Genomic DNA, 64322 nt, shown 5'->3' on the forward strand with positions numbered 1-64322 from the left:
GGGTTGTTATTGTTCTGGGGTAACATAGTTCCCAGGGGTTATTATTGTTCTGGGGTAACATAGTTCCCAGAAAGTTATTGGAAATGTTCTGGGGTAACATAGTTCCCAGCATGATTATATTGTTAATAAATGATTATTAAAATGATTTGTCAGTGTTTATTTAAATTAGTGAAACTCACCAACTATTCGTAGTTGACCCGTTTTCTTTACATGTTTTCTAGGTATGCCCAAGTTGGAATGATTGATATGTGCTTAACTATCTGTGCTACCTGTTGGAAGCTTGCTGCTCTTTGTTTTGTAATGAATTTATTAATGTCTTATCGGTAAAATTTGTGTGTAACACCTAGACAGTAATGAAACTCGCAACAATGTAATATGTTATAAATTAATGTAGTGGTATTTTCTTTATAAGCAATGCTGTTGATATCAGATGTGTCTGTTGCATCCCGTGTACGTTTCCGCTGCGGTTACGGGGTGTTACAGAACTTGGTATCAGAGCCATTGGTTATAAAGAATTAGGATGTCTGAAAAAGATACCTAAAATATAACCAGTAGCTCAAGTATTATAGGATCTGAATATCAACTAATAATATATTGTGACGAGATCGGGATGAACTTGGATGGACAAGTGGGTTATTATGGTCCGGAACATAATAACAGACTTGTCTGCACGAGGGAATTCAGGGGAAGTCACGGGGGACTTAAATAGGTAAAATTGGCAACATATGTGTAAATGTATAATAATACTATTATGTGGCAAAATTGTATAAGTAAGTGCATGATTAATTTAATTATGAATTACACTACGAAAAGGATTATATGTTTGTTAACTTGTGTGCAGGTATAATGGCAAGAACACCTAGTGTGTCGACGGAAGAGGACCCGGAAGAGGCTAGTTCCGGGGCCTCTGGAAGCCCAAGTGTAGCACCCAGCTCCGAGCCTTCGGAGGCTAGTCATAGTATTTCTAGACAGACCACCCCAGCTAGGAGTGCTAGTGTACCCTCCCCTGCTAGGGTTACCAGGTCTCCTACCCCGCCCGCACCACAGACCGCCCCGATTCCCCTCAGGCGCGGTCCTCGCCTCACGGCGCGGATCAGTGCCCCGTATGTTCCGCCCACTGTTACCCCACCCAGATCCACATACCACCGGGGCGAGTCTTCCCGCCCCCAACCCGAGCCTGCAACCCTACCTGTGTGGGGTCTGCCAAGGCAGGAGCGGGACTTGGCGGCTTGGCTACGTGTTCTCACCGAGCAGGTGAACGAGCACTCTGCCGCCCTGGTCGTGGGGGTACAGAGGCGGGCGTACCTCGGGGACAGCATACTGGACCACCAGTATGCTATTAACCAGTTAAAAAGGGAGTGCTCATACTCCCACTGGTTGATCGACCAGATGGAAACCCGAATGCGGGTTATGATGGCGGTGCTGGTGGTGCTGGTGGCGGTGTTGGTGGGGTTGGTTTACCACCATGTGTAGACGTGTTGGATGGTAGAATTTTGAACCGCTTTTTGATACTCCGTGTAAGTAGTTAGTGGTGATACTAACACGGAGTGAATCTTGTTTAGCTATAGTACAACCACTAGGGGGTCTCTTGTAGGGCATATCATTATCGATACTTTTGGGTATCATTCAAGCACTGACCCATTGCGGGTTATGTCGAGGATGATACCAACATAGGCCCTTTGTATTAAAACGTAGTTATGTAATGTTGACTGGAAGTATGTAAATTGATGTTTGTGTAATATGAACCAATGTTTACTAATGAATGAAGTATGTATTGTGTTTTATATTTTGAGATGGTATTGATTATATATATTTCTTTGATGATTGTGTAGAATGGCACCGAAACGATCAACGAAAGTATCGGAAGTAGATGTGAGCCGTTTGATTGCTCAACAGTTGGAGGCGGCGATACCGGATATAGTATCGCGCATCGCCGCCAGCATTAATAATTCGTCTAATCCAACCCCTCCGAGCAATCAAACGCCCATAAATAATGGCGGGGAACATAATGCTAATCCTCCACCTACCGATAACACTATGCCGAGTACTGACGCACCGCCTACGGTGGTCGCTACCGACAGTAATGGCCCTATCCCTACTGTAGAGACCAACCGCACTGGACCATCCAGGGGTTGTTCAATCAAGGATTTCATGTTATGCAAGCCTTTAGAATTTAACGGGTCGGAAGGACCGAATGGGTTAGTGAAATGGTTAGAGAAAATAGAATCAGTGGTAAATATCAGCAACTGTCCCGAGGATTGTGTCGTTAAGTACGCCACCTGTACGTTCACAGACCATGCCTTGACATGGTGGAACACCATAGTACAGACTCGAGGTCAGGCGGCGACAAACCGCATGACCTGGGCAGAGCTTAAGGATCTTGTTTTGAAACATTTCTGCCCAAAGAATGAATTGCAGAAACTGGAACATGAGTTGTGGAACCTAGAGATGCATGGGGCGGACCACTTGGGATATACCAACCGGTTTAATGAACTGTCACGATTAGTGCCGTGGTTGGTCACCCCAGAGTCAAAAAGGGTGGAACGTTATATTTGGGGACTTACTCCAGTAGTGAGGAGCATAGTTAACGCGGGAGGGCACCAGACGTATGAGGGTGCAGTGACACAGGCTGGTATTGTCACGTATGATTTCTTGAGGAGCGGATCGATAAAGGCGACGGGAGAGTCGGCTGGGGGAAAGCGAGGTACGTATGACAATAGGATCCGAGAGAAGCAGCAAAACAAACGAGCTAGGCCCGCTGCCCAGAGCTATGCCATGACTAGTTCGGGCGGAAGGCAAGAACCACAGAGGGGAACGTTTCCTAAATGCGGGAAATGTGGTTACCACCATAGTGGTGTGTGCAAGGAGGTGGTGTGCCACCGGTGTGGCAGGGTTGGACACTACGCACCAAATTGTAAGACAAATCTGAACAACCTGAACCGTCAACCGCAACCTATTCGTGCGCAACCATTTAGAACTCAACCAGCCCGACAGCAGAACCCGCAAGGAAACCAGATGGTGACCACTAGCCGTGCTTGCTACGAATGCGGCAGCACGGATCACTTCAAAAGGAACTGCCCGAAACTGAATCAGGGAGGAAACGGGAGACAACTCGCGGGTCAGCCATCGGCTTCCAATCCGGCGCGAGGCCGAGCATTTGTGATGGGAGCGAACGAGGCGCGCCAGGACCCCAGCGTAGTGACAGGTACCTTCCTCGTCTCTGATCATTACGCTTCTGTATTATTTGATACAGGCGCCGATAGAAGTTTTGTCTCCGTTAGGTTCCTTTCGATAGCAAACCTTCCTATTGGTGAAACCATAGAACCCTACACCGTAGAGGTCGCTAACGGTAAAACCATGATAGTCAATCGGATTGTTCGGAATTGCCCTTTTATTCTGAGCGAACAATCCTTCCTGATTGACTTGTTACCGGTAGAATTGGGTAGTTTTGACGTGATAGTGGGAATGGATTGGTTGGCTCGTAATAGGGTAGAAATAAACTGTGAAAAGAAAACCGTCAAGATCCGGGTGTCGGATGACGAGGAGGTATTAGTGCAGGGAGAAAAATCCGGCACCATGATACCATTTATATCCCACCTCAAGGTGTTGAAATATATACGTCAGGGATGTGTGGCGTATCTAGCGAGCCTGACGGCCGCTGATTCTGAGGAAAAACGGGTGGACGATATTCCCGTGGTACGCGAATTTCCACAAGTTTTTCCAGAGGAACTTCCTGGATTACCGCCAACCCGACAAGTCGAATTCAGAATCGACTTATTACCTCAAGCTGGCCCTGTTGCTAAGGCCCCTTACAGACTTGCACCGTCCGAGATGCAAGAACTATCCAACCAGTTGCAGGAATTGTTGGATAAGGGATTTATACGTCCCAGTTATTCCCCGTGGGGTGCACCTGTACTATTTGTGAAAAAGAAGGACGGAAGCCTTCGAATGTGCATTGACTACAGGGAATTGAACAAATTAACCATCAAAAATAGATATCCTCTTCCCCGAATCGATGATTTGTTCGACCAACTGCAAGGTGCGAGCTATTTCTCAAAAATTGATCTTAGATCGGGATACCACCAAGTTAGAATTCAAGAGGAGGATATCCCAAAAACCGCGTTTCGGACTCGCTACGGCCACTACGAATTTTTAGTTATGCCTTTCGGGCTAACAAATGCGCCAGCAGTGTTCATGGATCTCATGAACCGAGTCTGTAAACCCTATCTTGACAAGTTCGTCATTGTATTTATTGACGATATTTTGATATACTCGAAGAGTAAAGAGGAGCACGAGCAACACTTAAAGTTAGTTTTAGAGCTCCTGGATCAGGAGAAGTTATATGCAAAATTCTCCAAGTGTAACTTCTGGTTACAAGAGGTGCAATTCCTCGGTCATGTTATAAACCACAAAGGAATACACGTTGATCCGAGTAAGGTTGAAGCTATTAAGAATTGGCAAGCGCCTAAATCTCCGAAAGAAATCCGCCAATTCTTAGGCTTAGCTGGATACTATCGTCGATTTATAGAGAACTTTTCCAGCATCGCCCAACCTTTAACCCTCCTGACTCAAAAGGATCGGAAATATGAATGGGGTGAAGAGCAGGAAACGGCGTTTCAAACGCTAAAACAAAGATTGTGCCAAGCGCCAATCTTAAGTCTCCCCGACGGAGACGATGGATTTGTTGTATATTGTGACGCATCCCGTAAAGGGTTAGGGTGCGTGTTAATGCAAAATAAAAAGGTCATAGCCTATGCGTCTCGACAGTTAAAAGTTCATGAGAAAAACTACACTACTCATGACTTGGAACTGGGAGCAGTCATCTTTGCACTTAAAATCTGGAGACACTATCTCTACGGTACAAAGTGCACCATATTCACTGATCATAAAAGTTTGCAACACATATTCGATCAGAAAGAACTGAATATGAGGCAACGAAGATGGGTCGAGTTGCTGAGTGACTATGACTGTGACATACGATATCACCCCGGCAAGGCTAACGTTGTAGCCGATGCCTTGAGTAGAAAGGATCGAGTCAAGCCACTACGTGTGCGAGCGTTGGGGATGATAGTCCAGTCGAACCTTTCAGATTTAATTCGAGTCGCTCAACGCGAGGCGTTGAAAGAGGGCCAATTGGTTAAAGAAGGACTTTACGGGAATGAGAAGAATTTCGAACAGCGTGTGGACGAAATTCTTTATTTCAAAAATCGGATTTGGATCCCGACCCTCCATGACCTTCGTGATTTAATCATGGACGAAGCTCATAAATCGAAATATTCCATACATCCGGGATCAGATAAAATGTACAAGGATGTGAAAGAATTTTACTGGTGGCCAGGGATGAAAAAGGATATAGCCACATACGTCGGCAAGTGTACGACGTGTGCGAGAGTTAAGGCGGAGCACCAGAAACCTTCGGGAATGTTGCAACAGCCGGAAATTCCCGAATGGAAGTGGGAGCAAATCACAATGGATTTTGTGACACATCTCCCCAAGACACCCCGAGGTCATGATGCGATTTGGGTAATCGTGGATCGATTAACCAAATCGGCACATTTTATTCCAATTAGGAATACTTTTAACACTGAGAGACTTGCGCAAATTTATATAAATGAAATAGTGTCTCGTCATGGCATCCCCATCTCGATCATCTCCGATAGGGATAGCCATTTCACCTCCAAACTTTGGCAAGCTGTCCAAGAAGCATTGGGAACACGTATTGACCTAAGCACAGCTTACCACCCTCAGACCGATGGTCAGTCTGAGAGGACCATTCAAACTTTGGAGGATTTGCTTCGTGCCTGCGTACTGGACTTTAAGGGAAATTGGGATCAACATCTCCCACTCGTTGAATTTTCCTATAATAACAGTTATCATAGCAGTATAAAGGCAGCACCTTATGAAGCATTGTATGGGCGAAAGTGCCGATCACCACTTTGCTGGTCTGAAGTGGGAGACCCGCAGATCATTAGATCGGATCTGGTCCAGGAGACGACCAGCAAGATTCTTGAAATTAAGAATAACCTAAAAGCCGCGCGGGACCGGCAAAAGAGTTATGCCGATACCCGTCGAAAACCGTTGTCATTTGAGAAGGGTGAAAAAGTATATTTGAAAGTATCACCCTGGAAAGGAGTGGTCAGGTTTGGAAAGGCGGGGAAGTTGGCCCCTAGATACATTGGACCATTCAACATTACTGCAAAGATCGGTCCGGTAGCTTACCGACTAGAACTGCCTGAGGAACTAAGTGCAGTTCATAACGTGTTTCATGTGTCGAATTTGAAAAGATGTCTGGCGGATGAGACATCGGTGTTACCCTTAGAGGGTGTTCAAATAAGTGATAGGCTCAACTTCGTAGAGGAGCCCATCGAAATAGTAGACGGTAAGATCAAGCAACTTAGACACAATAAAATCTCGTTGGTCAAAGTTAGATGGAATTCGCAACGAGGCCCAGAATTTACTTGGGAACGAAAGGATGAATTTCGGAAGAAATACCCCCACCTATTTCCTCAAAAGGAAGTAGTTGACGTGTAAAATTTCGAGGACGAAATTTTTATAACGGGGGGAGAATGTAACGATTCCGGCAAATTCAGGTATACCCTAGCCGGAATATACTATTTACGTGTTATTTAATATTGATTATATGAGATATAGCACATTGATACGAATATATATGGTTCACGGTATGAATATACTCAATTATATAGTGAATCGTATTGGAATTACAATTAACCAATGAACGATTATTGAAACCCGAATGAATCGGGAATTACATTATAGACGAAGTGTATAATGTTTAGTGATGTTTACGAAGTATGAATGCTTCGGGATAGGTGAATTATAGCACAGAAAAAGGATTTCGATTTAATGGTACGCCGGTACGCTAAACGAAACCTTTAACACCAAATCAAGCAAGAGACGATCCATCAAGCCGAAAAAGATGCGTAATTATTAATAATATGATGTTTTAATGTCATGGTTTAAGTTTTTTAAAGTTTTTAAATCAGTTTTATATAAATTTTACTTTAAACCGAAAAACGACCATTTTAATTTCGTTTCAAGCCGAATTACGAGTTTAAACGAGAAACGAACTGAACCAGATTATCCAAAACATTATCCAGATTACAAAAATCGGAATGTGTGGCCTAGAATGAATGTGTGGGCCCCACCCCACACATAATGTAGACCGATCGGTCTTGTTATGCATACACACATTTCATTTTTTCTTTTTTTTTCATCAAAACTCTCCCAAAAATCCTTTCATATCTTTCAAGTATACAACCAAGATCATCACTTTAACCAAGATTTGAAGGTAAAATACATGATTTAAGGCTTTAATCTTATTCCTAATTCTACAATATTGAGAAAAGGAGGTTTCATGTGAAAAATGGGTGAAAACCCGAGATGAAACCGATTCTCGTGTGATCAAGGGATGTATACAAGTTATACAAAGGATCTTGATCCAAGTGAGTAGTTAAAAGTGTTTAGAATGAATTTTTACGGTTGAAATCTTGTCAAATGAGTTTTCCATGTGAAAGACGGGTGAAAACCCGAGATGAAATCGACTCTTGCATGAACAAGAGATGTATACATGTTATACAAAGGATCTTGGTCCAAGAAATGAGTAAAAAGAGTCGAGAACGGATTTTTACGGTCAAAATCGTTGTTTTGAAGTTTTAGCCGACACTAGGAAAGAAATGGCTTGATTGTGGGTATAACTTGCTTGGTGTGGTGTTGATGTGCTTGTAAGTGTTGTATCTAGCGGCTAGCAAAGGCTAGAAACCGAGATCCTTGCGATCTAAAGCTAGAAAACACAAAATAGTCGGTTTTCGTGTGTTTATGAAAAATGGACAGATTTACGTGTGCTTAGAGTCGGGTCACGAAATTTCACAGAGATGATCTACACATGAAAATATGAGATCTGTGAATTTTTGGTAATTTTTGGATAAAAGATGAATATTTGGTGAATTTAATGCTCGGTTTTGGCCAAAAATAGTGAAAAATAGCAAAACATGATGAAAAATTCCGGAAAATTTAAGATAAGCTTTTTATAACATATAAAAGTCACCCACAAAATTTGAGCTCAGTTGGAAAAGTCTAAGTAGGCTTTTCGGTGAAACGAGTTCTAGGGCTTTCTAGCTCGGTTTTGGGTGAAAATGGCTTGAAAAATAAGTTTTAAATTCTGGAAAAATTCCAGGAAGTTATGAGGATGATAAAGATCATCCCAGAAAAATTTGGGATTTTTCTAAAGTGTTTTGGTATTTTTGATATATTTAGTGTTTTAACAAGATTTAAAAATATATAAATAAATGTAAATGTAGGAAAATAAATCTGGGAAAATTCCAGAAAGTTATGAGGATGATAAAGATCATCCCAGAAAAATTTGGGATTTTTCTAAAGTGTTTTGGTATTTTTGATATATTTAGTGTTTTAACAAGATTAAAAATAGATAAATAAATGTAAATGTAGGAAAATAAATCTGGGAAAATTCCAGAAAGTTATGAGGATGATAAAGATCATCCCAGAAAAATTTGGGATTTTTCTAAAGTGTTTTGGTATTTTTGATATATTTAGTGTTTTAACAAGATTTAAAAATAGATAAATAAATGTAAATGTAGGAAAATAAATCTGGGAAAATTCCAGAAAGTTATGAGGATGATAAAGATCATCCCAGAAAAACTTGGGATTTTTCTAAAGTGTTTTGGTATTTTTGATATATTTAGTATTTTAATAAGATTTAAAAATAGATAAATAAATATAAATATAAGAAAATAATTCTGGAAAATTTTTACAAAATTCCTTTCTGTCAAATTAAGTTTTGTGCAAAATTTCATGACCCAAGACTAATCGGGTAATTATTTGTGCTAAAAAGAACATAAAAACAAGTTTTTAAAGCTTAAAACGTGTAAACCGGCAAAGTTCGCATAAGCGAGCTGACTGGTACATGAAAACTCTAAAAATAGACTATTTCATAAATCTAAGTAAATTAAGTAAAAATAAATCATCCGAAAATAATTCGGATGATTTGGGTAATTTTACCCGATTTTACCGTTTCCGGCACCGAAATACCGGAAACGGGCCCCACGGCCAAACGGGGTGTCAAACCGAGCTATAATTTCATCACCTTAACTAATTTGACTGTCAAACTCTAAGCAATGTCAATCTGAGTCCTTAGAAGTGTCACGGGGTTAACATTGTCCCCGAATCGAGTACAGTACTGGGTTAACAATGTTCCCAGATGTACCGATTGATACGTCTTTAAGTTATGGGAATTATATAGTAACGACTAGATATTATATTACAGATCCAGGCACGTAGCTGTTCCTTATATTACTCACCATCTCACAAAAAGGTGAGTTTTCACGAGCCCCTTTTAATGAATTGTTTTAATTATATTTTCCCGGGGCGGAAAACATGTCTTATTTAAAGTATTTAAGTACATACCGATCGTATGGAAATACTTGTACATTTATATATATATGGACTGATGCATAGAATATATAAAATGTTTATAATGTGTTATTGTTCTGGGGTAACATAGTTCCCAGGGGTTACATTGTTCTGGGGTAACATAGTTCCCAGGGGTTATTATTGTTCTGGGGTAACATAGTTCCCAGGGGTTATTATTGTTCTGGGGTAACATAGTTCCCAGGGGTTATTATTATTCTGGGGTAACATAGTTCCCAGGGGTTATTATTATTCTGGGGTAACATAGTTCCCAGGGGTTATTGTTGTTCTGGGGTAACATAGTTCCCAGGGGTTGTTATTGTTCTGGGGTAACATAGTTCCCAGGGGTTATTATTGTTCTGGGGTAACATAGTTCCCAGAAAGTTATTGGAAATGTTCTGGGGTAACATAGTTCCCAGCATGATTATATTGTTAATAAATGATTATTAAAATGATTTGTCAGTGTTTATTTAAATTAGTGAAACTCACCAACTATTCGTAGTTGACCCGTTTTCTTTACATGTTTTCTAGGTATGCCCAAGTTGGAATGATTGATATGTGCTTAACTATCTGTGCTACCTGTTGGAAGCTTGCTGCTCTTTGTTTTGTAATGAATTTATTAATGTCTTATCGGTAAAATTTGTGTGTAACACCTAGACAGTAATGAAACTCGCAACAATGTAATATGTTATAAATTAATGTAGTGGTATTTTCTTTATAAGCAATGCTGTTGATATCAGATGTGTCTGTTGCATCCCGTGTACGTTTCCGCTGCGGTTACGGGGTGTTACACTAAATATGTACATGCTAATTATGATCATGGATATGCCTATTTATAGGCCGTATGCTCTAGTTCGTTAAGTTACGTCTAGTTCGTTATACCTTCATAACGAATTAGACTCCATTCGTTATGCTTCCATAACGAATGGTAATATCTTAACGAACTAGCCCTCATTCGTTATGCTTCCATAACGAATGGGCTTATACCTTAACGAACTAGTCTAGATAACTAACGAATGGGCCTAATTTGCTATACAATCCATAGCGAATGGGTCATTTACATTAAATATACATTCTAGACTATCTATAACTTATTCGATCGCTACGGACACCAAAACCGTGCACTAACACCACTAAAAGAGTCAAATATGGTCATTAAATAATAGTTACAACATTAACCTTTTCACTTTGCTTTACTTTTTAAAAATTTAAAAATAGTTAGCAACTTTGTTCCTTGATCTTTCACTCATATGTGATTTATATTTTCATTTTTAACTCAACTTTCCTCATGATTTTTAAACATTAATAACTTTTTTATGCATCAATATTTTATTAATGAATTTACACAATAGAAAGGAGCATGCTTTTCTCTTTAATTTGAATATCATATTGTTATAGTTTTTTCCATTTAAAAAAGTAGCATTTTACGTAGAGGCGTTTACGGTCTTGTTTTGATGGTTTGTAAATTAAACCGTGGGTCAAACCGTTAGTAAGGTTTTTGTTGTCGATAATCGAAACGAACCTTTGAAAATTGAAAACGACCGGCCAAAAGTTAATGAAAAAAATCAACGGTAACATCAAACCAATGACCGGTTTGAACGTTTTTCAGTTTCAAATCGAACAACGAACACCCATAAACTTGTTATATGATTACAAAGGTATGTGTTTCCCACTGCATCGCGCGGACACCCATCTAGTTTAAATAATATTGTGTTAACATATTATTATTATTTTTTTCATACTGTTTAATCCACTTTATTTCTTATTTATATTTTAATATATATTCTTAGTTTCTATATACATTTAGAAGCGAAACTAAAAATATATTTAAAACGGTTGCAATAGATACAACTTAGTTTATAACTATGTTTTTTAATATTAATAAATCCTAAATATTTGTTTGAATTCATAATCATAATAACAAAACATTATTTTTAGATATAAAAAAATAAAATGAGACATGACAAAAGTAGAGTAACTTTTCTTTTCACCTTTTGATACATCAGTTCATACGGGTGCTTGTTAAGGGTAAAAATGTAAATAGAATCTCTTATCTTCCCCAATGTCATCTTCTCTATTGTCTTACTTAACCAAGAAAAACAGAGCAACTGAAAATTTCTTCCCGTTTGTTTTCTGAAACATATATTAACCCTTTTAAATTTGGAGGCCTTTTATAAATGGAGGCCTAAAGCCCCTGCTTCACCTACTTCTATGGTAGAGTCGGTCCTGTTCTCAAGATTTGGAGACACTACTTATATTGTACCAATTGTACTATCTACACCGATCATAAGAGTTTGAAGTATTTCTTTGAACAAAATGAACTAAATATGAGAGAGAGAAGATGGTTGGAGTTGATAAAGGACTATGACTGTGATATCAAGTTCTACCCTGGTAAAGCTAATTTGGTCGCCGACGTGCTAAGCCGTAAGAATGAAGAAGTCATTGCAACCGTGAAGTCATAAGTTGATTATTAACTCAGATCTCTTCGAAGAAATCATCAAGGCGCACTCTGAGGTGCTCACCGATGAAGGGTTAATGAATAAGGAAAGAATTTTCGGACAGCAAGGCAAGCTGATGGAAAACACTCATGGTGTTAAGACTAGGTTTGATCGTATTTGGATTCAACGCCATGGAAATCTTAGGGGTTGAATCTTAGATTAAGTTCATAAGTCAAGATATTCAATCCATCCGAGATCCACTAAGATGTATCTGGACTTGAAGAGAGACTATTGGTGGCCGGGAAAGAAGAATGATGTAGTAGATTATGTTAGTAATTATTTAACTTGCTTGCAAGTCAATGTAGAACACCAGAAACCTTATGGGAAGATGAAGCCTTTAGATATACCAGAATGGAAATGGGAACACATCACCATGGATTTTATAACTAAGCTACCACGCACAGCTAAGCTTCATGATACCATTTGAGTGATAGTGGACCATTTAACAAAAAAATGCTCACTTTCTGCCTATACGAGAGGCCATCTCGTCAGAAGCGCTAGCGAATGTGTTCATAAAAGAGGTGTGGCTAAGCATGGAGTGCTGATGGTCGGGTAAAAGTCATGTATATTATTATATTATTTGTTTACTTTTAGTTTAAATATTATGTGAACTTTGGTACTTCAAGCGTGTTTATGTGTTTCAGGATACTTGACGTTAAGAACGCTTATCGGGATGAATTACGGGCTTGGAATGAAGATGTAGAAGACTTATGATGATTGGCATGCTTTCCTATGCAAAATAAAAGAAGAAAAAAAAGAGGATGTGTCAGACACCCTTAGCGCGTCGCTAAGGGACCTTAGAGCTACTCTAAAGTCTCAAATCAGGAAAGTAGACCTTAGCGCGACGCTAAGGTCTCACCCCTGGACGTTAGCGCCGCGCTAAAGTCCTTCTAGACGGGAAAATTAAACCAAACTTTAATATATTTAGTTTACAGCCCCCATCTGAGATAACCTTCATTCTAGCAACCAAGTACAAGCCCTAGGACGATTTTGCATTATCCCGAAGCCTCCGGTTCGTCCATTCATCGCATGCTTTCGTCCTCTCATCAGATAAGTGAATCCTTCGTGATGCCGATGTCAGGCTAAACCATTGTATTCACTTTAGGCTAGGGTTTTGTGTAAACTAACTTTGATCAGATTCCATGTTTTGAATTATTATAAACTTGATTGAATGTCTTTGATCTTGTTTTACATTATGAATTGATTGTTTAAATAATTTATGATTTTGATTATCAAACTTTGCATCACTTTTCTGGTTGTGTTCATCACATGTAGGGTTAGCTCTTATGTTATTGAACCAATAATCGTTAGTCATTGCTTATAACTGATTTTCATATATTAAACTGGTAATTGGGTAAACCGGGGTACAGTTGTCCATCTTAGTTGTTCATCACATTTCCTCATTATTGTTTACAGTACACTTAAAGTAATCGTGTTTTACTAAATCATCTTTTATAAACCGCTTGATATCGTCTGTCCATCTTAGTTAATTAATAATTAATTATGAACTTTGCTTGCACTTTCCACTGATTCCCTGTGGAGACGACCTTACTTACTCGTACTAGTTATAGGTATTTAAGTTTTATAAATACTTGTTTTTGATTAGAGAACGACATCTACATCAGTAAACAAACTTGGTTTTATAAATACTTGTTTGACAGACTTAGTCGGTTATATGCACGATTATATATCTTAATTAGGAAGAAAAGGACTAAAGAAGTACAATATACATACGTGTACTTCTATACAATTTTTAAAATTAAATTATCATTACTCCTTTCACCTTTAATGCTATGCATGCACACACACACTTTGAAATTCATAATTCATATGATATTATTATTATATTAATATAATTAATTTAGCTCAAATCTTATTTTTGTCTCATAACTTATAAAATGTAACGTTTTATGAAATTACGGTTATGCCATTCGAACGGGCTCATTTCTCTCTATGTTTCGACCTAAGTTTCATTAAAAAACGGAACAAAGTCAAACATAATATATTTTTAATGATTATACGGTGTCTCATAATACTAATCGTTTGTTTCAATATCTAATACCTTATATACTCATTTTACTTATGACTTACTCATTTATTAATTTTAGATACATGTCCAACCATCTTATATTATAAAGCTTTGTTATACCTATCAAGCACATTGTTTAACTATCTTTGAGTATGATCTAAGATATTTTATTTATATTCAAAAGTGGGATGTTACATATAAGTTATCTAAATTTTTAAAATTATATAAATAAATGTAAACAATAAAGTTATATTAAAACTATATACCTCTACAAAAGTGGTTAAGCGAATCGCGTCCGGTCTTTTAAGCCATTTGTAGTTACTCGTTCAACATGTCCGAGCCAACACCATACACTAGTTGCCGAATAGCGGCGGTAATTTTTTGAGTAGCCATGAACTCAGGATTACCTCTAAAGTCATCCATTTGTTGAAAATACTCAAAGTGCTCCGACAATTCATTTGGTAGACGCATGAATAATCGTATAGTCATTTGAAAACGAGTTTTAAAACTTTCCTCACGATATGCGGGATCGGGGCTAAAATAGTGACGTATCAAAGTTTCATTAGCAGTCTTTCGATCACGAAGACGTGGTTGCCGGAATAATGGGGCTCGGGGGCGTTTTCGATCGATCAAAGAATTTATCGTCGTTTGAACCACTTGACAAATGAGTTCGTCTTCTTCGGAAGAATTGGAAGACGAAGACGATGCCAATTATAAAAATAGAGAGAAATATAGTTTTGGTAGAGGGAAAGTGTGGTTTTTAAGAGAATAAGAGAAAATGATGTGAGTTTTAATTAAAATGGAGTGTGTGGATTGGTATTTATAGGTTAAAAAAACTTTTTTAAAACCCAACCATCCAACGACTCTTTTGAGCACTTCCGCATCCTTAACGGCACTTTTGAGTCCCGTGTACCGGCTCGCCCCGGCCATCCGCTCCCCCGTTCACGCAAAGGTGGTAGTGGTGTGCGCGGCTGCCAGATCGTCCGCGCCCCGTGGTCTGTGCCCCACTACCCTCAGCCTAAATATAATGTAAAATACCAACAAACTATCTATTACATAAAACATAATGATGAATACATATTACACAATAACCTGAAACGTAAAACACAATAATGAATACATATAACACAATGGCTCGAAACGTAAGATACAATGGTAAATAAATAAAACACAATGACCTGAAATGTAAAACACAATGGAATCTACATATTACACAATGACTCAAACTTAATACACAATGAACATAATACTTCAACTTAAGTGAATATTGAACACAATGACTAAAACACAATGATAAGTAGAAAGACAAATGTTGAACATAAAGACACAGTGATGAACAAAAAGACACAATGATGTAATCTTTGTTTTAATTTCTATCTTTAATACGAGTATCAATTGAAAAACACAATGACCAAAATCTATAACACAATGCACATAAAAACTCAATTAAAAAACATATTGGACATCCAAAAAACATAATATAAAAAAATCCACTAAATTTTTTTTATTAATATATAACAATATGATATGCATATTAAAGATTAAAAAACGTTTATTATTATGGTAAAAAAGTTTTTAAAAAAATGTTCGTATGAAAAAGTTACAGATATTTTAAAATGATGGAGGAATTAAAATGTGACTTGTATGTGAAGCGAGAAAGTAATCATAAGTGGGTTATTACATTCATGCCATTTTCATCAATTTATATTCTTAAATTAATCTCCATCATCCAAATCTAATATTAATGGATTAGATTTTTTTCACCATTCTTGTTTTGGTTGTACTTTATATTTTAACTTTACTATGTTTTCATGTATTATAAGTGTAGTAAGCATAGCAATAAGGTGTACAGCATGGATAGGAAAATTGCTCGGGCCGAATGTGGCATTTGGGCTCTGTATAAGTCCAATAAAAGTTGTAGCGCTCAGGTGTTTTCATTTAGGCTGTTTGTAGAGTAGATGGGCGTTAGGAAAGCTTGGGTTCAAGCATGTGTCAATATTGTAAAACCCAAGTTAGATTTTCATTTGGTTATTTTGCATTGGGGGACATAACTCAGAAAAATCTCAAACTCTAATTTAAGTCAGACATGGTTATAGTGAGACATATTAGATCATAGTCAACAATAATAGATGTCCTAACGGCCCATATTAGGTCTTAAGAGTCATCATAGCTTTTAATGGAGCATGACGGACCCTAATATGTGTTATTAGATCTTAAGGGCAAATTGGGTTTGTAGCGGCTAGCGAGTCATATACTCATATTAGTTTCTAACTAGCTACGATGACTCACATGTCTTTAGGGACAACAAAAAAGCTAGACGGGTATTTGAGTATGAGACCGAGTATGAGATTATAAAAAATATATATATTTATTTGCAAGCATGGGACATTGGGACCGTGGGGCGGGTATGGAATTAGAGGATACCTGACCCAATTACCCAACACCATATACCCGAATTATATGCCTGATTTTTATTAATATTTTTTTTGATTTCCTTCTAGTTTGGTCTATTAATACTTCTTTATACCAGCTTCATCACATAGAAAACAACGTTTATTTGGGTATATGTATTTTCATTACATTATCTGTATGCGCAACAAAGTAGGAAATTATCTTTTAATATTTAAATTTTTTTTTATCAATATAAAATTTAAATATTTCAATATATTTCAAGTGGTTTATGGTAATAATGATGTGTATGCAATTAATTATATTTTAATTCATATTTTGTTGGTTAAACACATAAATTTATATAAATAAATATTAAAATGAAGTAAAAAAATATGTTTTAAAATCCCGAAGATTATTTACTTTAACCAACTAATGGGTACTATTTTTGATACCCGACGATTATTAACCAACAAATTCCAAAGGTATAATATATTGACTCTTGTCAAGCATAATTTACCAATATAGGCCATACATGTCTTGAGTTACAGTGGTTATGTTTGACTATCATTGACCTTATTTGACTCTTATTAGTAACCAGTTAATAATATTAACCCTTACGGACAAACATTGACCCGTTGGTCATCATTGACCAATGACTAATATTGGTCGGTTCAAAATTCAAATACACTCAATCAAATTCGTTCTCATCAGGCCCAAATCCGGCCTTGTTGACCAATATTGGTCTGTTCAAATACACTCAATCAGACTCGTTCTCATCGTCTTATGTAGTTCAAATATATCGGTTTAGAGTCTAAATGAAAGAATATTTCAGGACAGAAGCTAGATTGACCAGACCTCATAGGCTAATTTTCATGACTTCTATCTTTCCAAGGATTGGATTTGTCATTCGAAACCAACATATTAACAATTAAAAAACGAAAACTATTGACAAAAGATTCTGCGATACACGATCAAACAACTTACAACACCAATGTTTTGATTGATAACTAAGCCACGAGCCACATGAAAAACATTGACCAAACGGTAAGTGAAAGCGATGCCAATCCATAGGCCCACAACAGAATCACGGAACACTCTGTCTCACCAGCTCCAAATAGTTGTGTAATTGTACCTGTCATATGAACAATCTCACAAACTAGTCAAAAATTCAAGACAAATAGATAGTCAAATCCATTTGAGAGAATATACAAGTTAGAGTTTATTGTAACTATCTTAGAGATAACTATGATTAACAAGTAGTATATTCTATCTAACAAAATCAGCCGCCCCAACACATACCAATGTTTATGGCTGGTGGAAGCGCATATTGTAGTAGAAGAACGAAAAGATAGAGAGGTTCTACATGGACTAAGCTAAAGTAAATTGCTCCTTTGACGATTAAAATTCCAAAACATGGCAAGAAGATAAACCGCACTGCTACTATTCCAACGATAAGTGACGATGAGATGCCAGATCCTTTGAGACCTGCACATTACATCTATATCTCAAGCAACTGAATACGCTGACTGTCGATTTATGTTTTGTGTTTACCTCTTAAGAGGTTACCGCCCATAATCATTGTCATGGTTGGGATTGCTGCGTCCCTAATACAAAATGATCATCAATAGGATCCATTAGTTCTTTTGTTATGTGGGTCCCATTCTCATCATAGGGATATTTTTTGGATCCGTAGATGGTTTTGGGATTAATCTAAGTACTTTTAGTCGTTTTTTTGAATGTTCTTGTACTTCTAGGCAGTTTGCTACCCATGCAAACAAACTCATTCAAGTTCTAACAATTTTTTTAGGAGTTTGCTTGTGCAGTTGTCCACTTAGGTGACAATCGGAATGCATACACTTGCCACCCAACAAGTTTGTTTGCTGGGGTAGCGAACTGCTTAGAAGTACACAAACATCTAAAAAACACGCCTAGAAATAATAAACCGTGTAGATCTTGTGACCCACAAAATGAATTTTGAAATATTATGAGACCCACAAAAATGAAAATCTGAGACTGTACCCTACTAAAGATGCAGAATCTTGGATCACTCTGAGGGGAGCCGCGGTGCCTATTAGTAGCCTGCGCATTGGCGGGATTGTCCCAATCATAAAGCCCACAATCTTTAAGATTAAGCACAAATTGTTATGCTTGACCGATAAATAACTATAGACAGAGGTTTATAAACATTAAGCGCCGTACCGCTCCAGTGGTTGCTGGTGTAAACACAGCTTTCAAGTTAACCTGTCTGGAAAAGTTCCACAAGTGTTGTTTAATCTTTTCTGTTGTCACCTGATCATGCACATTATGTTTTCATATTTGAGGTGAGTAATCAGTCTTAGAATCAAAAGCGAAAAAAGATAAATAGACCTTCCATTTTCCATTCTTGTTAACAGTAGATGAAGATGATGGAAGCAAACTTTCAGTCAGGACAGAAGCCACAACATTGTTACCCGAATCTTGGGAGTTAACCGAGAATACACGCACTAGGTTGTAAACGTAAGTCCACAAAAAGAGAGCTCCAATCTGATGAATTTATCATTAAGATTGATGGATATGTATATAGCCGTTGAAACACAAATGAATTTAAAAACTTTAGGAGTAAAAGTACATACTGCCATAGATAGTGAAGCATAAGCCATGCCGAACTCATGACAAACATTAGGATCACCAAAGGGACTGCCTTTCTCTTTGCATACAGCCGGTATTATGATCATTGGCAAGCTTCCCAGGTTTCCTGTCAAGCATGATCATAATCATAATCATAAACATAATCACAATCCAAAATTCCTTTTATCGATCTAGAGGGGTTTAATGGGAAAATCATGACCATGTCGACCGGAGAAGTTGACAAAATGATATTGACTTTATAACTACTAATTAGCCTGTGTTTGGCAAGTGTCCTCTAGCGCTGCAGCTGATTTCTAACCTCGCGCACCAAATATAAATGATGGCTATAGCTTCCTAACGAAATGTAACTTATGCTAACCTGATTTAATCTAAGGTGAAAGTATAATAGTATGGTGATTTATTTCTCAAACTTCTTTCAGGCTTACAATATATGTTAATAAATATAACCCAACAATAACTTCCAGGTGCCACGTACTAAAGTGTCCACTAATACTAATACAGACTGAAATGATAGTGTTTAAACTCTTTTTTTAACGTAAATGTTACCTCTAACTCTACTCACTCCTAAATTACGCCTATTTAACTCCTTGTCTGGGATAGAACACAACATCTCTCACCTAAAAGACTAACAATTATCATGTAGGCTAGTCCCACAGCCATATATAGTGTTTAACCTGACCTACTCTTCTAAGCATTTCCCTTTGATGCTTTAGGGATTGTACGGTACAAGTAATTTACCTGCTGCACAAGTACCAAGAATGAGGCCCTTTAGATGTTGAGGGGGTCTAGTGATGATCAAAAGCACCCACCCAAGTGCTGATCCAATTATGAATGTCAGAAGAATGCTGACAGGCATAAACCACCTGCAATTTTTGACAGTTAATCTTCAAACCATGACTTAATAAGTTTAAACCAACAAAAGGAAGTTAACTTACATAGAAATCACACTTTCAAGAGTGATTGTTCTAGCAAGATTGCTTCCCACAAGTGATGGAGTGAACACAAAGAACACAAGCTGATCACACAGAAAGAATATTATTCAGAAAATTTGAATCTTTAAACCAGTATGCAATATTCTTGAATCATAAAACATCATAAAATGTTCCTTTGGATCCCAAGTATGTAATTTGTATTTACCATATTTGCACTTTATTGATTATATAATGGAACATCAAGAACTTACCTTATTGACTTGCTTTATTATACTTTGTCCAAAGATATCAACAGAATCCAAAGCTAGAAAAGAGCCAAGTGCAGTGACGATGAGTACTTTGAGAATAGGCATAGAAGCAGCAGAAAACAGATCTACAAACCCCATCCTTAAAACGAACTGTTGCAAATTCCAGAGTAAGAAAACTAACAAATCTTCATATAGATTATGAAGTTAAGGTTGGCATGTAAATATGTAATATCTAAATCCAACAATAACTGGAATATTATTCAAGTGGGGACAATATTGGGATTCTATCAAGTCACTTAAAAAAGATGCATGTATATGTTTACGGGATTTCTAACCCAAACTAATGACTATGGTTTAGAGAAATAGTAAACAAAACTGTATGTTGTTGGCCGGACTTGCCAAATTGATAAACGGTTCATTTTATCCTTAAACTTTAGGGACACTATGAATATTCTCATCCTATCTCCTAAAAGTATGTGAGGTAAGTTTGTAAATTATAGGGTAGAGTTTTGAATGGTTGTGAGTGTAAATTATAGAGTATAGTGAGAAGGTAGAGTGAGAAAATGTAGTGATTTTTTGTATGAGAAAACAAAGTTTGCCCATATTTATTTTTTAATATGTTTTAAATTGGTTGTGAGTAGAGAAGAGAGAAACTATAATGATAAATTTATAAAAAAATATTATTAATTGAGCAGTGGAGAGAAATGTAATGTATTTTAGTGTAATTATAAAGATGAGGATGGGTGATAGGTTGAGAATGCTCTAACTAGTTATCACGTTACATTAATGGGTTGATTTATTAATTTACTATTAGTGCATGTAATCGTTTTACTAGAAGAGGAAAAACGTATGTCAAGTCAAGTTAGGTGTTGTTTATTTTTCAGAGGTAAAATGTCTGTGGTCTGCGGACCACATGTGCAGATATTTGTAGAAGAAGATGTGGACCAAACATATGCAGTCTGCAAGAAGAAGACTGTTTCTCTTTTAACGTCTGTAGATTCCTAAAATAAACTTATGATGGTGTACGAACTGTGGTAGTGGGTGGTGGTACTGGATGGTGATAGTGGTAGTGGGGTGTGGTGGTGGCGGACGGTGGGTGGTGGTGGTTGGTGGCGGTGGTGGTAGAAGGCGGTGTGGTTGTTGGAGGTGGTGGTTGGCGGTGGTGGTGGTGTTGGACGATGGTAGTAGACGATGGTGGTGGTGGCGGCGGTGGACGGTGGTGGTGGTGGACAGTGGGGTGGGTGGGTGGTGGTGGCGGTGGTGGTAGAAGGCGGTGTGGTTGGTGGAGGTGGTGGTTGTAGGTGGTGGTGGTGGTGTTGGACGATGGTAGTAGACGATGGTGGTGGCGGTGGACGGTGGTGGTGGCGGACAGTGGGGTGGGTGGGTGGGTGGTGGTGGACGGTGGTAGTGGCGGACAGTGGGTGGGTAGTGGTGGCGGACGGTGGGTGGTGGTGGTGGTGGATAGTGAGTATTGGTAGGGTGTGGTGTTTAACACTGTGCAAACTTTAGAAGATCTCAGAAGTAGTTGGGCAAAGTCTACACCAAGAAGAGCTTGCACATAAGTTTTTTAGTGAAACGTCTTCAAAAAAACAATCTGTAGATTTCAATGTATGCGCGTGATTTGCAAATGCACTTATAGATTGATTGAAAACACTTAGCAATTAATACGGGTCAAGTTATTATTATTCAAATGGGAACAAAATTAAAAAGGATTTGTAGCCACAAAAAAAATTCTCAACAAAAATAAAAAATAAAAAGTAAAAATTAATAAAAAAAACATAAAAAGTAAAAACACAAAAATGTTTTCAACGTCTTTCTCGTTTAAAAAAAACAATGGTAAGTGAAAAAAGTCGTTGTGTCTTTTTGTTTATCATTGTGTTTTGTGTTTATTTTCGTCATTGATTGTGTCTTTTTTCCTTAACGTAGTGTTCTTTTTTTCTTTATATTGTGATATATTACTCAACATTGTGCTATATATTGTTCGGCGTTGTGTTATATTTTGCGATATATTATGTCTTTTTTAGTTATAATTGTGTCTTTTGTTCATTTTCGTCATCGTGTCTTTGATCTCGACATTATGTCTTTTCGTCATTTTTTTTTATTATTTTTTGAACAGGAATGATGGCGGAAACATTTTAGTTTGTTATTTATATTTTGAGTTATGATTTTTTATTATTTTTTTAATTGTTTTTAAAAGGTTTTTTATGTAATAACAAATTCTTCTCATACTTCTTATTTTTATCTAACTTGGTGTTTTTTACTTTAACCTTAAGATGTGATGTTCTTAGTTTATCGGCAGATAAAAGATGAGAATCAATAATAGTTTTTCACATCAAAAGAAGAATGAAAAAGACGGAGAATCTATCATTGCTTGGTGTCAACTTTCTGATATTCTTTGAATAATTATTCTCTCCTTTAATATTTTCTCCTTGGATTCAACAGCTTTTTTCTAATGTGCACCACATAAAAAGAGACCTTAAAGCCCTATCGTTTTATTTTATATGGATGGGCCGACTCGGACCTGCTTGTTCGATCTAGCCCTCCTCTCATTACAATTCTGATTTCAACATTAGATATAGTCATATGGATACTAGAAGCGAATAAAAAAAAAATGTTCCCGAATTGCAACGTGGTCCGAAACCAAACTACTCTAAAAGCTGGTTTGAGTGACGCTGTTTTGAGACCAAACAGAACCATCTGTTTGTAATCGGCTTGAACCAAACCACACCGTCGATTTGTAATCGGTGTGAGATCTCTATTGTAAACCCGTCTTGGAACTGAACCTTGGGTACTGGACCAAACTGGTCTTGAATCGAAACCCGTTAAAATGGAACCAAACCTCTTCAACTTAAAAATAGGGATGAGCATTTGAGACCCAAGTACCGATACTAGTACTCATGCAGTATCAAAACCTCATTATTGGTAGATTAGGTATGGAATTCGGTACCCGCTTTTCTTGAAATCCGGTAGCTACCAATACCATATAGAGAGAAACATTATTTATAAATGCCAATACTGGTACTGTTATTGGAAAAATGGACCGATCTAATTAATTAACACGACAGACCAAGTTGTGACCCGTAAAAGTTACACCATAGGCAACAAACTAAAATCCACTTAATTGGTTTAAATGATAATTACGAACGATATGCGAAACGAAACATAGTTATATTTTGATCATTAATGGGTTCATATTATTAATACTCATTATTAATAATAGAGTAAAGTGCTATTTTCGTCCTTATGGTTTGTCAAATAATGCGAATTTAGTCCAAAAAGTTTATTTTTTGCATATGGACCCTCCACGTTTCCCAGTTACTGCCAATTACATCCAAATCACTAACTCCGTTAAATTTTATCGTTAAGTCATGGGCAAACGTATCTTTTCACTCTTCTTTATTATAATACTTATTTAAGTGAACTGCCGTTTTCATCCATCTGGTTTTTCCAAATCTGCAGTTTTAGTCCAGTAGTTTTAAATTTGCAATTTTCTTTCATATGGTTTCATTTCACTTGCAATTAAACCCGAATTCCCTAATCTCGTTCAGTATGGTCGTTAAACTCATCAGCGTGCCCTTCACCTGAGGGGCAGTTTTGTTCATTCTTTTTTCCTTTTTCCCCAAATACACCCCACCCCTCACGCGAGGGGGTCGAGAATTAGGACTAAGGTTTATTTGGGAGAAAAATGACAAAAATGATCGTCACATGATGGGCACGCAAATGGATTAATAACCGGACTTAACGAGATTAGAGAATTCAGGTTTAATTGCAAGTGAAATAAAGCCATATGGAAGAAAATTGCAAATTTGAAACCACAACAATAAAACTGCAGATTTGGACAAACCAGAGGGACGAAAACCGCAGTTCACTTAAATAAGTATTATAATAAAGAAATTGTGAAAAGACATGTCTGCCCTTAACTTAACGATAGAATTTAACGGGTTAGTGATTTGGATGTAATTGGCAAGAACTGGGAAACATGGTGGGTCCATATGCAAAGAATAAACCTTTTAGACTAAATTCGCATTATTTGTCAAACCACAAGGACGAAAATGGCACTTTACTCTTAATAATATAATTGTTTATTAAGCTTATTGCAGGTATTAAATGAGAGAAGGATAAATGGACCTAATAAATGTACCGGTGTAATGATGCATATGCAACTTACCAAGCCACTTGTCGCGGATGCGCGTTTGCCTCGCCACTTATTGTGTATGCATGTTTGCCTTGCCATTTGTCCAACCTATGCATGCATGTCTGCTACTTGGTAAACATGCATGCATCTCCATATTCTATATAAATGGATGCACGGAGTTGGAGATTAGAGCTTGGATGATTGCACAAAACTCCCTAGAACACCCACAACCACCACCGACAATACTGTCGACCATATTGTCGCTGCTACCGCCGGCCCACATCGTCACCGCCATTGGACAATTTTGCCTCATCGATGCTCCAGTTAAGCATCGGCGCTGTAGTCAAAGGCCACCACTATTCGTGTTTCGTCAATTCATTTCAGTAGCGTGTGTTTGTTGAACCTTGGTATCTCAACCGAATTAGTTATTAACCGAGGTGCATCTTTCTCACAGTATCTAGATTTTTAATTGTTGTGCATGTATCGTATATAATCGTGATCCTGTCAGGTTTTATTTTTTGTGTTGATTATTTGCTTATTTTTCCACTGCGTCTATACTAATTAACCCGTTTAATTAATTAACTATTATCGAATCCGGTTTTTGATAATAAAAGTTTGACTGATCATCATTGAAACCCAACAACCGTGTAAATATATTTGGCATAACAGGTACTTACTGATCATATAACATAACTTAGAAATAAAGAATTAAGTCTTGGAAGACAAATGCCACAAGCACTAGCTTCTAAGCATAGAAGTTCAGAAGCTAGAAACCTCATCATGACGACTTTAAGGTCCACAAGCTTAGTAGTATCTCACTACAATAGTGCTGCAATAAACTAAGTCTGAAAAGTCAAATAAGATGGGATTTAAAGTAAAAGCCTTCTAAAGAAAGCTTGGGGACTCAACGCCTCTTTGTGATAGATTCGTAGAGTGAGTTAGACTTCCATAACTAGAAAGAAGAAGAGAAACATAAGTTGAAACAATTTTCTTATTATTTTTCTTGATCTTTTTCTCAAACAAAGATTACAATATATAGGAAAACCAAAGACATAATAATAAGAAAAATAAACAATAAGGAAACCTAATAATAATACAATAAGGAAACTAAATAAAAGATAAACTTAATTAATATATTAAACATAAATAATATTTATGATCGTATCCCCGTCTCTTCAAAATGTTCTTGTCACCAAGAACGGAAAGTGTTTTCCATGGTGGTCGCCATTCAAGTCGGACTACCTCAAACGGGGTGGTCTCGACCGATCGCCACGGTGGCCGCCACTCTCATCTTCCGTTTTCGTCTACTAATGGGTTCATTAGTTTTATATAAATATTGAGTTCATGACTTAATTCAATCAGGATGGAACCACGTATGGTGCTGTTTTTGGCACCGGTTCAGGTGCATTTATTGTTGTCCGTTTTGTACCCGGTTTTAGGATAGTTGTAGAAGGTGATTATGTGGGCTTTTGGTAAGCTTATGAATTAGGTGATGCTGTGAATGGAGTTGCTAAGGTTACTTTTGTTGGTGAGTTTGAAACAACAAATGACTTGAGGTCGGATGGTGGTGAGTAGATATGAGATGTGGCTATAAGGCACTGATAGAGCTTTGGGGATGATGCGGCATTAGAAGCGGTTACAGGCGGCAGTGGCGATACCATGATTAAGGGTGTAAGGGTTGGTTTTGGGTCAGTTATCACCGAGGAGGTGTTGGAAATTTCGGCGATTGTGGCGGTAAGGTTAGCGGGTGATTTGGTTCATGGTGGTAATGAGGGAGTCAAACTTGAACTTGGCTTGGGCAGCGCTTGATTCTTGTTGGATCAATAGCCGATCAATTTTGTCGACCATGGCCATGATCAGGTCTTCACACGACGAAGGAGGCACGAGGACGATGAATTAAAGCACCAAGTTAATAGAGACCACTTTGAGATATGTTAATCTCCAGATAGAACCATAGAGTGAGTTAGACTCCAAGATCTATAAAGAAGAGAAACCAAAGTTGAAACAATTTTCTTATTATTTTTCTCAAACAAAGATTAAAATATATAGGAAAACCAAAGACATAATAATAGGAAAAAATAAACAATAAAGAAACATAATACAATAAGAAAAACTAAATAAAAGATAAACTTAATTAATATATTAAAAATAAATAATATTAATGATCGTATCATCCTGCCTTCACTAGACTAAGAGGTGGAGGGGTGGTTCCGACAACCCTCCTCCGGTTTTAGTTTGCTGAGCGGCAAATCCGCTGTCGCCGTTTCTGGTATCAATTCCGACAATCATTTAAGATTTTAAAACATATTAACTTCAGCTAGTTTTTGTTGATTTGGATGATGGGTTTGTTCATTTTTTTGGTTGTTTAACGCCACTAAAAATGATCGTTTAAAGTCTAGGATAGTTTATGGGTAAAAATAAGATGACAGTGCATGATTGGTAGAGTAGTTACAAAGAATGGAAAAGAAGATTTATTTGGTAAGCAAGCGCGCAATAGGTACTTTGTAGGGTATACGGTCGTGTTGTATAGGACTAGAGTTGTAGAGTAGTCCATGGTGTTTGAAAGAAGAACCTCTTCCTCCCTAGTACCTTTGATGGGTTACAGGCCTGGCCCAAGGGGAGGGCAGAGAGGGCTCAAGCCCCAGGCTCACTCCCCTTTGAAGGCCCATGGACTTTTAAACTATATATATATTCTGGGCTAGGCCCATTGAAGTTAAAAAAATCCCAGAGGATTTTGTTCCAACATAGCAGCGAGTCAGTGATATCAGCATTGACCATCGCTATTAGACTTCTGATTTCCGAGTTCGAACGTCCGACGACATTCTGGCCAGCTTGATTTGGCTATTTCTGGTTATTAACTTTAATACTTTATAATTTATTAGTCTTATTTTAATTTCGTTTCGTATATTAATTTTCAAATAGGCTATTTGTTAATTGTTAAATGTTATATGTTCACGTTAACTGTTAGTTAGTTAGCACACTTAAGAGTTAATCTCTAATTTTTGTTTTAATATGTTAATGTTAAATAATTTTATATTTGTTATTTTGTTAATGTTAGCTTTATTATATGTTAATTAGCTATGTTAACATTTGTTTGTTTAGATAGTATGCCTTCAAAGTCTTAACACTTATCCGATAGTCAAAAACATAAAAGAGAAAAACAAAAGACAAGTTAAGAAAGACACTAATCGTGAATAATGCGAAGATACATACGTTTTAGTTGAATCATTTAAAAAAAAAGAAAAACAAAAGATTGTTTTGTTTTGTTTTATTATTATTATTATTATTATTATTATCACATTGGTCTAAATTTTATAAGTGTTTTTAAGTTTGTATTTTAGGGTCTTTTATTTTTCATGTCCCAGGCCTTGGGTTTTTTTTTGTATTCTTAGAGACGGCCCTGATGGGTTAAGTCACCTTCACAAGTAAAACCAAAGAGATGATCTCTTATAGAAGTTCTGACTCATGGAAAACTCCTGAGGCGCCTATAAAAAGGAAACCCATGCACTTAACATTCCGTTCTCATTCTCTCACTGTACTTTATTATTTCTTTACTTATCACATCTCAAGAACTAGTATCTTATTTTCATGCAAAGGTTGATTGCATGAGACCCCTCCTACAGGAGGCTAATAATACTGGTGTTGTTCTTAGCAGATATGTAGGAAGTTCTGAGTTTAGGAGATCCTCAAACCCTTAGCCATGTCCTTGTTGTAGCAACACTAACTTTTTTTTTGAAATTCGGTACTGCTATTTTCGATACAGTCCGTTCACATCCCTACTTTTCTTGAGACTTTTGATAAAGATGATGAATATCGTTATGATGCCTTGGATTGAGAGAACTTTTTATAGGGAAATTTCTTGATCATCGATTAGGGTTGTATGTTATGATTGTATCCCCTGCGTCTCTCTATATACATGTTAGGCATCTAAAAGCAAGTTAGTGTAATACCCTTTCATAAATAGATGGTTACTCCCATCAAGTAACCTAATATATATTAAAGGGTTAATTAGGTCATTTTGTTAATCTTAATTAAATAGACTAGATGTCATTAGAGGCATTTCTAACAAGGTTTTTAGGAAAAAGTGAGTTTCGAATGCACCTACAATTCTTTCTGTAGTGGAATCAGGACCACAGGTTCAACCATTTTTTATTGACACGCGCATATGAGCATCATGAATACAACAATTATAAGTCTCTTACGGTACGGTTTTACAGGATATACAACATTGTCATTGCCAACAAATAATAGTAAGTAAGGTTTACTAGGCTAGGTTCTTTCTTTTGTGACTTCCTGTCATCAAGAAACAAGCCACATGAAAAAGGTGGACCACAGCGTGAGAGCTATTGCAGCCACGCCATAAGTCCAAAGCATAATCACAGAACACTCGCTTTCACCAACCTCAAACAATTGTGTTATTGTACCTGCCAATTTAATCAAAACATTAATACTACGGTTTTAGAAATCATATATGACACATGAGTTATTTATAGAAGATAAAAAATTTGAATAGGAACAACCAAACCCAACCGGTTTTGAAACTTGTCTGACTCGTACGTTCACTTTACCATCTACCGTTATTTTTATGTTTTTTTTATTTTTTTTTAATTTTGTAACTTTATAGAGTAATAATCAAGTTTCTTTAAGTGTTTCATTAAAGTCATTTAATTTTTTTTGTTTTTGTTTTTTTTTACTCTAAACTTTAACAAAGTGTTTCAATATTAGTATGATTTTTTTTATAAATGTCAAAAGTATGAAAAACTAAGTAACTTTAATGGAGCATATTTGAAACCTCTTTACTATTTATAGTCCTGTTGATTAATTCGAAATATAGGTATTGGGTAATACTCTAGAATAAAAAAACTAAATTAATATTTACATAAAACTAAAAGAAAAATTTAACAATTACTAAATAGTAATTAAAATTAATATATTCCATTTAGCTCATTTAGCTTTTTTATAACTTAAAGTTTTATAAAAAAAGAACTCACAAAATTGGAACAATTAACAGAAGTTAAGTGACTTTTGAACAAAAAAAAAAAAAAAAAAAAGATAAAGAAAAGAAAAAGGTTTGAGGGACTTTAGTTATGCAAACTTATCATCAGGTAAAATTTTCAGACTGTTTTTGATCTTGTCACAAAAATATGTAAAATATAATCATACCAATAGCCATCGCGGGAGGAACAGAGTATTGGATCAAAAGAATAAAACGGTATAGCGAATCCGATCCCACGAATCCAAGATGATGTGCAGCTTTCACCACACCAACACCCACGATTGGCAAAGTGACATAACGAACTGCTAGTATTCCTATCATCAGCCACACCCCTACGCTCGATTTCTTCATACCTAATTGAAATTGAAAATGAAAATGACTAACAAAGATGTTCGTTTCCAAATAGTTAAGTAAGAAAAAGAGCTTCATGAGAAAAAAAAATACCCTTATAGAGATTAGCCCCCACTATCAATGTCATAGCTGGAACTGTTGCCGCACTGTTAATTTGATCAAAGACCACAAAAAGATAATAAATAATCAAAAGAAAGCATAAGTTGATCTTAACATTAGACTTAAAAAAGATGTAGAGGAACGTTCTTTTTAGAACCAGTATCATGTCGAGAAATGCAAAAAACCGCACTTGTACGCTGTAATAAATATAATAAATTCGCCACCCACTTTTTCCCACCCCGTGTTGTTAAGGGTTTTAGTCTTATCATGATCATTAATGAAAATTAGGTTTAGATTATGTATGAGTTAGTCATTCTAAAGTAACTCACTTTCTCTTAATTACATGTTAAAGTACAAGTGTATTATGTGGTTTTTCCATTCTTGACGTAATATTCATTCTGAAAAAGATAATTATGTGCATACCCGAGAATACTTGCAGAACCATCAATGACGCGAAGAGGAGCATTATCGCCGATCATTAGCTTTCTAATCGGAGAGATCACTCCTATCAGAAGCCCAACGATCTGATGGCAAGAAATGGGTATATGAAAACAATATGAAAACATATTTTTTACATCCAAATAAAAGGTTGCAAGATCATACCGTAGCAATGGTGACCGGTGTTAACCACATTTTGAGGTTGATTTTATCAGAAATGGCATTAAAAATCCTCTTAATCTTTGTAAACACAGTCACCTGCTTATTCATTGTTTCATCACAACAAATATCATGTAAAAACATGAATTCTTGACATTTTCAATAAATAAAAAAAAGTTATTACCTCTTTGTCTTCGTCATCTTCAGGTACCATATTTTGTTCCTGCACTTCGGCATACTCATCATCAGGAGCTTCACAATCTTCAAAACTCGAGCGCCGAGATTGTAGCAAGGCCTGGGTGTAGTTTTCCGTGAACATATCCAAAGTTTTACCCGAACAATCAATGCTAATAGTCGATGCTTTCATGATGTCTTTGCCACTCAAGTTCCCGTACTTCTGTATAATGTTGTAAACATATGACCAGATATAAACCGCACCAATCTGAATTCAGAGCCCCATGAAAATAAATCATTTCCAAGCAATGTCAAGCCAAAACTCGAAATTAAAGTAAGCATGTGATTGATTTCTTGACATTTACCGCCATAGACAGTGAAACCAAACCTTGCCCGTTAGTTGAGCAAGCTAATTTGTCCCCAAACGGGCTGTTACTCTCTTCACAAAGTGAAGGAATGATGATTAGAAGCAAGTTTCCGTGGTTTCCTGCAAGCAATAATAGATTAACAGGATTACAATTCGTATTTATTAGTCTCACTGAATAATACGCTACAATAATTAATGCTCTTCCTGATCGACTATTTAAACCTATATATATATATACAAAATTATTTGTATTTTTAAACTCCAATATTATCTCAACTCTTTAATTGTTAGATTATCAATTCCTTGTTTTCCAAATTGGTATATCTCAACGTACACTATCCTTTAGTTCTGATTCGGACCCGCAAGAATTGTGACACCCAATAGGAAATAACTCTCGCTTGTCAATGAACTTGATTATTGGGAGCACTCTAGTAACACTAGTTAAGATGTCAACTAACTACTCTTCCACTTACATTGTTGTGCCATTAATTATTTGCTTCCTTTTCCAAAAATTAATCTTGAACCAAATGATGCCGAGTGTCAATGTGTTTCCTTCTTCCATGAAACACGATGATCATTATCTACCCTTAGTTCTACTTTGCCTGTTTCTCAACCGATTAATTCCTCAAGTAGAGTTTGTAGACAACTTGATGACACGCTGTTATAGTTGCAATTGTAAATTTTGCTTCACATGCTAATAAGGCCAAAGTTAGATGTTTTTTTATTACCTCATCAAGCAGCCCGTCATGAAAGTAGAATACCATCCCCGTGGTGCTCCTCTCGTCTCTGAACAGTAGCATGACTACTAACAATATACTTGATTATTTCTTGCCTCCATTTAGTTGTATTGAATCCCATGTCTAACAGTTCCTTAAATTAATGTAAACTTGGTCGTACATAAACGACATGATGGATAACCCCTCCCTAAGTGATTTGAGGAATTTCTATATATTGTCTTCAATTAAATTTAGGTTCTTCCAAGAACAGATCAATTTTGCCCCTCTTCCACACCGTTTAATATGGGGTGTATGGTGTAATTAAGTTTCAGATGATTCCTTCCTTTTCATAATAACCGGTGAAACTTTAAAAGGTGAACTCACCATTTCAATCAGTTCAAAAGGTTTGTATTTTAAACGAGCTCATGTTTTACACCAATTCCTTCAACTTCTTGGATACCGAAAAGGCTTCATCCTTGGACTTGCTTATATAAGCCCGCATATATCTATCGTAGTCATCCAGGAATTGAAGAAAGTTCTAGATTTCAATTCCATATACTAACCCACATATATCCACATAAAAAACTTGAAGCGTTGATTTTCTCTATTCTTAATTTTTGTAGGAATGCAAAGCTATGTTACTTTCTCACAAACCATGTAATAACCAAAATTTTTGTCTTTTATTTTTATAGTAGTAATACAATAAAAAAAAGAAAGAAAGAAAGCGAAATTACTTAAATTTGAAGTATATAATTCATAAATATGTCAAAAAGGAAATCATATTATATATGTATAAAAAGTCAGTGCGTAATACAATAAATATAGAAACAAATGGATAAGACGGCAAGTTAACTTTAGGATAGATAAAATTTCAAATTAGTTTTTGTCCAGGAGAGGTAATTGTGGTTCGCAGTTTACAAACATGGCAATTTTTCAAGCTTATCATTTGTTCATATCTATACCTTCATTATAAAGAAAACTAACTATAAATACTATAGATAATTATGGAGAAACCTTTAAACATTTCCATAAACATACCTCTCACACTAAACCCCGGCTTTGATTAACATTCTGGTAAACCGGAGTGAACCAAAACAGTGGCTTTGTTCACCATCTCCGCCCCATAGCCATACCCACCACCTCGCGACATCACGACGAAACCAACCTTAACCGAAAATATTTTTTTTCACTACCGTTAAATATAAGGTAACACCACTTCGTTACTATCTTTAACTATCTTCATTTTATTGATACTATCCGGTCATTTCATCACGTTCAGGAAACCCGTAAAGCTCAAAACATATTTCCGGCCAACCTAAAGTTTTTCCGGCAAAGTATTGAAGAAGAAGAAGTAAAGCGAGGTCTAGTTTATCATCTCATTATTTCATATTTTCATCAATTAATCCAAGTTTAGTTAAACTGGGTTAGTACAAAACCTACTAAACACAAGGGTAGGGGTTTGAAACCCATTCCTTGGATCCTCTGTTATACTTTTTAAACTCATGAATTATTTATGAATGAACCATATGTCTTCTTCACTTATGGTTTAAATATTTGTAGTTATTTAGCATATTAAAGAATAATACCAACTGTTCTTATAAACTGACATCATTTCCATATGTTAGGGACAATATTATTGTGAAATTATAATAAAAAATAAATAAAGTAAAGTAAAACAATAAAACGTAGTCCGATACTCTACCCCCTTGTAATTCTTAAATATAAATAATGAATATGATTTCAATATAAAATTTATGAACTCCTTTTATAATTTTATACAAAAGATAGAACTTTTATTTGTTCTTCTAAAAATAATAATAATAGGAATGTTTCTAAGTAAGTTACTAAATACGAATCAGTTTATGTTTTGAAAAACTTATGAATATACGTCTATATTTGTTAATAAAGATAAATTAGTTTATTTTGTTAGGACTTATATTAAATTAAAATATTATATTTAAACAATTTAAATATTACTCTAATAAATACATATAACTATTTATATGTAGATAACTAGAACGCTCGTGAACAAGTTCTTATTGTCTTGGATTATTAAAGGTACGGATCTTGAACCCCATTTTTTTTATTGTCTCATACTCTATTGCTATAAACCCATTAATTTCATATACTTTGAAAACTCATCACGTCTCTAAATCATCAATTCAGTTGACTTACCGTTGAATTCCTATTTTGACTATGACATTGAATTTAACTTGACGTCATGCGATAGATTATGTTACTTGTAATCATTATCGCATGTTCCGATATATGTTACGAAAATACGTTTGCTATGAGTTATATAAATAAGATCATTTGTATTCCGATACCCTGAGTGTCGCTTCTCGTGGAGTGTCCCACGAGCATTGCGGCATCGACAACATGTGCACCACCCGTGACGGTGAGATCAGTTCACGGCGTCTCTTAAGTACAAGTGGTACATAAGACTTTTAGGAGGCGTATGGATCGGTTCTAGGATTAATATTAAGGAGATGGATAGCGGGTATGCCAACTCGCCATCTCATGTGATAAATATGCGGGAGTAGCTACCTGTATGTTGTCACGTTTTATGTTCGCTCATGGGTACATCCGTATGATACGATTTATTTTATTTAAGTTACTTTGCATTGTATCATTATCATAAGTTAAATCTAAATTACGTTTCATTGAATCATTTTGAGCCTATTATTCCGTACTGAGTATTCTGCTCATTCCGTCGTTATTTGTATTTTTTACAGGTACACAGGTTACTATGGGCGGGGTTAAGAGAGAGGAATAAAGCATCAGGATCATAATAAAATATCTTTTAACCGTACTAGTTTGTAAAATAGCCTTAAGTTTACCTTATCTAATGTATTATGAGTTTGACAAGTAAATAAATAGAATCATGTCTTTTGTTCAGAAACCATGTTTATTGTGACACGTCAGCCCAATCCGGGCCGGGGTGTTACAACTATGGTATCAGAGCAAAGGCTCTTTCCTATAGAAAATAATTAAGACCTGTGAGGAATGGGTAAAATTTAGGATATGATTAAGTTAGAAATCGTTATGATATTCTAATCCTCGCGTCAATTATTTTAGATGCCTCGTCGTCGTCAGCCTCGTAGAAATGTTCGCACTGACCGCCCTCACAACAAAACTGCTTCTAACGAGACCCCAGTTGATCCACAAGTTATTGTTGCTGTTAACCAAGCTATTACCGGTTTGCTTCCAAACCTTGTTACCCAAACTGTGGAAGCCGTTATTCAACAAACTCGTCCCCTAGAACACACCAATGGTAATCACAATTCTGGACCTGCCACGGGTGAGAACACCATAAACAACAATGCTAATGGTATACACATGTGGATCGAGAAATTCCAAAAGCAAAAGCCGAAGTCTTTCAGCCATGCAACTAATCCTATCGAAGCAACAAACTGGATAGCCCATATTGAGAAGATCTTTGATGTTCTTGGAGTTGCGGATCAGTACAAGGTTAGGTTAGCAACCTACAAACTGGAAGATGACGCACAAACTTGGTGGTAAGGATATAATCAAGTTAAAGGAGGAGATGTTTATGCTGCTAATCTTTCATGGGCCGATTTTCGCACCATCTTCTATGATAAGTACTTTTCTACTGCTGATAAGGAAGCTTATATCAGAGAATACGCTGTTATCCGTCAAGGAAATGATGAACCTGCTTCTGAGTTCATTACTCGATTCTCAAGGTTGGCTAATATAGTTGGAGACGCCGCAGGGTCAACAGAAGCCCAAGCAAAAAAAAGTAAATGGGCTGTTAGTGATCGAATTCGGAAGTCGATTATGTATATGAAGTTCAAGGATATTACTGAAGTAGCTGATGCAATCAAAGCTTTCGAGTTCGAAAGAAAAGAATTCTTATCTCGAACTGGCGAAAACAAAAAGAGAGACAAGGAAGGACAACTTAAGCAATCTACCGGCCAACCATCCACTACGACACAACCCCAAGATCACAAGGTACAAGCGAATAGAAACTCTGGAAATCAAACTCGCCCTTGGCAGTCTAGACCACAAAACCAGAAACCCGTTCAAAACCAAATTCAGCTATACGCAGAACCCATTAGAGCTCAACCACTGAATCTATATATAAACCCTAATCAGACTTTACATCCTATATGCAAAACTTGTGGTAAGAGACATCAAGGCATATGTCGCCAAGGTACATGAGTATGCTTAGATGTGGCGAAACTGGGCACATGATCAAGAATTGTCCTAAGCAAGACACCAAGAAGAAAATAGGAGGAAATGTTGCACCACCCAACACTGGAGGAAGAGTTTTTACACTTTCTGCTAAAAATGCCCCAGGTACGGTATCTGGCACTCTTTAGCATGGTGAATGTAGTATCTAGGTGCTCTTCGATACAGGAGCAACCCATTCTGTAGTATCTAATTCATTTACTAAGTACCTTACGATTAGGCCCACTCAATTAGATCATATTTTGACAATCTCTACTCCAATGAATGATTCATTCATAATCACCAGCGTATATAAAGATTGTCCCATTCGTATTGAATATGTTGTGTATAACGCGAACCTTTATCCAATGCATATGTCCGACTTCGATGTTATTCTCGGGATTGATTGGTTATCTCGACACCATGTTACTATAGATTTTTATTCTCGATGTGTTATTTTTGGTGATCTTCAGCGTCCAGATTTTATATATCACAGAACTCGACCCGTAAATCTCTTAAGATTATTTCAGAACTTAAAGCCCATAAATTTCAATCACACCGTTATGAAGGATTTCTCGCATCCGTCAAATCTGATTCATATGAAGAACCAACCATAGATAGCCATCCGGTTGTCTGTGAATATGCAGATGTATTTCCAAAAGAACTACCAGGCCTTCCACCAGATCGTGAAGTAGAATTCACTATTGATCTTATTCCTGGCACCGAACCTATTTCTAAAGCACCATATCGTATGGCACCCTTAGAACTGAAAGAACTCAAGGAGTAACTGCAGGAGTTGTTGAATCTAGGATTCATTCGACCAAGTGTCTCACCTTGGGGAGCACCAGTCTTGTTTGTAAAGAAGAAAGACGGGACTATGTGATTATGCATAGATTATCGAGAACTAAACAAGATCACAATCCGAAATCGTTATCCCTTGCCTCGCATAGACGATCTCTTCGATCAATTACAAGGTGCTCAATTCTTTTAAAAATCGATCTAAGATCTGGTTATCATCAGCTAAAAGTCAAAAAGGATGATGTTCCCAAGACCGCCTTTCGCACTCGTTATGGTCATTATGAATTCTTAGTTATGCCCTTTGGACTAACCAACGCGCCTGCAGTTATCATGGATTTAATGTATCGCGTATTTCACAAGTTTCTTGACAAATTCGTCATTTTCTTTATTGATGACATTCTAGTGTACTCTAAGAGCCGTGAAGAACATGAAGTACATTTACATGCAGTACTTGGAATTTTGCGAGATAAGAAGTTGTATGCAAAATTTTCAAAATGTGACTTTTGGCTTAGCCAAGTGGCATTCTTAGGTCATGTTATATCCGCAGATGGGATAATGGTGGACCCAACAAAAATCGAATCTATTACGAAATGGCCTAGACCTACTTCTGTCACCGAAGTACGAAGTTTCTTGGGTCTTTCTGGCTACTACCGGAGATTTGTTGAAGTATTTTCGGTGATTTCTTTACCTCTCACAAAACTCTTGAGGAAAGGAGTAAAGTACTCATGGAAGGAAGAGCAAGAGAAAAGCTTTGAAGAATTAAAGAAACGACTTGTATCGGCTCCAGTACTCACTCTTCCTTCTGGATCAGGAGGCTACCAAGTTTACAGTGATGCTTCAAAGAAAGGCCTAGGATGTGTGTTAATGCAGCATGGGAAGGTTATCTCTTACGCCTCACGTCAATTGAAACCGTATGAAGTTAACTACCTAACACACGACTTAGAATTAGCCGTGGTCATCTTTGCCTTGAAGTATGGCGACACTATCTATATGGCGAAACCTGTGACATCATTACGGACCACAAGAGTCTCAAGTATATATTCACTCAGAAAGAGCTAAATATGAGGCAAAGAAGGTGGTTAGAACTTTTAAAGGACTATGACGCAAATATTCAATACCATCCGGGAAAAGCCAATGTTGTAGCTGACGCTTTAAGCCGAAAGAATTTCGGTGGTATATCTTGCCTTCAAATTCAGCCTCGCATTATTCATGATCATAATAAAATGGACATTGGGCTTCAGATTGGTGAATCTGATGGATATCTTGCTAGAATGCATATTGCACCTGATCTCATATCACGGATTAAAGATGCACAAAAGGAAGATGGAGGCTTATGGGCGATTGTGCAAAACCTTGAAGTGGGTAAGCAATCTGAATTCCGTATAGATGAACATGGAGTGATTTGGTGCGGAAAAAGACTTTGTGTACCCAATGACTCCACCCTTCGTGAGTCTTTGTTAGCCGAAGCGCATAGTTCACCATTTTCTATTCACCCGGGATCTAGGAAGATGTATCGGGACTTACGACAAAACTTTTGGTGGGATGGAATGAAGGAAGACATTGCTCGATACATAAGTAAATGTCTCACCTGCCAGCAAGTGAAAATTGAACATCAACGAGCAAACGGATTATTACAGCCTTTGGATATCCCAATCTGGAAATGGGATGAGATTACAATGGATTTTGTTACTGGCTTGCCCAAGACATTCAAGAAAAATGATGTCATATGGGTTGTAGTCGATAGATTGTTTAAATCGGCTCATTTCATAATGATCCAGCAAAAATTTTCAGTTAGTCAATTATCCGAAATTTTTCTTCAAGAGATTATTCGAATCCATGGTACGCCATCTTCAATCGTTTCAGATAGAGACCCACGTTTCACATCACGATTTTGGAATGGTTTTCAAAATGCTTGGGGTACGCGCCTGAAACTCAGTACGGCATTACATCCACAAACAGATGGACAATCAGAACGCACGATTCAAACCTTGGAAGACATGCTTCGAGCATGTGCACTCGAATGGTCTGGAAATTGGGACGAATATTTATGCCTCGTTGAGTTCGCTTATAACAATAGTTGGCAAGCAAGTATCGATATGGCTCCATTCGAATTATTATACGGTCGTAAATGTCGAGCACCTATATGTTGGGAGGAAGTCGGAGAAAAGATTATATAAGGACCCGAGCTAGTCCAGGTTACTAATGAAAAAGTCACTGTTGCACGAGAAAAGCTTAAAGAAGCTCAGAGTAGACAAAAAAGTTATGCGGACCGACACAGACAAACACTCGAATTCAATGTTGGCGACCATGTCTTTTTAAAAGTATCACCTTGGCGTGGCATCCACAGATTTGGAACTAAAGGAAAGCTTAGTCCTCGCTTCATTGGTCCCTTTGAAATTCTCGAAAGAATCGGAGAAGTTTCATACCGACTAGCTTTACCGCCACAACTCTCTCACGTTCATAATGTTTTTCACGTGTCCTTGTTAATAGGATACAATTATCATCCTCTCCACGTCATTAGTTTTCCATCACGTACAATCCATGAAGATTTGTCATACGAAGAGGAACCAGAAACCATCCTAGACCGACAAGAAAGAATCACGCATAAGAAAGTAATTCCGTTCTTAAAAGTCCTATGGAAGAATCATTCGGAACGTGAAGCTACTTGGGAAACTGAAGAGTCGCTTCGTTCGATATACCCTAGTCTATTTGAGCAATAATACATTTAATCCAGGTAAATATGAACCTTATTTTTAAAATCTATTTTATAAAACTTATGTTTCCATTACTTATATGATCATGTATGTTCTAACTAGTAAATTTTGAGGATGAAATTTCTTTTAAGGGGGTAATAATTGTAATAACCAAAATTTTTGTCTTTTATTTTTATAGTAGTAATACAATAAAAAAAAGAAAGAAAGCGAAATTACTTAAATTTGAAGTATATAATTCATAAATATGTCAAAAAGGAAATCATATTATATATGTATAAAAAGTCAGTGCGTAATACAATAAATATAGAAACAAATGGATAAGATGGCAAGTTAACTTTAGGATAGATAAAATTTCAAATTAGTTTTTGTCCAGAAGAGGTAATTGTGGTTCGAAGTTTACAAACGTGGCATTTTTTTAAGATTATCATTTGTTCATATCTATACCTTCATTATAAAGAAAACTAACTATAAATACTATAGATAATTATGGAGAAACCTTTAAACATTTCCATAAACATACCTCTCACACTAAACTCCGGCTTTAATTAACATTTCGGTAAACCGGAGTGAACCAAAACTGTGGCTTTGTTCACCATCTCCGCCCCATAGCCATACCCACCACCTCGCGACATCACGACGAAACCAACCTTAACTGAAAATATTTTTTGTCACTACCAATAAATATAAGGTAACACCACTTCGTTACTATCTTTAACTATCTTCATTTTATTGATACTATCCGGTCATTTCATCACGTTCAGGAAACCCGTAAAGCTCAAAACATATTTCCGGCCAACCTAAAGTTTTTCCGGCAAAGTATTGAAGAAGAAGAAGTAAAGCGAGGTCTAGTTTATCATCTCATTATTTCATATTTTTATCAATTAATCCAAGTTTAGTTAAACTGGGTTAGTACAAAACCTACTAAGCACAAGGGTAGGGGTTTGAAACCCATTCCTTGGATCCTCTGTTATACTTTTTAGACTCATGAATTATTTATGAATGAACCATATGTCTTCTTCACTTATGGTTTAAATATTTGTAGTTATTTAGCATATTAAAGAATAATACCAACTGTTCTTATAAACTGACATCATTTCCATATGTTAGAGACAATATTATTGTGAAATTATAATAAAAAATAAATAAAGTAAAGTAAAACAATAAAACGTAGTCCGATACTCTACCCCCTTGTAATTCTTAAATATAAATAATGAATATGATTTCAATATAAAATTTATGAACTCCTTTTATAATTTTATACAAAAGATAGAACTTTTATTTGTTCTTCTAAAAATAATAATAATAGGAATGTGTCTAAGTAAGTTACTAAATATGAATCAGTTTATGTTTTGAAAACTTATTAATATACGTCTATATTTGTTAATAAAGATAAACTAGTTTATTTTGTTAGGACTTATATTAAATTAAAATATAATATTTAAACAATTTAAATATTACACTAATAAATACATATAACTATTTATATGTAGATAACTAGACCGCTCGTGAACAAGTTCTTATTGTCTTGGATTATTAAAGGTACGGATCTTTAACCCCATTTTTTTATTGTCTCCTACTCTATTGCTATAAACCCATTAATTTCATATACTTTGAAAACTCATCACGTCTCTAAATCATCGATTCAGTTGACTTACCGTTGAATTCCTATTTTGACTATGACATTGAATTTAACTTGACGTCATGCGATAGATTATGTTACTTGTACTCATTATCGCATGTTCCGATATATGTTACGAAAATACGTTTGCTATGAGTTATATAAATAAGATCATTTTTATTCCGATACCCTGAATGTCGCTTCTCATGGAGTGTCCCACGAGCATGTTGTTGCGGCATCGACAACATGTGCACCACCCGTGACGGTGAGATCAGTTCACGGCGTCTCTTAAGTACAAGTGGTACATATGACTTTTAGGAGGCGTATGGATCGGTCCTAGGATTAATATTAAGGAGATGGATAACGGGTATGCCAACTCGCCATCTCATGTGATAAATATGCGGGAGTAGCTACCTGTATGTTGTCACGTTTTATGTTCGCTCATGGGTACATCCGTATGATACGATTTATTTTATTTAAGTTACTTTGCATCGTATCATTATCATAAGTTAAATCTAAATTACGTTTCATTAAATAATTTTGAGCCTATTATTCCGTACTGAGCATTCGGCTCATTCCGTCGTTATTTGTATATTTTACAGGTACACAGGTTACTATGGGCGGGGTTAAGAGAAAGGAATAAAGCATCAGGATCATAATAAAATATCTTTTAACCGTACTAGTTTGTAAAATAGCCTTAAGTTTACCTTATCTAATGTATTATGAGTTTGTCAAGTAAATAAATAGAATCATGTCTTTTGTTCAGAAACCATGTTTATTGTGACACATCAGCCCAATCCGGGCCGGGGTGTTACAAGCCAGGCTATGAAAACATGGGTTAAGCGTTGAATAATTGGCATTCCACATACTAGCTCCTTGCTCGTCAGATGGCGCGGTACTTGGAAGTTTAAGCGGCTTAGACGAGTGTGCCACAACTAGGGGGAATTTCTCCATGTTGGGATTCCAAGCACAAGGGTGAGGCTAAAGAAAGACATTATTCTTGCCATATTTTCTGCCATTTACATTTATCACCTTACCGTTTTTTTGTTACCTAAGATAATGGCTTAATTAGTTCTCTCAGTTTGTATTTAGAGAACTGATGTATCACCATTCCAGAAATTAATTCAATAATAAACTTTCTTATGGCATCAGAGCCATCGTAGACCAAAATAGAAAAAAGAAAAACAATCAAACAAAAAAAACCCTTTAAAGCCCATCATGGCTGTAGGATCAGAATCACCACCGTTGCAGCAGCCTTTCAAGCCACTATTCCAGGCAAACCCAAACAAGAAGAAAGGAAACCAAGGGCCATTTACATTGAAGCAAAGACGAGTCCGATACCGGGTATGATCGGTGCACAATATCAACAATTTGTGCATTTTTTTGGAAACAAGGACGGTGCGACCAGAGAAGAAAATCTACTAGTAGCCAACACGGCAGGTTATGCCGGTAAAGAAGGTACATGGATAATTGACTCGGGTGCCACCGAGCATATTATTTATAATGGTGACATGCTTAAAAACAAAATAAAAAGGCTTCAGGAACCACCCGTTACCATACCCAATGGCGAGTCTGTGGCCGTTGAAGGTAGAGGCGATTACACCCTACCATATGGAACGGTTGTCAACAATGTTCTTTATGTACCCGAATTCAAGTGCAACTTGTTATGTGTCAGTAGATTGTCACAAGAACAACAATGCGCTATAACATTCTTTCCTGAGTTTTGTGTTATGCACGGCTTGAATTCAAGAACATTGATTGGAGTGGGCAAATGTAAAAGTGTGTTGATGCATAATGTCAGTAGTTCAGTATCTTGTGTTTTGTATGTGTCTGTAATCTTTTTAGATTGTTTGTTTGGTTTTGAATATTGTTTTGTATAAGTTCGCCTGTGATGTAGGCGAACTTGGAGGATAAGTGAAGTTATGACAACTTCGCCTAGTATGTTAGGCGAAGTTGTCGAGGTCTATTTAAACCTCCATTTCGGCTTATAGAAATAAGTTTTTTTTTCCAGAACGTGTGCTAGTGATTATTGATATCACGTGTTGAAGCGTTGCAATATAATCGAGTTTATTAGTATTGTTCCGTGTATTTGTTTTATCGATTCAACGTATTATCTATCTTACGCTCGTATCGTATTACGTGAGGATTCCGCACCCTCGTGTTACGAGATATTCCTGTGTGATCCGGCTGGGAACCTACAATTGGTATCAGAGCGTTTGCTCGTGATTGTGTGGTTTGGGATTATCACACGGGTGTTAAGATCGTTCCGTTCGACTATTCGCGGAACGAGTTTACGTTGAAATACCTAGTTTTTGTGTCTTGCCCATCTTCCACCATCAAATATACCCCAAAACACCTTCGCATACCTCGCAATACATCCAATTAAAACCTGCAAAATCTCGTGTTCATCAAGCGAAGTTGCCGTCAACTTACGTAGGGTTTAAGCGAACTTATAAGGTTTAAGCGAAGTTACCGTGTAGGCGAAGTTAATAAGAGGCGAAGTTAGGAAGCAGCGAGGTTGAGTGTTCAGCGAAGTTAAGCTTCAAGCGAAGTTAAGTTAAGCTTCAAGCGAAGTTAAGCTTCAAGCGAAGTTGTAACAACTTCGCCATCTGCTCACTGTTCACAGAAAGTATTTTCTTTTTTTTTATTTCGAGTCTTGTTTCTTTCAACTATGACTTCAATAAACATCACAGAACTGGTAAAGATGGAGGTTGAAGCCGGTTCAGCAACTAAAGCTCCAAAAATGCTTAAGGGTACCGATTTCGTTGCATGGAAAGATTGGTTTGAACAGTATGTGAAGTATCAAGATGCTAAGATGTGGGTTTGCATTCAAGACGGATACATTTCACCAACATCCTTGTTTGAAGGTCGTGAACAGATTAAGAAGTACAGTAAGATGGAAGAGGAGGAAAAGAAAATGTATGAGGCCTCTAAAGCTCATGCAGCTATAACAATGGCTTTTCCACAAGAGATTCTTCATACCTTCAAGAAATACAAAACTGCTAGAGAGCTATGGGAAGCACTAGAAAATAGATATGAAGGTAATGTGGGGATACGTGCTTCCAAGACAAAGCTGCTAAAAACCCAATTCTCTGTATTCAAGTATTTGAAAAATGAATCACTTGACGATATCATCACAAGATATTATCACTTGATGACCGAACTAAGTAATTACTCCATTGAATACAAGGAAGAAGAGGTAGTAGAGAAACTTCTTGATGCTCTTCCACCGAAATGGGAAATATACACTGTTCTGATGAGAGAAGGTAAAGACTTTGCCAAGATTGATTTGGAAACAGTGGTCAATAAGTTACGAAATTTTGAACTTAACATGGTTCGGAAGGAGACACCAACTGATCAGGTTCAGGATCCAGGAATGTATGGTGCGAAAGTCACTCCAAGCTCAAGTTCAAAATCAGAATCCTCTGCATACTACTCAAAGGGAGAATCAAACTCAAACTCAACTCGTGATGGTCATGTGATTCTCAATATGGATGGTGACGTATGTTTCATAGCTGGAGGTAGTAATCCTTCAAAACCTCAGGCCACAACTGGAAATTTCTCGTCAAATGTTCCAAGCTACAACTACTCACAGATGCCCATGAGTGTTAAATCAGTTGAACAGCAGTTTGCTCTCTATGCATCCTTCATTGCATCTTATGAGAACTACATCAAAGGTAAAATAGTCGACCCTGCAACTTTGAATGAAGACTATGATCAGATCGATGCTGATGATTTGGAAGAGATGGACCTGCAGTGACAGATGGCTATGATAGTAAGAATGGTAAAGAGATTCATGAAGAAAACGGGTAGAAAGTTCGTTGGAGAAAGACCAGGGTTTGATAAATCAAAGTTCGATGATACAACTGTCAACAAAATGGTCACTTTGCTAAGGAATGTACAAATGAGAGAGTCGAACGAAGTCAGAACAGGCCTGCACAACAGAATGGGGGTGGTAGTGAAAATAGGGCTATGGTATCTAGACAGAATGGTGGATACAACTGGAATATACAAGTTGAGGAAGTGTTCGAACAGGCTAATTTGGTAAACATCGAAACTGGAGGAAGTGAGAGGGAGACGGGAGAAAATCAAGCATATATGGCAGAAGTGAACGATCAGCTCTATGAGGTAAGTTCTGAACTTCATTGTGAACAATGTGAAAATCTGTCTGAACAATTGAAAACATTAACTGATCAGTTTGTTAGTTTGGACACACAATTTAAAACCTTAAAAAAAGATCATCATTATACTAAAACTAGAGAAAACAGTTACTCGGTAAAAATAAAAGCTAGTGAAAAGGATATCAGAAGTCTTAAAGCCAGTCTAGCTGAAAAAATATAAGTAATTGATCTTAGTTATGAAGTGTTAGAAGAAAAGACCAAACTAATTGCTGAAAAAGATAAACAGATAGCTGATTACCAGGTAAAAGTGGTGGAACTAAATAGAAAAATTGAACAATTTAGAAATTCTTCAGCAATGCTAGATCACATCATAAGTGTTCAACGTTCTTCGGCTAACAAAGAAGGAATTGGATTTTCTGAAGTTCCACCACCGTATAACAATAACTATACTTATGATCCTAGTAATCAGCAATCTGCGAATGTTGAGATTAGTCAGACAGTTCCAATCAAAATTTCGGCTAAAGAAACTGAAGTTAATAAGAGCGAAACGAGTAAGTCAAGTTCTAATGTTGCGATTTCTGTCCCTAGCTCTGTCTCATAAAAGAAGATGTAGTATTACTAAAACGTGGGGAGGAATATAAGCCCGATGAAAAGAATTCTTCCCTAAATCCGTTCGTCCCACCATATGTTAGACAAACGGGTAGTAACGCAACCTCGACATCTGCAACAACTGTTGAGACGAAAGTTCAAAACAGAAGTTGTTTCAGATGCAATGAAGTAGGACACCTTGTTGCTGATTGTCCTCTAAAACAGAGAAAATTTAGAGGTATGAGGCCTCCGAAAACTGAGAATAAAACGAATACTAATTATGATACTGGTAAGAATGTGAACACACCAAATTTCAGTCATTGGACTAATCCAAGATTTCAAAGAAATCAGTCTCATTTTTTCCCAGTATACTACCAAACCAACAATTATAATTCAGTTAATTCACTAAGGTTTGGATGGCCTCATAGCCAGTCCTCTAGAAGGTTTCCTTTCAGAACTTACAGAAACCATCCTCAAACTGACTTTGGGCAACCAAAGTACTGGATGCCGGACAACAGATTTAATCGACCCAAGACCAGTAGGTCTTGGGTCCCCAGATTTTAATCTATTTCTTTAATTGTGCAGGAACAGTCAAACAGGGCTGTAAACAATATGTGGGTTGTTGACAGTGGCTGTTCCCGGCACATGACTGGTAACAAGAAATTGTTACGTGACTGGAAATCTGTTCAAGGAGGAAGGGTTAGTTTCACTGGAGAGAGTGGAGGTAGAATCAGTGGTATTAGAACTGTGACGAATGGAAGAATGAAGTTAGAGAAGGTGAATTTTGTGGAAGAGTTGAAGCATAACTTGTTGAGTGTATCTTAGATTTCTGACAAAGAATACACGGTGCATTTTACTAAAAATGAGGCAATCGTTCTTTATCCTGGTTTCAAGATACCAGAGGCCTGGGTAGTGATGAAAGCTCCAAGAGAAAAGAACTTGTATGTAATGGATATGAGGTCAACTGAGATGACAACAGAAGAGTCATGTCTTCTGTCAAAGGCAACTGAGTCTGAGTCAGAGTTATGGCATCGAAGAATGGGACATATACATCTTCGCAAAATGAATTACATTGTCAAGAATGGGCTGGTACTTGGAGTTCCCTTGAAGAATTTTAACTTTGAAGATCAATGCTTGTCGTGCAAGAAAGGAAGGCAACACAAAAAGCCTCATCACTCCAAGAAGGTTAACTCAATTGTCAGCACCCTAGACCTACTACACATGGATCTCTTTGGTCCTGTGAATGTAAAGAGTCTAGGTGGAACGTCATACTGCTTGGTTGTAACCGATGATTACTCTCAATACTCTTGGGTATACTTTCTGAAGGCAAAAGATGAGACAGTTCAGTTGGTAATTAACTTGATTACCAAGGTTGAAAATATTGTTGGGAGAAAGGTTAAGTACATCAGGAGTGATAATGGTACAGAGTTCAAGAACTATCAGATGGAGATGTTCTGTATACAGAAAGGGATAGAACATTAGTACAGCGCCTCGTATACTCCGCAACAAAATGGAGTAGTTGAGAGGAAGAATAGAACGCTAATCGAAGGAGCCAGAACCATGCTGGCAGATGCTAAACTTCCCGTGGTGTTCTGGGCTGAGGCTGTTGCCACAGCCTGTTATATCCTTAATCGTGTTTTAACTGTTAAAAGATTAAATAAAACTTGTTATGAACTTATGCATGGTAGAAAGCCAAACTTGAATGGTCTCGAACCTTTTGGGTCCCCATGTTCGATATTAAATACAAACTTTAAATTTGGTGAGAAAGCCGACGAAGGTATCTTAGTCGGATATGTTGTTGGGACTCCCAACAGAAGAGTCTTTAATTTATCGAACAACAAGGTTGAGGTGGTCTGTAACACTGACATTACGAGTTACAAATCACCAAGGCCTAGCATGGGACCTACTGAAGCCTTCGACTATGATAAACTATTCAAATCTTTTAATGTGCCTTACTTGGATTTTGCAGAAGTTGATGAGAAAACTGCTTCACAGATTCTATATGACAAGGAGGAAAATATTGTGCAACGTCCGCAATACGATGAAAGTCATCCAACCTCGTCAAGTGCCGTTGATACTCCTGCTGCCTCTACTGAAGAAGAATTCTACAATCCATTTCACACTCAACATCAATCACACACTGATGAACTCTCTTCAAATTTAGAAAACAATCAGGAAGTCGGTCCGGTTCAGACTACTGGAATTCACAAAAATCACCTTTTGGAGAACGTGAAGGTAATCTGTCTGACGGTGTTCGAACAAGAAGAAGTTTGGATGAACACACATGTGTTTACGCAAGCATTAAAGACACGGGTATCATAAATGAATGCTTGTACACCTGTTCATCAGCCAGATTGAACCAAAGAATTATCAAATGGCTCTAAAGGATAGCTCGTGGGTTGAAGCCATGCAAGAAGAATTAGCACAGTTTGAGAAGATGGAAGTATGGAAATTAGTTGAAAAACCACACAACGTAAACGCTATCGGTACAAAGTGGGTTTTTAAATGTAAGAGAGATGAGAAAGGGATAATCATACGGAACAAGGCAAGATTGGTAGTAAAAGGGTTTAATCAGCAAGAAGGAATCGATTACAACGAAGTGTTTGCTCTTGTGGCAAGATTGGAGGCAATTCGACTATTTTTGGCATTTGCTGCACACAAAGAGATGAAAGTGTTCCAGTTAGATGTGAAAAGTGCCTTTCTTAATGGTAAGGTCGATGAGGTGGTGTATGTTGAACAACCTCCGGGTTTCCCTGACCCAGATTTTTCCTGATCATGTGTACAAACTGAGTAAAGCTTTATATGGGTTACATCAGGCCCCTCGTGCCTGGTACGCAACCTTGTCCGACTACTTGCTTGTGAATGGGTTCGAAAGAGGAAAGATCGATAGTACGCTGTTTGTCAAGAGAAAAGGGGGAGATTTTCTACTCGTTCAAGTCTATGTGGACGATATCATTTTTGCTGCATCAAAAGTCACCATGTGTCGGGAATTTGAAGCAGTCATGAAAAAGAGGTTTGAAATGAGCGCCATGGGCGAATTAACTTTCTTTTTGGGATTGCAGGTAGATCAGAAGAAAGATGGGATGTTTATTCATCAAACGAAATATGTCCATGATGTGCTCAAACGCTTCAAGATGGACGATAGCACCCCATTTGACACTCCAATTTGCGTCAACCACAAACTGGGTGCTGATTCTGACAGTGATGAAGATGTTGATCCCACCAAATATCGAGCAATCATAGGTTCTTTAATGTATCTAACTGCATCTAGACCTGACATTATGTTTGCAGTTTGTCTTTGTGCTCGTTTTCAGGCAAGCCCGAAGGAATCTCACATGAAGGGAGTGAAGAGAATCTTGCGGTATCTCAAAGGCAAGCCTAAGTTGGGATTGTGGTACACGAAAGGGGGAGAACTGGATTTGGTAGCTTACACAGATTCTGACTATGGAGGTTGCAATCAGAACAGGAAGTCAACAACTGGTGGATGTCAGTTTCTCGGAGGAAGATTGGTGTCGTGGCAGTGCAAGAAGCAGACCTCAATAGCCATTTCCACCTGCGAAGCAGAGTACATGGCAGCATCAAACTGCTGCTCCCAGGTTCTATGGATACAACTGCAATTGCGCGATTATGGTCTGAATTTCACTCAAACTCCTATTTGCATTGATAACACTGCTGCAATCTCAGTAACTAACAATCCCGTCAAACACAGCAAAACTAAACATATTGACATTCGTCATTATTTTATACGGGATTGTGCTGAGAAGAAATTAATTGTGCTTGAAAAGGTTGATTCTTTGGATAACTTTGCCGACCTTTTTTACTAAAGCGTTTGACCGATCCCGTTTTCATAATCTTGTTGAGCTTAATGGGATGATTCATCCCGAGTAACCTGGTTTTTCCATTTAAAAAAAAAAAAACCATCACTATCGCTTAAAATTAAGTCGGTTGTTTAAGTATGAAGGACATATCTTCGGATATGTTTGGTCCTTACTTCTACTTGTAGATTATGAGGATAACCATTAACCAGATGACTGAAAGTGACCGGGGCGGTTTATGATGGCTTTTTATTCTTTCGCTGAAAAATAGTCGTTCATACTTAGTTAGAAGGACGCATACTCGTATGTAGTCGGTTCAGCTGATCCATTGGATCTCCAGGATAAACACATGAAGACTTTGACTTGATCGGGGCGATAGAATTTAAATTTTTTTAAGGGAGATGATATAATTTTTCAAGTCTATAACTTCGTAAGAAGTTTCAATACGATGTTTAAAAGAAAATTGATCCAACCTCGGAGAGTGATAGAAAAACTGATTCTGTGTGCTCAACTGGTGAAGTTATTAGGCCTAAAAGACTCTAGAACAGCCATTGTATGTTATGGTAGCTTTCTATGGTGCGTAAAAGTAGAAGTGATACAAACTAAATCTTCTCGATTTAATGTAGAGAATCATTCTGAGTTGTGCATGTCTCCATATACATCTTTCTGAATGATAGGCAGAAAAGTGATCACCCAGTCATACACGAGCCCGTGAGTGTTCTGATTCCCGAGAAGATAGTGTCAAGTATCTGCAGTGATCCAGATTCGGGATTTGCAGTTGTCTACAATTTGAAGTTGTATTAATGTCTTTATCAAAAAAAAAAAAAAACGTGTACATTGTTAAGCCTTCTGAAGCTTATGTTGTTTCAAATATCAAGAAAGAGGCAAGATAGAATATTTCAAGCATGAGAATGAACGGGAAGAAGACTCCAAAGATAGGTGTGTGCACATTGACTAATCAGACACTACGGGTCGAAGTCAACTCGGGGTGACTTGGGGAAAGCCAAATACGCTTTGAGAATAGATAGGAGGCATCACAATCTCTCATGTGATGTCCATCTAAAGTTTGAGCTTAATTGAACCTAATCCGTATCACAGAAGCGATGAAAACCATACTAAGTTTTATACCTGCTTACAACCTGTTTCTTTATGTCATAATACCGCTGAACATGGATCTATGTGACAGCCACTTAATTAGTATGATTCATGTTCGGATCTTTTCTCAAACATGCAGGTTCTCGTCAAGACTGAAATTTGATCCCGTTTATTTTATTACTAAAATTTTCATTGCCTATTTTGTTTTATGGTTTAAAACTTGGTTACTTGGTCCTTTGATCGTAAATTTTAAATTTTTAACGGAGGATTTTAAAAGCGTGTTGCATTTTGATCAATTTTATAAGGATCTGATTGTAAATTAATATAGGCGAAGTTAATTGGTAAGCAAATAGGCGAAGTTGACTAATTGGTTGAAACAGGCGAAGTTAATTTTGGGCGAACTTAACACAACTTCGCCTATGGGGTTGCTTCTAACTATAAGAAGGGTTCGATGGTCAAACGAGTCAAAGTATCTTCAAACTCTAGACCTCGGCGAACTTATACCTTGAATCGAACCTCATTATTATCTGTTTCTTATCCGTGATAAAGGTGTGTAGGATCGGTTTAACCTGTAATTCATATTAATGGTGATAATCGGAGCCTTGGTGATCCGATTTGTGACATAGTTTGTGCAACCCTTTAAACACTCAATAAACTATCTGTTTTTACTGTGCTTGTAACCCATTTGGTCTTCTAGATCTCAATTGAACAAACTTTTCATGTTTTAATTCTCAAAAACTACCAAACAAATACATGAACGGATCATCGTGATACGCCGATTCAAAGGGAGGCGAAGTTAGGGTTTAGGCGAAGTTGTACTCAACTTCGCCATATGTTTAACTTCGCCTGCTCAAGAATATATTGTTTAAGTGTTCTGGTTTGTTCTCTGGCGTAGTTAGGGTTTAGGGCGAAGTTGTACTCAACTTCGCCATATGACTAACTTCGCCTGCACATGAAAATTTTACCTAAGTGTTCTGATCTGTTTACTCAGGCGAAGTTGGGCTTCTGTGAAGTTAAACATAAAAGATATCATAACTTCGCTCATGGTAATAGGCGAAGTTATGATATGCTATGTCAATGTTCTAACTTAGACCGTTTAATGTGCAGATATGGCTGCTGTGGCAGGAGCTGGTGGTGCTGGTGGTGACGAAGGTGGTGACAACAACCGACAGTTCTTTCCGGGTCACAACATGTATATCACTTTGGATCCGGATGCTACTGGTATAGACGACTATCGTGAGATCATTTCATTCCTCGTTCGCTCACGTATTTTTCACGCCATCACGACTACTCTCCCCATTTCACTACCAAATATCGAAGACTTTTGGCGAACGGTTGAATATGACTGTAGAGTTGATCCTCCGGTTATGCGCGCTAAAGTGAACAATCAAGTGGTACAGTTCTCAGCAAATCAAATAAGGGTCGCTTTACAGTTCGGGGTTGAAACTACAAATGATCCAACAGACTTTCCGGCTACATTCAGAGATGGTGCGTTTCTGCGTATGGGTTATTCGGGTCCGTTAGGTGACACTCAACGGAGAAAAGGATTTTTATTAGATCAGTGGTGGTTTCTGATGCACGTGATGATAGTGTGCATGTCTGGTCGTAAAGCTGGCACAGACGGTATGGGGGCAACGATGCAATCTGCAATGACTACCCTGACTTACAACAAGCCCTACAGCTTTAGTCAGATGGTGTTTTATGAAATTGATCGTCAGAGACGCGCGGTCGCTAGGGAAAGATTTTTGATGTATCCGAGATTCCTACAGATGATTCTGAATCACGTAGCTCCCACGCTGCCTCAACGACGTCCTATCCGTTATGTTGAAAGTGTGAGTAAGAGAATTTTTGCGCAATGTAGGTCATCAAGTGCTCGTAGCAAACCAGAACTTCGTCCGCGGCACACTGCATTGTTTGGTTATTTGGTGAATCCAGCTTATGTTGCTCCTCCAGGAGATGAATTTCGTGACCCGGCCCCGCAACAGGCTAATGTTCCTCAACCACCTCCTGTGGTTCAACCACCACCTGTGGTACAGCAAGCACTGCCTGCCGATCCTGTTGCAGCTCCGGAAGAACAGGTTGATCTTGAAGTCGCCTTTGGAGGGCAAGGGTTCTTTGACATGGAACAAATTGATCCAGCTGCTGAGGTTCGAGCCTTAGTAGCTGAGGCATCTGGTGTGAATGTTTCTATGGTCGCTACGTCTGTGGCGGATTCTGAGAGAACCGACTCTGACTCCTCCACTGACGATATCGTTGAAGCACAACAGATTATGGTCAGACAAGAAAGAATACATGGCAAGAGAAAGAAAGACTCGGATGACAGTGAATCTGACTATGAGGAGGAGTTAGACAAGTTGGTACGAAGATCGAAGAAGGTCAGAGCTGGTGAATGTTTAGGAGTTGGTGAAAGCTCAAGGGTGGTTCGTTTCTCTCCACCCTCGTTATCTGGTATGACTATGGTTCCTGCTTCTATGACTGTGACAGTACCGATTACCTCAAGTGTTCCCGTGGTGACCACATCGTCATCCTTTGGTGTTCCTCCGACCACGTTTCAATTTACAGCACCGGAGATAGTCTCCTTGCCACCTCCTACTGTCACTCCATCGGAGGTTGTTGCAAGATTTGTTGAGTCAACGTTGGTTGCTACTGCGGGGGTGCCTGTTTCAATACCACCCACGGTTACTTTTCAGACTACTTCTGATATTCCAATTAGTTTGGGCATTCCTCCACCGTATGCTCAAGACATTTCTCACATAAGGTTTGATTTTGATGCTACTTTATCAGATTCCGAGAGGATAGCAGCTCTTGAACGGGTGGTTGCTGAACAGTCAAGAATTAATCTCATCCAAACTCATGCCATCCAGAGACTTGTGGCTGAGAATCAGTTACAGTCGTCCCTCCTTGTTGAACACGGTAAATTATTTGATGCCCTTAAAGAGTTCTTAGCATCTCAGGGGGAGACGAGCTGCAAGGGCGACGAGTTGAGAACCAAGAAAAGACAAGATAGAGACGATGATCCCAATGCATCGAAAGGTGCAGGTGGTGAGTTGCCAAGAACTGAACAAACTCTTGGACTTCCACATCTCAGGGGGAGTCAACTGGTACATCAGGTGGATCAGGTGGTGAGAATGTCGTTGTTGTTGATGATGAGGAAATGTTGGGTGATGATGATGATTTAACAGATGATGTGTTAACTATTGATGAGATTGAAAAGATAGGAGAACAGATTGTGATTGATAGTGAGATAGAAGAAGGTGAGATTGTGGATGATAGTGTAGAACATGATATTCCAGATGTTGACAAGGTGAATGTGAGTCAAGATATGGATGTGTCAGATGAGTCTGAGTGGGAAGAACAGTCGAGATGGAAAGAAGGCTGTGCTCAGTGGTTTGTCAAGACAAAGAAGCCAGCGGTTCCAACAATGTTCAAAAAGAGTTACAATATCAAGGGGTATGCTGAGTCGAAGAAAGGTATTATTTGCTGGCTGTATGATGAGCAGTTAAAGTTATTTGTGATTAAACGCTTTGATGGGATTCAGCATTTGAAGAAGACTTTGAGATCGCTCAATATCTTGCCTGAGTGTGAGGTGAAGGATTTGGCTAAATTGAGATTGATTAATAGGAGTGATGACAATATGGCTAGAATAATTGGGAAGATCGTGTGGAAAGAAAGTGTGGAAGAGAAGAAGTTTGAGTTGTTAAAGCCTCATAAAGGGAAGTTAGTTGAATATAAGGAAAGGGGAATGCGAGCTGATGGCAAACCTTGGATGGTGATGAAATATAAGCCGATTCGGTGTTTGAAAGAAGTGCCGATGAAGATAATGCCCAAGGATGTTTTAAAGAGTCTCAAGTGGTGGTACGTTGATAGTCAAACAGCTGAAGCTGTTTTGGAAGATGAGGACGAACATGAGATTCTGAGAGTGTATGATCCCATGCACTTGGTAAATTTGTCTCAAGCTGATTTGCAGGTACTAAACGATAAGAAGATATTCTACATTCCTGCGTGGAAAGATGAAGCCAAGAAGTACCAGAGGGTGGTCTCTGTCTGTGTAAGACAGGGCGTTCATGCTTGAAGACGGGTGGCACGAGATTTTTGGGATTACGAGACATGAGAATTAAGATAGAGATATGAAGCTACTGCCAAGGGGGAGTCTGTTGGTGTATAATGTCAGTAGTTCAGTATCTTGTGTTTTGTATGTGTCTGTAATTGTTTTAGATTGTTTGTTTGGTTTTGAATATTGTTTTGTTTAAGTTCGCCTGGGATGTAGGCGAACTTGGAGGATAAGAGAAGTTATGACAACTTCGCCTAGTATGTTAGGCGAAGTTGTCGAGGTCTATTTAAACCTCCACTTCGGCTTATAGAAATAAGTTTTTTTTTTCAGAACGTGTGCTAGTGATTATTGATATCACGTGTTGAAGCGTTGCAATATAATCGAGTTTATTAGTATTGTTCTGTTTGTTTGTTTTATCGATTCAACGTATTATCTATCTTACGCTCATATCGTATTACGTGGGGATTCCGCACCCTCGTGTTACGAGATATTCCTGTGTGATCCGGCTGGGAACCTACAAAGTGGTTATACAAGATGGAGATGGTGGGAGAAGAAAGAAAAGCCATGACGACAACTCTCGGTACGTGGCACAAAAGATTGGGTCACCCGTCGAATTCTAAATTACCATATGTTGATTTTCTAAAAAATGTTCCTTTAAATTCCAAAGACTTTTGTGACTCGTGTGTTAAGGTTAAATTTACAATATTACCATTTCCTATTAGCACCACCAAAACCTCTGCTTATTTTGATTTGATACACTGTGATGTATTGGAAAAATACCGAACACCCTCTCTTACACGTGCAAGCTATTTTTTAACAATAGTTGACGATTTTAGTCGAGTCGTTTGGGTATTCCTTCTCAAACACAAATATGAGTCAAGCACATGCCTTGTAAATTTCCATAAAATGATACAAACTCAATTTGAAAGGAATATTAAAAGAATAAGATGTGATAACGGGGGATAATTTACTTCAAATCACACGCTCGATTTTTATGCCAAGGAAGGAATCATTCTCGAAACAACTTGTCCACACACACCACAAAAAAATTGCGTTTTGGAGCGAAAACACCGACACTTGTTGAAAACGGCACGAGCATTAAGATTTGAACCCAACTTGCCCACAAAGTTTTGGGGTGAATGCATCTTAACAGCCACTTATGTCATAAATCAAATGCCATCCGAAGTTATTGAAAATAAAACACCTTATGAGATATTGTACAACTTAAAACCCAATTATGAATATATGAGTGTTTTTGGTTGTCTCGCATATTATAAGAACACGGAAACCAAAGGGGACAAATTTGAAATGAAGGGAAGCCGGGATTTTTCTTAGGTTATCCACAAGGAACAAAAGGATACAAGATTTATGATTGCCAACACCATAAAATCATCATATCAAGAGATGTCAAATTTATGGAACATATTTTTTCATTTGCTAACACTGAGAAAGAGAGAGAAGAAATTTTTATTTTTCCTCAAAAGTGGGGATATAAGGAAGACTAGATTACAGCACAACCCAATTATGAAGAAAACAATATAGCCTCATATGACGTAGGGATGAGCAAAATCGGTACCGTCGGTACCGAATCGGTACCAAACTTTTAAGTTTCGGGATCAGTACGGAACCGGTACCGTACCGGTACCGAACCGAATAATTCGGTACCGGTACAAAGATTTTACGAATTTCGGGATCGGTATTTTTGGTACCGTTACCGGTCGGTACCGGTACGGTAGCGTGCTCATCCCTAATATGACGAACAAGATGAAGAAGCTCAAAATCAGTCTCAGCCCAAGAAAATTTCTAGTGATCATGAAGAAAACATTACAGCCCAATCTAACGAGCCTGATGGAAAAGATCATAACCAAACACAACCCCAAATGGTTTCTAGTGGGCCTGATATGCCCAATAATGAAACACCAACCCAACTCAGCCCAATATGGATTTTGGTGGGCCTGACAAATCTCAATCAAATCATAGCCCACTAGAAGATGTGCTTAGGCATAATCTTGACCCAAATAAAAATGTTGAACCAGAAGGTAGTTTACATTCACAGTCCAACCCCGACAACGAAGAACATGGGCCCAGTTTCGATCCGCCAAGAGAGAAAAGAATCAAATTTCACCCAAAACATTTTGAAGATACAATGCCAAGCTTCCCCCATCTGTAGACCACGAGCAAACCACTTCCAACCAAAAGTCATCGACGGTACATCCCTTAGCACATTATATTTCTTATGACAATTTCACTGATACACATAAAGTTTTTTTTGTCGGCCATTACTTCAAATAGCAAGCCAAAATTTTTTAGTCAGGCTATACGAGACCCAAAGTGGAAGGAGGCCATGAAGAAGGAAATCCAAGCTCTCAAAAAAAAATGAGACTTGGACGTTTGAAGAATTACCTAAAGGAAAGCGAGCCATAGACTCTAAATGGGTCTACAAGATAAAATATAAACCAAATGGAGATGTGGAAAGATACAAGGCTCGTGTCGTGGCAAAAGGGTTTACACAAATGGAAGGCGTGGATTTTCATGAAACTTTCGCACCCGTTGCTAAATTGGTAACAATTAGAACTCTCTTAATTGTTGCTGTGAAGCAAGGGTGGCATATACACCAAATCGAAATTAATAACGACTTCTTACATGGAGACTTGCATGAAGAGGTTTATATGAAAATTCCTCAAGGTTTTAGCAAGAAGGAAGAAAAAAGGGTTTATAAACTAAGAATGTCCATTTATGGTCTCAAACAAGCATCAAGGAATTGGTATAAAAAAGTTACCAACTCTTTGATTGAAATCGGCTTTAAACAAACAGGGGCTGATCCGTCATTATTTTTTTTCAAAGAGAATGAAATCATTGTTGTTGCGCTAATTTATGTGGATGATGTAATCATTGTAGGAAATAGCCTGGGCAAAATACAAGAAACCAAAAACTTTCTTGACAACAAATTTAGTATCAAAGACCTTGGTTGCCTAAAGTTCTTCCTTGGAATTGAGGTGGCTAGAACGAAAGAAGGAATGGTGCTAAGTCAACGCAAGTATACACTTGACATCTTGGAAGAAGGGGGAATGATGGGTTGTCGACCTAGCCCATTTCCTTTGGAACAAAACTTAAAACTTGGTAAATGTGATGAGGAACCGCATGTAGACCCTCACCAATACCGGAGAATGGTAGGGAAACTCCTTTACTTACAAGCCACGAGACCTAATATCACTTATGTAGAAAATGTGTTGAGTTAATTCGTTGGTCACCCAAGACAAAGTCATATGGAGGCCGCAAATCGGGTGCTCTGATACCTAAAAGCCACCCCGGGTCAAGGGATTCTCATTCCTAAAGAAAGGGGCACCACACTCACCGCTTATTGCGACTCTGATTGGCTTGGATGCCCATTCACAAGAAGATCTCGGATCGGTTACTTATTGCTTTTAGGAGGAGCTCCCATATCTTGGAAATCCAAGAAACAATCTATTGTCTCCAGATCATCAGCTGAAGAAGAATACCGAGCAATGGCGAATACTGTTAGTGAAGTTTTATGGATGAGATGGCTTCTAAAGTTACTTGAAATCCCTCCAACCGGCCCAACAACATTGTTTTGTGGAAATCAAGCAGCTCGACACATAGCTAATAACCCTGTTTTTCATGAACGGACTAAACATATCGAGATGGATTGTTGTTTCGTTCGTGAACGTGTTGAATCGAAAGACATACGACCAATGTGCATCGACTCCAAGACGCAGATTGCCGACATTCTAACAAAGCCTTTGGGTACACACCGCCTTCATACGTTACTTGACAAGTTGAGCGCTCCAACTTGAGGGGACATAAAGAAAGACATTATTCTTGCCATATTTTCTGCCACTTACATTTATCACTTTACCTTTTTTTTGTTTACGTAAGATAATGGCTTAATTAGTTCTCTCAATTTGTATTTAGAGAACTGATTTATCACCATTCCATAAATTAATTCAATAATAAACTTTCTTAGAGGCCATGTAAAGTTTGAATACAACATGTTTACCGATCGGATTACCTTAACGAGAAGCCTCCCATCACCGTCACTATCATACAATTAAAAGGAATTCACATGTCATAATTACCTTGCAACCTTGTTTAGTAAGTTTACTAAGAGTTAGAATGATACTACATAAGTGTGAATTAAATTCACATTTGTAATACGATGTTGGTTCCCGATTTTGCATTTCAATAAAGTTGAAACTATTATTATTTATATCGTGGATCTATCTCCAAATCGTACCCTTCTAGCAATTTGTTAGTCAATATTTGTAAAGTAAGTTCTCTTACCAACCATGTGGTTTCTTACCTCATTATTAGGAGTGGCAAAACAAATCCAAATGGGTTATTTTGAGTCAATATGAATCAGTTTTAAGATGGATCAAAAGAATTTTGCAAGAAGGTCAAGATGGGTTGGGGAAATGTTAGTGACTTTTGGTTATAGGTTAGTATAGGTTTATTTGTGGGATAGAATGGACTAAAACAAGTTTTATCCAATTTTATTTCAAACAAAACCCAAGAAACTGAGAAATCGAAGCCGAAATCATTGAAACCGAACATATACTGAAACCGACCGAAATGATAAAAGGCAAAACCGAACCCGAAAAAATCAAACATGAACCGACAAAAAAGCAAGGGGTTTTTTTTAATGAACGAGGACGATGAGGGAAACATTATAGTTATTTTACATTTTGCGTTTTTTATTTATATTTTAAGTTATTATTTTTTTATTAACATTTATGAATTTTTTAGGGGTTTTTGAAACCATTTGTATTTTAACTTTTACTTGAGTAAAGATGGGTTACCTTCACCCGTTTTGACTCATACCCATCATAACTTTGTATTTTAAAAATTCATCCTGACTCATACCCATCCTGACCCAGACCTATTCTAACCGATCACTCAAATCCAATCCAACCCGTTCTTCATAGGCCTTTATCCGTCATATCGCTTCTGTTGGAAGTAATTTCAGACTCCAAGTCACAAGTCGGTGAACTTGAGGGACCAATACTGACAAGTAAGTCATAGTGGTTATGTTTCTTAATTATATTATAATTATAATTGGTAATGTCTTGGCTAGCAGGTTAGGTTAATCTATATAAACATGTCATGGTTAGACATTATAGATTGTGTGGGTGTGAGATGCAATCTAGTTAGGGTTCATCCAAGAGGCACACACAAGATGTAACCGAGTTAGGGTTCATCAAGAGTCAAACCGAGTTAGGGTTTGATAGTCTGTAATCAGTTTTTTGAGTTAGATTTTCTAATTAATAAACAAGAGTTATTTGTTTACATCGTGTTTGATTATCGATCTGGGACTTGAATTGGTATCAAAGCCTTAAGAAATCGATAATCGAGTTAACGAAGTTGCGGTGGAGATAGCAAGTTTTCGGTTGGTGAGGGAGATCTATTTCATGATTTATAGGGGGCACTTCAACTCCGAGCATGTCTCTTTTGCCCTGTTTGATTTGACCCATGATGGTCGGGTAAAAGTCATGTATATTATTATATTATTTGTTTACTTTTAATTTAAATATTATGTGAACTTTTGTACTTCAAGTGTGTTTATGTGTTTCAGGATACTTGACGTTAAGGACGCTTATCAGGATGAATTATGGGCTTGGAATGAAGATGTAGAAGACTTATGACAATTGGCACGCTTTCCTATTCAAAATAAACGAAGAAAAATATAGAGGATGTGTCAGAGACCCTTAGCGCGGCGCTAAGGGACCTTAGAGCTACTCTAAACTCTCAAATCATGAAAGTATACCTTAGCGAGGCGCTAAGGTCTCACCCCCTGGACTTTAGCTCCGCGCTAAAGTCCTTCCAGACGGGAAAATTAAACCTAACTTTAATACATTGAGTTTTCAGCCCCCATTCGAGATAACCTTCATTCTAGCAACCAAGTACAATCCCTAGGACGATTTTGCACAATCCCGAAGCCTCCGGTTCGTCCGTTCATCACAAGCCTTCGTATTCTCATCTGATAAGCGAATCCTCCGTGATGCCGATGTCACGCTAACCCACTGTATTCACTTTAGGCTAGGGTTTTGTGTAAACTAACTTTGATCAGATTCTTTGTTTTGAATGATTATAAACTTGATTGAATGTCTTTAATCTTGTTTTACATTGTAAATTGATTGATTAAACAGTTTATGATTTTGATTATCAAACTTTGCATCACTTTTCTGGGTGTGTTCATCAAATGTAGGGTTAGCTCTTATGTCATTGAACAAATAATCGTTAGGCATTGCTTATAACTGATTTTCATATTTTAAACTGGTAATTGGGTAAACCGGGGTTCACTTGTGTCAACAATTCGGTTAGGGTATCGCTTGTTATCACAACCCAACTGTTTGTTTAGTAATTACTGCGCAATTAATCTTATGAATCTATGATTAGTCGGTTATCACATTACCTGAACCTGAAGTGAATCGTTTTCTCATAATTGTTTATAGTTCACTTACAATAATCGTGTTTTATTAAATCATCTTTTATAAACCGCTTGACATCGTTTGTCCACCTTAATATAATAATTATTAATTATAAACTTTACTTGCACTTTCCACTGATTCCCTGTGGAGGCGACCTTACTTACCCGTACTACTTATAGGTATTTAAGTTTTATAAATACTTGTTTTGTATTAGAGCATGACATCTACATCAACCCATGATCTTGACCTTCTCGAGTGTAAGGCCCAACCCAAGAGTTAGGGTTAGAGAGTTGTAATCAGTTTTTAGAGTTATATTTTCTGACTAATATAAATGAAAGTTAGTCGTTTAATTCGTGTTTGGATTTGGGAACTAAAGAAGATCAAGAAAGATTGTTGTTCGCTCGAATAGATGACTGAAATCACAACCAAAGGAGTGGTTATGTGTGTTCATGAGACCGAATGAATGGTCGGGGACAAGGTCACAGAGGTAATCGAGTTCGGGGGAGCCGAAGAACACATTTATAGATCAAGAAAAGTTTCGGGGAGATCAAGGCCAATATGGTTGTGAAACACACAACGTCAACATCATGGGTCAAATCAAACAGGGCAAAAGAGACATGCTCGGACTTGAAGGGCCACCTATTTCAAGTCAGAAATTAGGGAGTGATAGTTGGAAGTAATTTCAGACTCCAAGTCACAAGTTGGTAAACTTGAGGGACCAATATTGACAAGTAGGTCATAGTGGTTATGTTTCCTAATTGTATTGTAATTATAATTGGTAATGTCTTGGCTAGCAGGTTAGGTTATTCTATATAAACATGTCATGGTTAGACATTATAGATTGTGTGGGTGTGAGATGCAACCGAGTTAGGGTTCATCCAAGAGGCACACACGAGATGTAACCGAGTTAGGGTTCATCAAGAGTCAAACCGAGTTAGGGTTTGATAGTCTGTAATCAGTTTTTGAGTTAGATTTACTAATTAATAAACAAGAGTTATTTGTTTACATCTTGTTTGATTATCGATCTGGGACTTGAATTGGTATCAAAGCCTTAAGAAATCGATAATCGAGTTAACGAAGTTGCGGTGGAGATAGCAAGTTTTCGGTTGGTGAGGGGGATCTATCATGATTTATAGGTGGCACTTCAACTCCGAGCATGTCTCTTTTGCCCTGTTTGATTTGACCCATGATGGTCGGGTAAATGTCATGTATATTATTATATTATTTGTTTACTTTTAGTTTAAATATTATGTGAAAACTTTGGTACTTCAAGCGTGTTTATGTGTTTCAAGATACTTGACGTTAAGGACGCTTATCAGGATGAATTACGGGCTTGGAATGAAGATGTAGAAGACTTATGACAATTGGCACGCTTTCCTATTCAAAATAAACGAAGAAAAATATAGAAGATGTGTCAGACACCCTTAGCGCGGCGATAAGGGACCTTAGAGCTACTCTAAACTCTCAAATCAGGAAAGTAGACCTTAGCGAGGCGCTAAGGTCTCACCCCTTGGACTTTAGCGCTGCGCTAAAGTCCTTCCAGACGGGAATATTAAACCTAACTTTAATATGTTGAGTTTTCAGCCCCCATTCGAGATAACCTTCATTCTAGCAACCAAGTACAAGCCCTAGGACGATTTTGCACCATCCCGAAGCCTCCGGTTCGTCCGTTCATCGCATGCCTTCGTATTCTCATCAGATAATCGAATCATTCGTGATGCCGATGTTACGCTAAACCACTGTATTCACTTTAGGCTAGGGTTTTCTGTAAATTAACTTTGATTAGATTCTATGTTTTGAATGATTATAAACTTGATTGAATGTCTTTAATCTTGTTTTACATTGTAAATTGATTGATTAAATAGTTTATGATTTTGATTATCAAACTTTGCATCACTTTTCTGGTTGTGTTCATCACATGTAGGGTTAGCTCTTATGTCATTGAACAAATAATCGTTAGTCATTCCTTATAACTGATTTTCATATTTTAAACTGGTAATTGGGTAAACCGGGGTTCAGTTGTGTCAACAATTAGGTTAGGGTATCGCTTGTTATCACAACCCAACTGTTTTGTTTAGTAATTACTGCGCAATTAATCTTATGAATCTGTGATTAGTCAGTTATCACATTACTTGAACCTGAAGTGAATCGTTTTCTCATAATTGTTTATAGTTCACTTAAAGTAATCGTGTTTTATTAAATCATATTTTATAAACCGCTTGACATCGTTTTTCCACCTTAATATAATAATTATTATTTATGAACTTTCCTTGCACTTTCCACTGATTCTCTGTGGAGGCGACCTTACTTACCCGTACTAGTTATAGGTATTTAAGTTTTATAAATACTTGTTTTTTATTAAAGCACGACATCTACATCAACCCATGATCTTGACCTTCTCGAGTATAAGGCCCAACCCAAGAGTTAGGGTTAGAGAGTTGTAATCAGTTTTTAGAGTTATATTTTCTGACTAATATAAACGAAAGTTAGTCGTTTAATTCGTGTTTTGATTTGGGAACAAAAGAAGATCAAGAAAGATTGTTGTTCGCATCGATTAGATGACTGAAATTGCAGCCAAAGGAGTGGTTATGTGTGTTCATGCGACCGAGTGAATGATCGGGGACAGGGTCATAGAGGTAATCGAGTTCGGGGGAGCCGAAGAACACATCTATAGATCCAGAAAAGTTTCAGCGAGATCAAGGCCAAGATGGTTGTGAAACCTAGAAGGTCAACATCATGGGTCAAATCAAACAGGGCAAAAGAGACATGCTCGGAGTTGAAGTGCCACCTATATTAAGTCAGAAATTAGGGGGTGATTGTTGGAAGTAATTTCAGACTCTAAGTCACAAGTCGGTAAACTCGAGGGACCAATATTGACAAGTAGGTCATAGTGGTTATGTTTCCTAATTGTATTGTAATTATAATTGGTAATGTCTTGGCTAGCAAGTTAGGTTAGTCTATATAAACATGTCATGGTTAGCCATTATAAATTGTGTCGGTGTGAGATGCAACCGAGTTAGGGTTCATCCAAGAGGCACACACGAGATGTAACCGAGTTAGGTTTCATCAAGAGTCAAACCGAGTTAGGGTTTGATAGTTTGTAATCGGTTTTTTGAGTTATATTTTCTGATTAATAAACATGAGTTATTTGTTTACATCGTGTTTGATTATTGATCTTGGACTTGAGCTTCATCGCCTGAGTCTTGCTCGTCCTCGATTGATTCCACACGTTGAAGAAATCTATGTGGCACAAAATGAAGAAGATTTCTGACAATTGTTG

At 37.5% G+C, this 64322-nt stretch overlaps 2 protein-coding genes and 1 long non-coding RNA gene across 3 annotated transcripts; 1 reads left to right on the plus strand and 2 right to left on the minus strand.

The window, feature by feature from the left end:
• Positions 1 to 17369: 17369 nt before the first annotated feature.
• LOC143628423 (protein PIN-LIKES 3-like) lies at positions 17370 to 20354 on the minus strand. The gene is made up of 10 exons (XM_077098029.1): positions 20174 to 20354; positions 19926 to 20005; positions 19729 to 19853; positions 18975 to 19096; positions 18730 to 18885; positions 18562 to 18651; positions 18382 to 18482; positions 17914 to 17966; positions 17662 to 17847; positions 17370 to 17494 (listed from the first exon to the last, which is right to left on the minus strand). The coding sequence occupies exons 1-10, from the start codon at positions 20306 to 20308 to the stop codon at positions 17370 to 17372; spliced, it is 1173 nt and encodes a 390-aa protein (XP_076954144.1). The 5' UTR covers positions 20309 to 20354.
• Positions 20355 to 28496: 8142 nt separating this feature from the next.
• On the minus strand, positions 28497 to 31747 carry LOC143628460 (protein PIN-LIKES 3-like). The gene is made up of 8 exons (XM_077098056.1): positions 31651 to 31747; positions 30888 to 31111; positions 30533 to 30790; positions 30355 to 30447; positions 30175 to 30275; positions 29746 to 29798; positions 29469 to 29654; positions 28497 to 28729 (listed from the first exon to the last, which is right to left on the minus strand). The coding sequence occupies exons 1-8, from the start codon at positions 31745 to 31747 to the stop codon at positions 28605 to 28607; spliced, it is 1137 nt and encodes a 378-aa protein (XP_076954171.1). The 3' UTR covers positions 28497 to 28604.
• Positions 31748 to 32024: 277 nt separating this feature from the next.
• Positions 32025 to 58649, plus strand: LOC143628424 (uncharacterized). Its single transcript, XR_013152740.1, has 3 exons — positions 32025 to 32262; positions 41749 to 41906; positions 58584 to 58649. It is a non-coding gene; the product is annotated as an uncharacterized LOC143628424 (long non-coding RNA).
• Positions 58650 to 64322: the final 5673 nt, after the last annotated feature.

The sequence above is a fragment of the Bidens hawaiensis genome, unplaced genomic scaffold, assembly GCF_021521415.1.
Source record: "Bidens hawaiensis isolate Kalapana, Puna unplaced genomic scaffold, B.hawaiensis_p1.1 tig00004973_1, whole genome shotgun sequence".
Classification (NCBI taxonomy): Eukaryota; Viridiplantae; Streptophyta; class Magnoliopsida; order Asterales; family Asteraceae; genus Bidens; species Bidens hawaiensis.

Excerpts from the sequence above, each read along its gene's own strand:
- LOC143628423 (XM_077098029.1), bottom strand. The coding sequence starts at position 20,308 with ATGGGGTTTGTAGATCTGTTTTCTGCTGCTTCTATGCCTATTCTCAAA. Across the intron at positions 20,006-20,173 it reads TAATAAAGCAAGTCAATAAG|CTTGTGTTCTTTGTGTTCAC; the intron begins GTAAGTTCTTGA and ends CTGTGTGATCAG. Across the intron at positions 18,886-18,974 it reads ATGCTTCACTATCTATGGCA|ATTGGAGCTCTCTTTTTGTG; the intron begins GTATGTACTTTT and ends TAAATTCATCAG.
- LOC143628460 (XM_077098056.1), bottom strand. The coding sequence starts at position 31,747 with ATGGGATTCAATACAACTAAATGGAGGCAAGAAATAATCAAGTATATT. Across the intron at positions 31,112-31,650 it reads AGAGGAGCACCACGGGGATG|GTTTAAATAGTCGATCAGGA; the intron begins GTATTCTACTTT and ends ATATATATATAG. Across the intron at positions 29,799-30,174 it reads GGTTCTGCAAGTATTCTCGG|TGCGGCAACAGTTCCAGCTA; the intron begins GTATGCACATAA and ends TCAAATTAACAG.